The 72,089-nt window shown below is 34.1% G+C and overlaps 4 protein-coding genes across 6 annotated transcripts; 2 read left to right on the top strand and 2 right to left on the bottom strand.

Annotated features, from left to right (window-relative positions):
* Positions 1-16,484: 16,484 nt before the first annotated feature.
* On the top strand, positions 16,485-18,191 carry LOC145950327 (glutamate receptor 2.9-like). Its single transcript, XM_083061415.1, has 3 exons — positions 16,485-16,629; positions 17,142-17,410; positions 17,799-18,191. Exons 1-3 carry the CDS (start codon positions 16,485-16,487, stop codon positions 18,189-18,191), a joined length of 807 nt encoding a protein of 268 aa, XP_082917541.1.
* A 3,635-nt stretch (positions 18,192-21,826) lies between these two features.
* On the bottom strand, positions 21,827-25,358 carry LOC109792064 (putative terpene synthase 2). Its single transcript, XM_083062336.1, has 7 exons — positions 25,146-25,358; positions 24,204-24,483; positions 23,412-23,784; positions 23,102-23,320; positions 22,864-23,002; positions 22,319-22,567; positions 21,827-22,224 (listed from the first exon to the last, which is right to left on the bottom strand). Exons 1-7 carry the CDS (start codon positions 25,275-25,277, stop codon positions 21,931-21,933), a joined length of 1,686 nt encoding a protein of 561 aa, XP_082918462.1. The 5' UTR covers positions 25,278-25,358; the 3' UTR covers positions 21,827-21,930.
* Positions 25,359-43,436: 18,078 nt separating this feature from the next.
* LOC145950825 (ACT domain-containing protein ACR3-like) lies at positions 43,437-46,216 on the bottom strand. The gene is made up of 2 exons (XM_083062622.1): positions 45,927-46,216; positions 43,437-44,877 (listed from the first exon to the last, which is right to left on the bottom strand). The coding sequence occupies exons 1-2, from the start codon at positions 46,011-46,013 to the stop codon at positions 44,635-44,637; spliced, it is 330 nt and encodes a 109-aa protein (XP_082918748.1). The 5' UTR covers positions 46,014-46,216; the 3' UTR covers positions 43,437-44,634.
* Positions 46,217-46,452: 236 nt separating this feature from the next.
* LOC145950861 (uncharacterized) lies at positions 46,453-52,876 on the top strand. Of its 3 annotated transcripts, XM_083062696.1 has the most exons (8): positions 46,453-49,227; positions 49,340-49,577; positions 49,659-49,871; positions 49,949-50,041; positions 50,124-50,225; positions 51,682-52,050; positions 52,164-52,218; positions 52,693-52,876. In XM_083062696.1, the coding sequence occupies exons 3-8, from the start codon at positions 49,716-49,718 to the stop codon at positions 52,695-52,697; spliced, it is 780 nt and encodes a 259-aa protein (XP_082918822.1). In that variant the 5' UTR covers positions 46,453-49,227; positions 49,340-49,577; positions 49,659-49,715; the 3' UTR covers positions 52,698-52,876. The 3 variants fall into 3 exon arrangements, with proteins under 3 accessions (XP_082918822.1, XP_082918820.1, XP_082918821.1); XM_083062694.1 differs by having other exon boundaries at positions 52,164-52,876; XM_083062695.1 differs by lacking the exons at positions 46,453-49,227; positions 49,340-49,577 and having other exon boundaries at positions 49,605-49,871; positions 52,164-52,876.
* The last annotated feature ends 19,213 nt before the right edge of the window (positions 52,877-72,089 follow it).

Below are 72,089 nucleotides of genomic sequence, written 5' to 3'. Positions count from 1 at the left end.
ATGTAACCCAACACTCAGCTACTTCGAAGAACAAGGGTATAGGCAAACACATCTATCCCAAGGAAACGACGTGGAAGCCCCTGCACGAAGAGACAAAGAGAGGACCTGAACGAAATGTCTATGTCTTTACTTACCTTTAGAAAAGCAACACATAGCTAGCTATTCAAAACGACAAGTAAAGAGGGGCATTTGTAGACACCTAATTTCGTCTAGGGCACATAAACAAGGAAATGGACTTTAAACATAATAAGAAGGAGTTCTCGAAGGCCTAAAAATAACATCAGAGCAGGCTAACATGACATTCAAATGCCTAAAACATAAAAGGCCAGAAATAAGAGCCTGGAATGGACTGTTCCCAAATTGAAACGGGCCTTTAAGATTAGAAAAAAACATGTAACCCTAGGTTATAAAGCCCTGTTCTAACCTAGTTTGTTACATACAAAATTCAAATCCAAAATAGGTCGTTTCATTTTACGAGATTAACATATATGTCAAGAGAAATGTCACTTAACAAATAAGCCAATATCGAATTTTGGTTATATATTATGTCATAGTATATGCACACTTCGAACACACTTGTTTCTTTTTGTAATTTCTTTTACTTTTATTTTTTAAACTTATACACTTATAGAATACCATAATATTTAAATTAACTTTAATGTTTCATTATATGCCTACAATAACTCAATCTTATAAAATATATTATAACTCTACCATGTCATATGATCATATCTCTGTTTCATTGGACCTTAATATACTGATATACAACCTAAGATGAAAAATAACCTCGAGTGAGTTTTTTTTCCATAATAACTAGTTTTAATATTTTATCTTTTACACCTTCATTCTCAAGATTATTTGATGCAAAACTATCTGGTCCTCGTCTAACATAGTAACATGTAGTATATGGTAGCCCCTAGAAACTCTTTTAGCCTAATAATACTTGATTTGCTCATCATAATGATTTATGCTTGATGCAGAAATATGATTTAGTTGTTGGAGATGTAGAAATAGTATCCACGCGTTATGAATATGTTTCATTCACTCAGTCCTATACAGATCTTAGAGTGGTGATGATTGTTCCTGTTAAATCAAAGACAGGCAATAGAGCATGGCTATTCTTGAAGCCTTTCACAAAAGTCATGTGGATTCTCATATTATTGGTCATCATTGTCTACAATGGCTTTGTTGTATGGCTGATTGAAAGAAACCACCGCCCTGAACTGAAGGGCCCTATTCTGCATCAAACAACAACTATGTTGTTGTTGGCTTTCTGTTCTCTGTTCTTATTGAATGGTAATTGCTAATATCTAAGGCTCTCAAGCTTTGATCTGGATTTGCAGCAGTTAGGAATTTCATGCATTCACATTTTGGATGAAGAGTTGAAGACTGAACATTTATATTTTATATTTGCAGCGGACCATGATGCCTCTAACTTTGTCATGATTTAGTTGATTTTACCTGACAAGAACTAACTATTTGGAAAGCTTACTTGTTAGTTGAAAAATATTTTTAAGAGGTGTTGAGTAGTGCTTTTAGGAAAATTCTTTACGCTTACCAAAGTGAATTATGAATTTTAAGTTCATTTTAACAAATTTGATGGAAAAACTTTACTAGTATTTTTATTAACTTATTTCAGTAAATTTAACCCTCAAACTTGTGAAAAACTCTTAGAATATCATGTTTCCTTACACAAGTCATTTGGACATAAAGCTTCCAAAGAAAACAAGTCAGTACTATATTGTGTGAAAAATAATTCTCACAATTTGGTGTTTGTTACAAACTAACAAGTAACACTAACAACAATCTCAATTCTCAAGTAACATTACTTTGCTTAATTTGCTGACACAGGGGACAAGTTACATAGCAATTTGATAGGAATATACATTCTAAGTGGGACAAGCCTTTTAAGACTTATCATCGAAGGCCCAAACAGTATGGGGCCTAATTGTCTTTTACTGAAGAGTCGGTTAGAAGAGAGAGAGGGAGTGCTATGTGATTCTGCTATATAGGGATTGGGGAAGCATTTGTGGGGGATTATGTCAGAATTAGAAATAAGAATTTGGAGTCAAGAGAACCTTTCTCTAACTTGGGGGAGCCTGACTCTCATTTCAGCAATATTATTTTGTTTCTCTGCCATTTCTCTGTTTCTTCTGCAGGTACCTTGATACATCACGTATCATTGGTGCTTTCATTGAGAGATTTCCATATATCGTATGAAAACGAGAATGACGTCACGCATTGTCGCCACCGGCCCGAAACGGGCTTTCGGCATTCGCGAAGGATGGTTGGACTCTTTTATTTCTTTAAAAATATGGATTGCTAGAATGACTTATTCTCAAACTGAGACCTCGTCAAACGAGCAATTTTATTAAAAGGCTCACCAATCCATGTTAATCCCAAGCGGGACCCTCCATGGATTAGCGGTTTTCATAAAAAGGAAGGGTTCGTGGAGTCGCCACCAATGTTTTACTCAAAACATTGGAAAAAGAAGTTTAAGGCAATCGATTCAAAAATCGACTTCGGCCATTACAACCAGAGTCGGGTAAGGGAGTCGGTTACGCGTGGGGAAGGTGTTAGCACCCCACAGCGCCCCTTTCGGGTTCCCTATGACAGATTATTTAAAAATAATAGTGCGAAATTACTAAATTACCCCTATTTATTCTAAGCAATTATAAATTAACTATCTACATGATGACAGTTTAAATATGTACACACAGAAAGCGGTAAAAGAAGGGACTTTAAAGAGATAAACCTTTGAAGCGTGCTTTCTTATATATCTTGACAGAAATTGGGAAGCGTTTTGGCGTTCCCTCCCTCTACAAGACCGCTCGCTCCCTCCTATAAAATTTTAACTATGGAAATCCGGAGGATTTCCCTTCGACTAGGCTCGAGACTCAAGCAAATGGCTCGTGACTCAAGAACTTCGTCGGATCAACTCTCCGAGTGATTTCTAGGCAGAGCACTGCTCAAAAAAACCCAGAATACTCAAGAAGAGGGTTAAAACTCAGTCTCAAAGTGTAGAATGACATCCGATTGACGTCATATTTATAGGGATGAGGCTCAATACGGTCTCTGGGGGTCAATACGGTCCGTATTGAAGTTTTGAACTACAATACGGCCGTATTGAATTCAATACGGCCGTATTGAAGTTCAAAAACCTCAATACGGCCGTATTGAAGTTCAGTGCAGCCGTATTGAAGTTCAGTGCAGCCGTATTGAATTCAATGCAGCCATATTGAAGTTCAGTGCAGCCGTATTAAATTCAATGCAGCCGTATTGAAGTTCAGAAACTTCAATACGGCCGTATTGAGTTCAGTGCGGCCGTATTGTAGTTCAAAATGTGCAGTACGGCCATACTAAACTCCAAGGAGGCCGTATTGAGCTCCAAACCTCCCACTTTCTTATTTTTGGCTACTCTAAGACCTCTAAACCTAAAGATAGTCATCCTATGGTCTTCTGGGAGTCCTTCTGGCTGACTTTCCTTCGATCTTTGAGAGTCTTCGAGTCTTATTTCCGACCCGGACAATTTTAGGGGTCTACAACTGCCCCCCCTTTTCTTAGTCGGACGACCTTTTGGTGTACCGGCTGACAAGTAAAGGAGTTGACCCAATTGTCCGGGTGATGTGCCAACCTTCTGACTTGTAGCGTCTTCCGGTGGAAAATTGTTGAGTAGCCTCTCCAGGTTGTTTGCATACCTCGGCGCTTCTGACAACCTCGATAGCTAAGTTTACCCTCTCCAGGGTCAACTTCACTCGACGCCCGAGCCGGAAGCTGAACACCAACGTGCCTCTGACGACGCTGATGGTTGAGTACTGTCTCTCCAGACCTTGAGTACCGTCTCTCCAGACTCTGAGTACCGTCTCTCCAGACTTTGAGTACTGTCTCTCCAGACTTTGAGTACCGTCTCTCCAGACTTTTGAGTACCGTCTCTCCAGACTTTGAGTATCGTCTCTCCAGACTTTCTTTGAGTACCGTCTCTCCAGACTTTGAGTACCGTCTCTCCAGACTTTGTTTGAGTACCGTCTCTCCAGACTTTCTTTGAGTACCGTCTCTCCAGACTTTCTTTGAGTACCGTCTCTCCAGACTTTGTTTGAGTACCGTCTCTCCAGACTTTCTTTGAGTACCGTCTCTCCAGACTTTGTTTGAGTACCGTCTCTCCAGACTTTGTTTGAGTACCGTCTCTCCAGACCTTGTTTGAGTACCGTCTCTCCAGACTTTGTTTGAGTACCGTCTCTCCAGACCTTGTTTGAGTACCGTCTCTCCAGACCTTGTTCGAGTACCGTCTCTCCAGACCTTGTTTGAGTACTGTCTCTCCAGACTTTGTTTGAGTACCGTCTCTCCAGACCTTGTTTGAGTACCGTCTCTCCAGACCTTGTTCGAGTACCGTCTCTCCAGACCTTGTTTGAGTACTGTCTCTCCAGACTTTGTTTGAGTACTGTCTCTCCAGACTTTGTTTGAGTACCGTCTCTCCAGACCTTGTTTGAGTACCGTCTCTCCAGACCTTGTTTGAGTACCGTCTCTCCAGACCTTGTTTGAGTACCGTCTCTCCAGACTTTGTTTGAGTACCGTCTCTCCAGACCTTGTTTGAGTACCGTCTCTCCAGACCTTATTTGAGTACCGTCTCTCCAGACCTTGTTTGAGTACCGTCTCTCCAGACTTTGTTTGAGTACCGTCTCTCCAGACCTTGTTTGAGTACCGTCTCTCCAGACTTTGTTTGAGTACCGTCTCTCCAGACTTTGTTTGAGTACCGTCTCTCCAGACTTTGTTTGAGTATCGTCTCTCCAGACTTTGTTTGGTCTCTGACGACCTAGGCAACTGAGTTTGCCCTCTCCAGGGTCTGCGTCCGTGTCTTCTGATCACTTCGGCAATGCGAGTTTACCCTCTCCAGGGATCTGAGATGATTTTTTTTGTCTCCACAGTCCACTATGCTGCTTCGACGTTTTTCTGATTTTGTGCCACTGAGGGCTGGATAACGCAGGGATCCGTCTAGGGGATGTGCATTCATTCATAGGTTCTTGTGCCCCAACTTTCCTTTGCATAGTTGGTGCCCATTGAGGAATTTCTGTTTCCCTGGGGTGTAGACACGAAGATGCTCTTTCTGAGATGAGCGGTGCCTTATGATTGGCTGACGTCCTTTCGACGATGGTGGAGTATCCCGGTTATCCTTATTCGGGTGACTCTTTTTGTTTTCCTGGTTTTGTCGCCTCTGTGTAGGCTGTTATCCGCTGGGGGATTTTGTCATTGATTGTGATTGGCCTCTTCTGTTAGGCGGATTCATCTTGATGTTCAATGATTGGCTGAAAAGCCAAATTCCGCTTGGGGAATTTGTAATTGATTTCTTTTTTGGATTTTCCTTTTTGAAGGAGTGCCTCTTGTGTAGGCGACTGGGGATTTGAAGTTCTTATGTATCCCAGAGTATTATTTAGGAAGCCTCTACAGGCTTAGACTCACTCAACGCCTGAGTTGGAGAGCTATCTTCCACTGAGGAAGTTTTAAGTCCTTTGACTAGATATACTGCTTGGGTGATCGTGCTTCCATTGGGAATTTTGTCGATCTTGCTTTGATAGCTCTCGCTGGGGATTTGTTCCGTGAGCTTGAGTTGGGGTTTCTCTGGGGAGTATTATTTCTGCGAGCCTCTCCAGGCTCAATTATTCTGATGAGAGTATTATTTCGGCGAGCCTCTCCAGGCTCAATTATTCTAAGAGGGAGTATTGTTTCTGCAAGCCTCTCCAGGCTCAATTATTCTGAGAGAGTATTATTTCGGCGAGCCTCTCCAGGCTCAGTTATTTCTGAGAGAGTATTATTTCAGCAAGCCTCTCCAGGCTCAGTGTTTTCTGAGAGAGTATTATTTCAGCAAGCCTCTCCAGGCTCAGTTATTCTGTATGAGTATTGTTTCAGCAAGCCTCTCCAGGCTCAGTTATTCTGAAGGAGTATTATTTCGGCAAGCCTCTCCAGGCTCAATTATTCTGTATGAAGAATTGGTTTTTTGTTCAGCCCAAGAATGCGAGCTGAGACGTCTTTTGGAGAGTATTATTTTGGCAAGCCTCTCCAGGCTTAATTATTTTGTGGGAGTATTATTTCAGCAAGCCTCTTCAGGCTCAATTATTCTGTACAATTTTGTTGGGTTTTCTGTATTTTGCCTTTTTTGTTGATTTTGGCTTTTTCTGTGTTTTTGCCTTTTTTGTTGGTTTTGGCTTTTTCTGTACAGAAATGTCTCTGAGGAGTATTATTTTGGCAAGCCTCTTCAGGCTCAGTTATTCTGAGAGAGTATTATTTCGGCGAGCCTCTCCAGGCTCAATTATTCTGAGAGAGTATTATTTCGGCGAGCCTCTCCAGGCTCAGTTATTCTGAGAGAGTATTATTTCGGCAAGCCTCTCCAGGCTCAGTTATTTCTGAGAGAGTATTATTTCAGCAAGCCTCTCCAGGCTCAGTTATTCTGTATGAGTATTGTTTCAGCAAGCCTCTCCAGGCTCAGTTATTCTGAGAGAGTATTATTTCAGCAAGCCTCTCCAGGCTCAGTTATTCTGTATGAGTATTGTTTCAGCAAGCCTCTCCAGGCTCAGTTATTCTGTACAAACTGAGGAGTATCGTTTGTATCCTTGCCTTTTTTCGTTTTCGGCTTTTGTTGACTGCTGTCATACACAAGCAATTTTCTATTTTTTCTATTTTATGCAATTGAGGTCTTTGAATGTGCAATTAATGTGCGTGATGCACAAAATGCAAGTTTAATTATTTAATTTTTTTAGAAAAAATGAATGGCTCCCCCTATCCTCTTCTTCTTGGAGGAATTTTGTCATCGACGTGAGGGAGGATTTCTGTTATTGCCAATACGGCCGTTATTCATTTCAGTATGCCCGTATTGAAATGAAAATTTGTTCATAACCCTAATTTTGGTACGGGCGTACTGAACATGATACGGGCGTATTGTTTTTCTGAAGTTTATATTTTTTTTTTTTTTTTCAATAAACAGAGAATAAGTGATCTTCCATTACACCTATCATCTGTATGCATGTATGCAGTATGATGCACCTAATTCTATTTGATTTACTTTTCAAAAGAATTAACCGATGCGTTTCTCTGTTTGGATTTTTGCTACTCCTCTAGACGGGCTGTGTGCTGCCGATTTCTGTAACCGAGGAATGATGCATGTTATATTGAGATTTGGTGTCATCAACCAAATGATTTTCCTTTCCTTTAGAAGATGTGTCAACCCTCCTATTGACTACTATATCTCCATGTTTCCACTAGATTATTCAAAAATCGTTTGGGACAAGAGAGAAAAGAAGGAAAGGATATTTTTTTCGAAAGTTTGTGTTTTAGAGGGGATTATTTATTTTTGAAAAATGGATTTTGTAAGAATGGCTTGGCCAATGGTAGGCTTAAGTGTTTAGGCTTGTTTGATTAAACACTTATGAAGTTAAGCACGTCTTGGTTATTAACGTTTGTGATTTGACAACTTGGATAGCTTTTCTTGAGCCCCTTTGTTGAATTCAGTTGGTGGTACCATCATGGATTTATTCTATTTTTGATTGCCCTAACTTTTGCCTAAAACACCCATTTGTGGAGTTTTAGCGGGCTTTTGTTTTTGTTCATTATTTTGTAACCCTAATTTTTGCCTAGGTCACCCTTTTGTGGGATTCCTAGCGGGTCTTTTGCTCTTATTTTTGCGCAGTCCCCTTTTTGGGTTTCCTACCGAGCTTTTTGTTTTTAGGATTTTTGTCCTGAATGGATTTCTTTTTATCCATGACGGCACTTATTGAGGCCAAGGAAAGGTGCTCCAAGTTGTCACACACTTCCACATAAAAAAGATGCGGGTTTATTTTTATTAAGACGATTTTAACCTCATTTATGTTTATTCAAACAGGGTTAAATAATGCGGTCTAGAATTTTATTGCAAGCAAGAAAAGAAGCAATAAAGAATTAATAAAGAATGATTTTATTATAATCATAATGGAAACATGTGCCCTATCGAGGCTCGGGGGTCGGGCTGTCCCCGAGGAGTAATCTCTAATAGTCATCAGGTCTATACATCCCTATCGGAAGGAGAAAAACACTTGACGACGACGACCGGCCTTAACGCTTGTGAACCGGCCTTCCTAAAGATCTGGCTTAAAGAACGTCGAGAAGGATCTTGGTTTCTCTTCGTCCTTTGATCTTTATAAGGGTTGTATCCTAACCCTTGTTTCCCCGGATTATCCTTGATAATGGGTAGCTCCGGGATTCCTTGGGAGTCCTTGCCTAATCCTTGTCCTGGCAAGTATCCGTTCTTGGTGAGCATGGAGGCTACCTTCTTCATTTCTCGGGGAAACGTTTCGACATTGGCGATTTCCAATGCTTGGAAGGCGGTTTCTAAAGCTTCCTCCGCTGCATCCACGTAAGGTATGGTGGATGGTTTGCTGATGAGTATGTCATCTTCAGCTTGTACAGTCACCAGTTTGTCACCCACTATGAACTTGACTTTCTGGTGGAGCGTAGAGGGTACAGCTTTCGCATCATGAATCCAAGGTCGGCCGAGGAGACAGCTGTATGCGGGAGTAATGTCCATCACTTGGAATTCGACATTAAAGATAGTGGGTCCAATTTGGATTGGAAGATTGACTTCTCCCACCACTTCTCTTTTAGAACCGTCGAAGGCTCGAACGATCATGTTGCTCGGGCGCATTTGGACTCCCTTGATTGCCAATTGCTTGAGCGTTCTTTTTGGCATCACATTCAAGGAAGATCCATTATCTACCAAGACTTTTGCGATGTGATACTCCTTGCACTTTACAGAGATGTGCAAGGGCTTGTTGTGATTTGGTCCCTCGGCGGGGATCTCTTCATCGGTGAAGGTGAGGTGATCACTAACCGTGATGTGACTAACAATCCCCTCAAACTTGTCTTGGGAGATAGTGTGCGACACATATGCCTCGTTCAAGACTTTCGACAGAGCTTACCGATGCGGTTCGGAGCTTAGGATCAATGACAACAGCGTAATCTTTGCTGGCGTCCTATGAAGTTGATCCACGATGGAGTACTCGCTCTGTCGGATATATTTTAACAGCTTATCTGTCTCCTCCTCGGATTCTTTTTCCTCGGTTTTCTTTTCTTCTTTTCCTTTATTTTTGGGAGCTTTGTCGTGCAGATCTTCGGGAGTGTAGATCCTGCCACTCCTAGTCATGCCCCCAAGTCCAGCGATGTTAGAGATATCGCTGTAGGCAGAAGAATGGATGTCGTATATTCACGGCACAGCCTTATTTGATTCGTAGGGGAAAGGTCTTGGAGCAGTGATCCTTAATGGTGTTGGACCTTCCCCTTTGTTCGTCTTGATTACCAACAACGGAGTTGACGTGTGTTCGCTTGGCGCGGTTGTTGGCTTACACTTAATAAATGCGTGCGATCCATCTTGAACATACGCATCGATTATTTCTTTCTTTTTATTAATGTTTATTAATGATTTATTGGGAGGGATGTATGAAATGCAAACCTAGATCCCTCCATGATCTTTGATAAGAATGCATGATATGAGATGATGACGTTGAATATGCATGCATTGTGTTTATTCAACTAAGCATTATCATGTTTTTAGGATGTCCCTAAGATGATGCATGATATTGCTTGGTTTGGATAAATAATATTTTTCTTTATTTTTCTTTGGGTATTTTGTTTTTGTATTTTTTAGGGTGAAAAGGGAAACTACCTATATGAATGTGATGAAGGTAGATGTTAACACCATGCAATGGAAGATTCTTATTCCTATTTATTCTTATTTAAAAAAGGAATGTTGTATGTTTAAAGAAATGCAATGTATGCTCAAACAATTTCACATAATCAATGCACAAACAATTCACTCATCCACGAACAGTCACGAGCGAATCACGAGGTAGGGGTATCCTGCAGAAAAGTGCATATTCAAGGTGGTTCTAACTGTTCTCACCGGTCTGAGGCCCCCAAGGTGCCCCCATTATAGGGACCCAATTCCTCTCGTCGTAAGTCGATGGAAAGCTCCAACGCACTGTCGGACTCGAGTTCATGGTTATCACCTTGAGTGATGCTTTCCGACAACGGTCTACGGGCACCTATAGACCCATTCGACAACCGGCCGTACTAACATCCACTCCCTATGGCTTACCACTCATGCCCCCGGGTATAGAGGGAACTGTTGTGTGCAAAGGTTTGTGTGCAGTTTTTATTTCAAACATTTGCGAAAATTTAAACATACAACAGTTATTAAAAGCCAAATAGATAAACATTTTATCATACAAGCAAGGGGTAATAAAGTAATTTTAACTATTATTTGTTAAAAATAATCTGTCACTAAATGGGACTGACTCTCGAGGCTTCCCCAGCAGAGTCGCCATCTGTCGCCACCGGCCCGAAACGGGCTTTCGGCATTCGCGAAGGATGGTTGGACTCTTTTATTTGTTTAAAAATATGGATTGCTAGAATGACTTATTCTCAAACTGAGACCTCGTCAAACGAGCAATTTTATTAAAAGGCTCACCAATCCATGTTAATCCCAAGCGGGACCCTCCATGGATTAGCGGTTTTCATAAAAAGGAAGGGTTCGTGGAGTCGCCACCAATGTTTTACTCAAAACATTGGAAAAAGAAGTTTAAGGCAATCGATTCAAAAATCGACTTCGGCCATTACAACCAGAGTCGGGTAAGGGAGTCGGTTACGCGTGGGGAAGGTGTTAGCACCCCACAGCGCCCCTTTCGGGTTCCCTATGACAGATTATTTAAAAATAATAGTGCGAAATTACTAAATTATCCCTATTTATTCTAAGCAATTATAAATTAACTATCTACATGATGACAGTTTAAATATGTACACACAGAAAGCGGTAAAAGAAGGGACTTTAAAGAGATAAACCTTTGAAGCGTGCTTTCTTATATATCTTGACAGAAATTGGGAAGCGTTTTGGCGTTCCCTCCCTCTACAAGACCGCTCGCTCCCTCCTATAAAATTTTAACTATGGAAATCCGGAGGATTTCCCTTCGACTAGGCTCGAGACTCAAGCAAATGGCTCGTGACTCAAGAACTTCGTCGGATCAACTCTCCGAGTGATTTCTAGGCAGAGCACTGCTCAAAAAAACCCAGAATACTCAAGAAGAGGGTTAAAACTCAGTCTCAAAGTGTAGAATGACGTCCCATTGACGTCATATTTATAGGGATGAGGCTCAATACGGTCTCTGGGGGTCAATACGGTCCGTATTGAAGTTTTGAACTACAATACGGCCGTATTGAATTCAATACGGACGTATTGAAGTTCAAAAACCTCAATACGGCCGTATTGAAGTTCAGTGCAGCCGTATTGAAGTTCAGTGCAGCCGTATTGAATTCAATGCAGTCGTATTGAAGTTCAGTGCAGCCGTATTAAATTCAATGCAGCCGTATTGAAGTTCAGAAACTTCAATACGGCCGTATTGAGTTCAGTGCGGCCGTATTGTAGTTCAAAATGTGCAGTACGGCCGTACTGAACTCCAAGGAGGCCGTATTGAGCTCCAAACCTCCCACTTTCTTATTTTTGGCTACTCTAAGACCTCTAAACCTAAAGATAGTCATCCTATGGTCTTCTGGGAGTCCTTCTGGCTGACTTTCCTTCGATCTTTGAGAGTCTTCGAGTCTTATTTCCGACCCGGACAATTTTAGGGGTCTACACGCATTGACAATGCCGAGTCCAAGATTGCTTCTATTGAATCCATTGTTAAATCCCATGAACAGCTCTTGAAAGAGCAATCATCCCAACTGACCACTCTTCTCACAACTGTCACTGAGTTGTCTAAATCTGTGGCTGCCATGTGCACAAAAATGCGCGAAACAATGCAGCAATTTTCCTCCACCAAAAATGCAACAACCCATTCTACTGTAATCTTTTCTCCACCAGCAGGCTCTTCCATGACCCTTGATTATTGTTTATAATCCAAACGTGTCGAACTTTCTTCGTTCAACAGCGAGGACCCCGTCAGTTGGCTCGCGAAGGCTGAAACCTATTTTGCGGTTCAGAATACCCCACTGGATATGCAAATCCAGCTTGCTCAAATCTCGATGGATGGGATGACATGGCATTGGTTCAAGGTATTGAATGATTCTGATCCTCATTTGACTTGGGCCACCTTCAAACGCGCACTGTTGGAACGTTATGGTGACAATCATTTTGGCAACCCGTTCTCCCAACTCAAGTTGCTTCACCAGACAGCCACCATTGATGAATATGTAGAAGCTTTTGAGGTCCTTACGACACAAATTTCCCCTCTCACTGAGGAGCAATACATGGGGTTTTTTTCTTGGGGGTTTATGTGAGGATATACGCTTGGAAGTGTTGACGTTTGAACCTCCCAATCGTCATCGTCTAATATCAGTTGCTTGTTTGATTGAACGAAAATTGGATCGAGTCACCACTCATGGGAGCACTTCAGGATAGAGACAACCCACTCTGCAAAGTAAGTCAGGTTCTCCTCGTTCCTCTGTTAATGGGCCTATTAGTGGAGCCCAATCTACAAATGGATCTAATGAATCACATAATAGAGGTTCTAGATTTGGACCCAATCCTCCTGGCCCAACCTCGTCACGGTCCAATACTCGTAACCTCTCCTATCCAGAATTAATTGAACGCAGAAATAAGGGCCTCTGTTTCAAGTGCGGTGGTAAGTGGGGTCCAACCCATGTTTTTCCGGATCGTCACTTGCGCCTTCTTATTTGGGAAGGTGAAGAGGATGAGGTTGTGGCTAGCCCCGATTCATCAACCATCCGTGAGGATCAACCAAACATAGATGTTCAAGACATGGCTTGTCAAGTTTTGGATTACTACGCCTTGGATCCAGGAGAGTTGGCACGATCCAAAACCATCAAGTTAGAAGAGGTGTTGGCCGGATACCCCATCCTTCTCTTGGTTGATAGTGGTGCGAGTCACAATTTTATTGCGCGGGAATTGGTGAGTTCTTTGAATCTGGAGGTCATGCAGACAAAGGCATTCTCTGTTGGACTTGGTAATGGAAGTACGTGTTCGTCTCAAGGAATTTGTAGAGAACTACGTGTGAAGTTGGGTCGCTACACAATTATGATGGATGCATATGTATTAGACTTGGGCGGCGTGGATATTGTTTTGGGAGTGGAATGGCTCGAGAAATTTGGACGAACAACAATGGATTGGCAGAAGAAAACAATTAGTTTTGAGGACAATAGCCAATTGATCACATTGAATGGTCATCACTTTAAGGACATCCATCGTTCTCCGGCTCTACAAGGCTTTCTACATGGGGTAGCAATGGAGGATGTTACTCTCTATCAAGTAAACTCCCAAGTCCTCTCCCTTGCTAATGATCCTGCGTGGCAGCACCTTTTAGAGCAACATGCCTCTATTTTTGCAACAAGAAAGGAATTGCCACCACAACGTACTCACGACCACTCAATTACACTGTTACTAGGTTCCAAACAAGTCAGTGTCAGACCCTACAGATATGCCTATCATCACAAGGATGAGATAGAAAGACAAGTGGGAGAATTGATGTCCGAAGGATTAATCCGTCATTCAGTGAGCCCTTTTTCTAGTCCAGTTATATTAGTTAAAAAGAAAGATGATTCGTGGCGCATGTGCGGGGACTATAGAGCTTTGAACAAGGTGACAGTGTTGGACAAATACCCGATACCAACAATTAGTGAGTTAATTGATGAGTTACATGGGTCTCGATTCTTCTCCAAGATTGATCTTAAGTCAGGTTTTCATCAAATTCGAATGCAAGAGACGGATATCCATAAGACTGCCTTTAGGACCCATGAGGGTCACTATGAATATTTGGTCATGCCGTTTGGATTGGTCAATGCCCCTTCAACGTTCCAATCCACCATGAATTCGGTCTTCCGCCCTCTTCTTCGTCGATGCGTTCTAATCTTCTTTGACGACATTCTGATTTATAGTCCAGATTGGCAGTTCCACATTTCCCACCTTCATGATGTGTTGAGCTTGTTATCTTCCCATCAATTTGTAGCAAATCACAAGAAATGTTCCTTTGGCTTGTCCTCTGTTGACTATTTGGGCATGTAATTTCTGGGAGAGGCGTTGAGATGGATCCATCTAAGGTGAAGGCTGTGATGGATTGGCCTACCCCGCATAATGTGAAGGATGTGCGTGGTTTTCTAGGTCTCACAGGATATTATCGACGTTTCATTAAGGATTATGGCAAGTTGGCTCAACCATTAACTGAAACTACTAAGAAGGAGGGTTTCTTTTGGGGTCCGACTCAGGTGAATGCTTTTGAATGCCTCAAGCAACATTATCCTCTTTTCCAACTTTGGCGTTGCCGGATTTCACTAAGGAGTTCTTCATTGAGTGTGATGCTTCTGGTCATGGTCTCGGAGCAGTCTTGATGCAAGATAAGCAACCCATAGCTTATTTTAGTAAGGCTCTTTCACCATGCACTATGTCAAAATTTGTGTATGAGAAGGAAATTATGGCTCTGGCACTCTCTGTTCATCACTGGCGGCATTATCTTTTGGGGAGGAGCTTCAAAGTTTACACAGACCACCGAAGTTTGAAACATCTCCTTCAGCAACGCCTCACCACAACTGACCAACAATTTTGGTTGGCTAAACTCATGGGGTATCAATTTGAGGTCATATACAAGCCCGGTCCCGACAATAAGGCTGCTGATGCATTATCTCGTAAACATTATGTTCCTGAAATTAATACTATCAGTATAAGCCCTTTTTGGGTTGATTTTCCCAAGATCAGAACAGAAGTTCAGAATGATCCTGAAATGCTCCATTTGATCCAAACCTTGCAGTCTGACCCGAACTCAACCCCCCACTATGTGCTTCGGGATGGTTTGATATTTTTCAATGGTCGCCTAATGTTGCCTAAATCATCTGCTTTGATTCCCTCCCTTTTGGCTGAGTATCATGACACAGTTACAGGGGGACACTCTGGATTCACTAAGACATATAAGAGGTTAGCTTCTTCTTTCTTTTGGAAAGGAATGAAGGCATCAATTATGGCGTACATACGCCAGTGTGATGTGTGTCAACGCAATAAGTATGAGGCAATGTCTTCTACAGGTTTACTCCAACCTATCCCTATTCCGGAGATTATTTGGGATGATGTCTCCCTTGATTTTATTACCAACTTACCCCAATCACAAGGGCATGAAGTGATTCTGGTGGTAGTGGATCGTTTATCTAAATATGCCCATTTCATTGCCTTAAAGCATCCGTACACAGCTCGAACAGTGGCAGAGGCTTTTTTCAAGGATGTTGCTAAATTACATGGATTCCCAAAGTCCATTATTAGTGATAGGGATCCTCTTTTTCTCAGTAAATTCTGGAGTGAGTTATTTCTCCTTCAAGGAACGGTGTTGCGCATGAGCACCACTTACCATCCTCAAACAGACGGTCAAACCGAGGTGGTTAATCGTTGTTTAGAGAACTTCCTTCGTTGTTTTGCCTCAAAGCACCCCTCCAAATGGTATACGTTGCTGTCATGGGCAGAATTCTGGTACAATACCTCGACTCATTCAACAACTGGTAAATCACCCTTTGAGATTGTTTATGGACGCTCTCCCCCTACTGTGCTTCATTTTTTGAATGGGGAAACTCAGGTGGATGTTGTAGCAACAGTGCTCATGGACCGTGATGAGGCTCTTCGCCAACTCAAATACCATTTGCATCAGGCTCAACAGACAATGAAGAAATATGCTGATGCTCATAGGAGGCATGTGACTTATGCTCCAGAGATTGGGTGTTTGTGAAGCTTCGTCCTCATAGACAACAATCTGTTGTTCGAAGAATCAATCCCAAGTTGTCCCCTCGTTACTATGGACCCTTTCAAGTGCTATCACGTGTGGGAGAGGTGGCCTACAAACTTCAGCTTCCAAACTCTGCTCGTATTCACCCAGTTTTTCATGTTTCGCAGCTTAAAAGGTCCATGAAGAATGGGTTGGCTACTACTACTCTACCTTCAGGACTGGTTGTTATTGAATCTGAATCCCCAAGTCCTGAAGTTGTTTTAGCTACCAGGGTCAGCAAGTACCAAGGAGACTCGGTTGAAGAATGGCTGATTCTGTGGAAATCACAACTTGCAGAGGAAGCCTCTTGGGAAAAGGCAGCTTCTATCAAAGAGAAATATCCCAATTTTTGCCTTGAGGGCAAGGAAACTTTCATAGATGGTGGTATTGATAGGAATATACATTCTAAGTGGGACAAGCCTTTTAAGACTTATCATCGAAGGCCCAAACAGTATGGGGCCTAATTGTCTTTTGCTGAAGAGTCGGTTAGAAGAGAGAGATGGAGTGCTATGTGATTCTGCTATATAGGGATTGAGGAAGCATTTGTGGGGGATTATGTCAGAATTGGAAATAAGAATTTGGAGTCAAGAGAACCTTTCTCTGACTTGGGGGAGCCTGGCTCTCATTTCAGCAATATTATTTTGTTTCTCTGCCATTTCTCTGTTTCTTCTGCAGGTACCTTGATACATCATGTATCACAATTTATCAAGGGTGGCAACGATGGTGTGGATTTTTGTGGCTCTAATCATTACACAGATTTACACTGCTAGCCTTGCCAGCATGTTGACTGTTAAAAGATTTGAACTAACCGTACACAGCATTCAGCAGCTAAAGAACAATAATGCCATGGTAGGATATGATAGAGGTTCCTACTTAAAATGATATCTCCAAGATGCATTGTGATGGAAAACTCCCTTCCATTAAAGGAGTCAATGGGGGGAGTCTCCTTTGTCCAAGGATCTCGGCACACCAAGAGAAACTAGCCTTCAAAGGTGAAGTGGGACGTTCAAAATGGATGAGGGAATATGAGTGAGGGTGGAAACTCTCATGGACGGTTGGCACACTCTAAGATGAAGCTGGAGGCCACTCTAGGATTTTCACTTTCCAAGGGTGAAGATAAGAGAAAAGTTAGTCGAAATTAACCTAGGGACTAAGGATAGGATGTTGAAGCATGAAATGCTCACTCAATATCATAATAATCCAAAGTTCCTAGGTTAATTTCGGCTAACCTTTCTCCTATCTTCACCCTTGGAGAGTGAAAACCCTAGAGTGGCCTCCACCTTCATCTTGGAGTGTGCCAACTGTCCATGAGAGCTTCCACTCTCACTCATATTCTCTCATCCATTTTGAACGTCCTACTTCACCTTTGAATGTTAGTTTCTATTGGTGTGCCGAGATCCTTGGACAAAGGAGACTCTCCCATTGACTCCTTCTTCATCAATGGAAGGGAGCTTTCCATCACATTGGGCATCAATGCTGAAAACATCAAGCAATTTGACTCACAAGAGAGCTATGTTGATGCCCTAAGAAACAAAGAAATAGTCGCTGCCTTCCTTGATATCCCTGAGGCCAAAATCTTCCTTGCAAAAAACTGTAAAGGGTTTGTTCAAGCAGGGCCAACATACAAAATTGGAGGATATGGATTTGTATTGCTTCAACATTTTTTTCACTTTTTTTTCCTGTTTTAGTTTCAGTAAGTAATTTTATTGGTATATGCACAACCAATCAAAATATTGAAAGAGCATTGAAATAATTTCGGCAAGGACATCCACACAAACTAGATTATTATTTTAGGTCAATATAGATGCAATTCTTTATGTATTTAGCGTACTATTCTTTTATCAGAGTTGAAATTTTACTGTTTTTACATTAAAGATCAGTATAAATTACCAAAGTCGAAACTTCAAATTCTAACCAAAGAATAACACCAGAAACATAAACCTATAGATATTGTGTCATGCAATAACTGCCCTTAATTTCTAGCCCCTCAACTAGAACCAAGATTATGTTAACTCAGTTGGAATCTCTTTGCAGGTATTTCCAAAGGGATCTCCATTGCTTCATGGTGTAAACCAAGCCCTGCTAAACATATCAGAAATTGGCACACTACGTAATCTAGAAAACTATATGCTTGCATCAGAGGAATATAAAGACATAATTGAGCCAGGCGAAGACACAACTAGCCTTAGCCTTACAAGTTTCATGGTTCTCTTCATCCTAACTAGAGGCACGTCAACAACTGTTCTCTTAATTTACATACTTCCTGTGAATCATTCATGCCCTGGACAGAGAGCAACGTGTAGTCTAATGATGGCTGTGATCAAAAGATGGGGATTACGAAAGACACTGGTTCCAAGAAGAGTCCAGCATGTTGCAGAAAGTTCTTTAAACTCTTCCAACATTTCTAATTTGCCAGATTTAGCTTAAACAAGAAGGTTATGTAGTATTGTGGCACAAGGATTAGGAGGTAATTAAACAGTGAAGTCAACACTCCTTTAACTACATAACTTTCTCATTAATGCATTGTAAATATTGTGACCTTTACTGTGTTGTCGCGTGTAGAAATGACACAAATTACTAAAACTATTATGATAGTGACATTCACGTTTGCGGGAACAAATTAAACTCCTTGGATGTGTCCTCACCTTAGTAGAAAGGCATGGAGCGTGGCAGATCTGGGAAAGAAACGAGCTACACATAACAATGTTAACCAACTGGCGTAATAATTCCAGTGGGTTGAATTGAGTTATAATTAAAAAGCTTTCAACTCTCCGAAAGCTTTAATTCGAAAGGCATTTTTTTTTTTGAAAAAACAAAGAGATGATTAAGAAGGTCTCCAAGTTAATTTGAATTAATAAAATCAAAGTTACATAACCCAACTCAAGTAATTATTATTAAACATTTAATCATATATAAGAGAAAAAGGCTTAAAGAAATTTGCACAAATAATATATTCTCCATCAATTCAACTTATTTATGGTCAGACTTCAAGTTTTGTTTGAGATTTCCCCATTAATTCATTCCAATATATTTTTATTAATAGGAACTGTTTAATATTTATTTAATTGTTTAGTATGTTTTGATATATAATATAATGTATTTTATTAAAAGGTTATAATATTTTATTAAAAGGGAAGGAATTTGTAACTATAATTAATTCTCTTAATTATGAGGTTAAAAAGGGGAGGGGGGTTAAGGATTTAAAAAGAAGGATTTATGATATGTTTTTATGTTCCCTTATGTTTTCATGTTCGGGCTTCAAAGCTCGAAGATTATAAGAGCAAGAAGAAAATTACTTCATAGTCGTGTACCCGTCATCTAGGGCTTATCTGGGTAATGGGGGAAGTGAGAAACCTCGCTTTGGGTGAAATTGTATGTTGGATAGTGGGATTGACCTCCAATCATGTCACTATGGTATGTTTATGTATGAGGGGATTTTTCCCAAATGTGTCTTTATCTTCTATATTTCTTCTTGTAAATTTTGATTGATGTAATTATTATGAAGATGTTGGTAATTTTGAGTTTGGCTTGTAATTGTTATTTTAATGCTTCTATAGGTTCTTGTGGGAAATCCTAGGGGAATGTATTAGTGATTTATGAGGAGATGATATGAGTATGCATATGTATGCGTAAATGGTGTCTTGTAGAAGTGTAACGTAACCAATGGAAAGTTCTTACCAATTGGATTTGGGTTGGAGATGTTAGGGAATGGTGTAGGGAAGGTTAGAAACTCATAAATAGTGTAATTTCGTGTTTGGGACTATCTTGTCCTGCTTCAAGTGACCATAGTTTCATTCTAGGTGAATTTGTCTTGTTTCAAGTGAATTTAGGCTCACTCAAGTGAGGCCTGACAAAGAGTTTCGGGTGATGCTCGCTTCAAGAGAGTTTGATCTCGTTCCGAGCAAGCTACTCTTGCTTAAGAGAAAGATTGGATTGCTTAAGCAAGTACGTAGATAGTCGCGTTGGTTTTTGTGGTATTCATGAAAGTTGTAGTCTTGAATGTTAGCATTCAAATACGATTGAAATCACCTAAAAAGAAGGTTTAGAACTCAAGTTATATATGATCAAATTAATGAGCAAATGTCAAGCTATCATATTTAGGCTAAAACATTGTAGTTTTTTATTTATTTAAAATAGTAGATGACATAATTAACTCTTGAGGTCAAAATAGAAGTTGGAGATAATTGTCTTAGATTTCTAATAAAATTAAGATCAACTTAATAGCATATATATAGCTCTAAATAAGGTGTTTGGACCACACGATATCGTAGAAGATTATGAAAATGTAGTATGTGAATGTGCTATTGGTATGCTTGTGAGCTATGTATGAGTTATAGTGATATGATCTCTTATGCCATTGATTGCTATATTTAATTGATATAGTTGAATTGTTAATTGCTATATTAATAAGAATGGTTGATGATTTTATGATATGGGATCAACTGCCAGTATGAGATCACGTGAAATGTATGCATAAAGTTTGTTTAACATGCATCATAGCATAAAATGTTTTTAAAGGGTACGATATGGAATACACCACCAAGAAAGGTTCTTTGTGTAAAAAGCTTGGGAACTAACCCTAGGGATAACTCAGTTTGGAAGTCTCAGTCTTGTCCTCATTAGTATAGGATGTATCTTGCACAACTTATCTATCCTGACTAGACCCTAATAGTATCTCCTTCTAGTGAGAGTGTGTAGCAGGTGTGACCTAGCATGTACTCCTAGACTACTCTATGTGTATTGCTAGTGGCAATGCACAAGTGTGATACGTGATGTTTTTACTGGTGTCACATGCATTGTAACATTTAGTCTGTGTCCATTGCATAATGCATCTTAATGTTATGTGGTATTTAGTTGTTATATTGTGAATGAATGGAATTTGTTATATGATTGATATGTTTATGTTATGTTGATATATGTCTTGTTTGTGTTTGGCTGTCTAGCTACATCTGACGCCGTGAGCCAGACTTCTCTTGCTTTGTGTTATTTTTTCTTGTATGTTGTTGCAAGTGATCTTCAGTATGATGTTGAGCATGTTGGTATCAAGGCTTAATCCTCATAGAAGGGTTATGCTTTGATAAGACACGTGACATTGGGGAATTAGTCAGGATTTGATTTATGTTATTTAATTTGAGTAGTTAAATTTTAATTTCTTTATAATTTAATATTTTCACTAAGTCTAGTTTATGTTAAAATGTGATTCTTTCTACCTATATGATTTTGAACTTATCTATTTAATTTTAGGCTATTCAGTTATTTATATATTATGTTATAATATGCAGGGTAGAAGGTGTCACACCTTGTCACTTTAAGCAAGTTTGCACAAAAGAAACCCTATTTAAAAAATTATAAAATTAGATAGAAAGGCACTTCATTTTTCCCGTATACTCATAGAGATTAGAGAGAGTAAGAGTGATAAACATTATAATCATGGATCATTTGAAGATTTTCTTTTGTACTTGAGAGAATTCCATAGCCATAAGCGACTAAGTTCTCCATCGTTAGAGGTTGATGTAGTAGTCATAACCATGTAGTTCACCTCGTTCTCACTCAATAATAGGATTTTATTTAGTTAATCATCTTCATCTATCTCTTAATGTTATGATTTGATCATCTATGGCATGTTTTTATAGTTTTATTTGAAGTTGGGAAACCCTTTTAGAATTACGATTTAGGTAAAAATGTTAATAATGCTTATTACTAAGAATAATATGTCTTATTAGTCAATTTTTATGTCCCTAACCTTAATGTTTTGCTCAGCAAATTTTACCAAGGAATTGGGATTTAAATATATTTTAGTGTTGTTGAATTAATTGATTAATTTATGAAATTAAATGAGAATTTGGGAGCATATATGCGGGGAAGGTTAGTGAAATCATTCTCTAATAGTCTTTTATTAATTGATCTTCAATTCTTACTTTTTTATCTCTCCTCCTTTTCTTGAAATCCCTAAAAAAATGTTCTTTACTTTTATGTGTTCTTCAAACAATTAATTTTACAAACTTTCCTAATTAGCATTAAATTAGATTAATCAATCACAACAAAGATATTTTCACAATAAATTCAAAAATGAAAATACATTCCAATATACTTGATAGATGCATTTTATCAAACAAATTTTCTGAACAACTTCATATTCAACAAAACAACGGATAGAAATGAATGCTTAAATTGGCACTGGATCTATTAGCAAAGCTTTAATACATTCTTTCATTAGTCCACCAGAATGTGTGTAGTTATCTTTGTCTTTATAAAACACGTCTATGAAACGTGTAATGTTGAGAATACGCTGTAGAAAAGGCATTGGAACACTGGTTGGCATAAGACATTCCTCATTTATATCTTTCCAAGCATTTGTTATTCTCTTTCGACATTCATGAATTGCAGCTTCCCTAGACTCGCCGTATTGATCCATATAGCATTCCAAGAATGTGGAAACATGTCTTCTTTTTTGTTCAAACTATGCAACAACAAATAATTTTGCAAATTAATATTTACATCGTGTAATGAAACATAAACATTGAAGCATAATATTCTTAATACAGATATTGTACCTCATTGGACACAATGTCATCCATTAACCTACAAATAGTACAAGAAGCCATAACAATTTTTGGTTCACTTGTTGCCCATTCAAATATGTCCTCTGTGATTATATCCCCCATGCCAATGTAACTTGTTGCAATCAATGTGCAGTAACAAGAAGATGTTTTTGATGTGTGCAAGTATTCCTCTATTGTTGTTTTATAGTTGTTGTTGAGCCATCTAGCCTCAGTCATGTAGGCTTGAACACCCTTTTTTAACTATTAGCCAACAAACACACTTTATAATAAATATAGAGACTGAGTTTTGAGAGTATACTATATGAAATATTTGTCTTTATGCTTTTGGTAGAATTATAATAGATTTTAATGTTAAGGATTACTTTCTTTATATTTGGCTTTTATCATATGTACACAAAAAAGAAACCTTGATCATAATACACAAACTCTTAATTTATTATATGAATTTATCTTATTGCAAAATCTTGAATTTGTCACTAACCACAAACTATGTAACTTAACAGTTGTTAATAGTTAGGGAGAAAAAAAGCTCTTACTTCGTTTATAATGTAGTTAATGAAATATGATTTTCCTTCCTTCTTCGTTTCTTGCTTTATTTCCTCATAAAGCTTTATGAGTGACTTATAAATTAACTTCATGTATTCTGGGAGGTCATCCAAGCAACTAATATCCCACCTGAAAAAATATTTTCATTAAAATAACTTACGTAAGTTGTTTTTCCTAAAAAAAAAAAACAAGCAAAGAAAAATTGTGTTTTAAAATATGCTAATTAACCTTTCAATTGCCTTAGTAAAAACTTCTAATTCATCAGTGGTTCCATATGCATCAAATGTATCATCAATGATTGATATCATTGCAATTACTTTTGTTGTTATTTTTCTTGCTTGAGAATATTGGGGCTCAAAATATATCGCCAAAATCCAAAAGCAACATTCCACAATTCTATCTCGCACATAAGGTAATTTACTACGTACATCCAACTCTTTCCACCACCTATAAGGACCAAAAACAATAACAACAATAATTAAAAGGATTAGTCTTTGGAATCAATTTAAGAAGGTTTGTCATGATGAGATGAACTTACATGCAAATGTTGCCAAATTCTTTTTTATGTAGATTTTGCAATTTATTGAAATCTAATTTGGCAAAAGTGAGTAGAGTTTCATTATGAAAAGGATCTTGTTCATAGATAGAAATGTAGCGGCGTGCCTCTAGCCTAGGTAGGTTCTTGTGCAGAGCTTGTCTCAAGCTATGATTGACTTGAACGGCAAGGGAAGGGCTCAATTTGGTTGCAATGGACTCAAGATGAGTGGAAGTGAAAGTCATGGCTTCTTCCAAAATGTCTTCTCCGTGAATCATCATATGTGAGGCTTCATACAGGCACAACATTCCCTCAACGTCATTAATAAGTCTTTCACTAAAGCATCCTGTCACATCCTTGAACTTGTTGAACACAACTAGTGTTTTATTCAACAACCACATGATTGAAAATTAGTTGGAGACAAAATTTAAGAAAGCTATAATATGAATGTAAAATTTATAAAACAATTTGTGAGATAATGTTTAAGGTGCTTCCCAAATTAATAAGCAAAACTTCTTGCTTTATTTCTCGTTTAATGTATACAATCCCAATAATGACATTTAAAATATAATCAAAGTGAAAAAGAGTGAAGATTGAAATAGGTGAGGACTTGAAAAATATTAAATGATACAATTCAAATACCTTTTTTCTTATTATTAAAATACACATTTTTTTGGCTTGTTATTCTCCTTTTTTTTTTCATTTGTGTGTAGGTTATGCACTAAATATATTAGGTGATTTGAAGTTGAATTAAAGGAAATCAATTAAAGTAGATAATTAAGTTGAGAGATATACGAGGTGAAACATGAAATCCATGTTGCCTCAATAATCTAAATAGCACAGAAAGAGAGAGAAGGTTGGCTTCGATAGTTATTTCTCCATTTACAACATAACTCTTGTGAATTTGTTGCAAAACTTCATCAATCTCATGTTCAAAATGATAGTTCACACCCAAACGACAAATTGAGTCAATCAAGTCAACTTTTGTTAAGGTCTCGTCTGGCTTTGATACAAGCATCTTCCTTACTTCCTTTTTTAGCATTTCAATTTTTGTCTCAATGTTTTGATCAAGTTCCTACATGTGTTAAAAAAAAAATTACTTAATTAAATATTTAAACAGTATATTGAATTGAAGTACAATATAGATTGTCCATGATTTTAAATTATACCAAGAATTTGAATCACTTTAATTGAACTTTTCATTTTCTTTTCATGTACATAACCTTTTACAAGTTTATTCAATCATGGTTAATCATGAAGTAAAACCGCGTATTTAGTAAAGTTCATTAATGGGTCAATATATATATATATATATATATATATATATATATATATATATATTGTCCCTTTTCAATTTTATATAAAAATTAAATAATGTGAAATTATGAATTTTATACTTGGAAATTTGATATGCATATATATTCAATAGATAGATTCATAAAATGTAACTACTAAAATTTATTCCAAAATAAATGTAAATATATGTAAATATGACATCTTAAGTTTCACATATCATGACCCTTTTCAATTTTATATAAAAATTAATTATTGTGAAATTATGAATTTTATGCTTGGAAATTTGATATGCATATATATTCAATAGATAGATTCATAAAGTGTAACTACTAAAATATATTCCAAAATAAATGTTAAATATATGTAAATATGACATCTTAAGTTTCACATATGTAATTAAATCTCAAAGATAATATTAGACTTAGTGGGATATGCACATACCTCAGAACTAGAAACATATGAAATGAAATGATCCCCCCAAATGGTAGGATGATAATCTGCAATAGGTCGAATGTTTGAGGGTGGTTTTGCATCCTGGGCGAAAACTGGAAGGGAAGAGGCTAGATTAGACATAGTTATGTTTTAGAGTAGCTTAACTATGAAATGTTCATAATCACCACTTGGTTCATTTATAAGAATCCGGAGAGAAGATGTAACACTCATTGAGCACGTAGCGTACATTTATTCTGAATTAAAATGAATTTGATAATATGAAATTTTTAAATCAATCAAATTATTTTTTAGAAAACTCTGTTTTAATCATGTTACATGACGTCATGTGGTTTAATTATGTAATCAACATCATCAAGAAGGATAAGGATTTATTGTTCGTCAGCAAAAGGAAAAAAAATCATCAGCAAAAAAAAGAAAACTCTGTTTTAATCATGTTACATGACGTCATGTGGTTTAATTATGTAATCAACATCATCTAGAAGGATAAGGATTTATTGTTCGTCAGCAAAAGGAAAAAAAAACATCAGCAAAAAAAAATAAAGATTTGTTGTTGAGGTTATTATATTATGTTTTATTGTTTAAAATTTATCCCTAAAACTTTTGAATGAAATTTTGTATTAAATTATAGCAATTACTTTTGTTTGACATTCACTACTAGAAAAGTATTATTTTCTTGCGAATTTTCCTGTAAAAAAATATTCGTAAAAATTTTTTGCAAATTTTTCTGCAAAAAAATATTCGCAAAATTTTTTTCCGAATTTATTTGCGAAAAATAATTTACAGATATTTTTTACAAATTTTGCTATAATTTTAATGATCATAGAATGTTTTTTTTCATGGTAAAAATTTAAAGAAAATATTGTAAAAATTTTATTTTGTTTCTTGCAGATTTTCTTGCAAAAATAAATTCGCAAGTAATGTTTACTAAATGGTAAAAAAAAATTGCAGGTAACTTTTCCTGCGGATTTTCTTACAAATTTTAATCTGCAAGAAAAATTAAAAAAAATATATTTAAATTTATAAGTTTAATATTTAAAAAAAAAACTTCAAGTCTCACATCGATTGAAAATAAAATAATTAAAGAGTATATAAGTTGGGGAAATACTTACCTTACAAGTTGATTTGTATGGTTGAGTGTTAGGCTTATAATCTACTATCTTATTATTTAAAAGATTATGTATCATATATTGGAGGCATGGAAACAAATGTTTCAGATGAATTCATTGTGAGCATTTGAAAGTTGAAGAATTATTGATAGAATTTATAGTAATTTCTTTAATTTTTTCATAAAAAATATTCCTGCGGAATTTCTTGCGAAAAAATTCGCAGGAAACTTTCCTGCGAATTTTCTTGCAAATTTTTTTTTGCAAAACTTTCCTGCAAATTTTTTTCGCAAGAATTTCGCTGGAAAATTTCCTTTGAATTTTAAAATTTGCAAATATATATTATCCAGAATGTATTACCTGTAGATAAAATTTTGTAGAAACAACGTTTCTTGCAAATTTTTCATAAAAATTCGCAGGAAAAGTCGCATGTAATAAGAGAAATTCTAGTAATAATTAATGAATAAGATGATATTTTGCTAATTTCAATTTTAGAAGTATACTTATGGATACCCAAATATTTGGGCAATTTTAATTCTTATTAGAGGTTATTTTTTCTATTCCAATGGAGGGTGCTTTTAGAAGTATAACCAAGGAGAAAAGAAAACTCTAGTGGTATAAAAGTACGCGTAATTAAGAAAAGTGGTGGAAAATAATTTGAATTTTCAAATTTAAATATGTGAGATATTATTTAGATTTTAAAAGATATTTATTTTTTTTAGCATATTATTTAAAATTGAAATATATTATATTTATTTTAGATATATTTGCTTCTTCTTTTAAGATTATGATATAAAGTCAATAAATAGAGACTCAAGAATTACTGACCTGCAAAAGGGGTCACGAACTTAAATGAAACTTAGACTTATAAATTCTAACAAAGCAAAAGATCCTTGCCTAAATAAAATATTATTTGAAATAACTAAATAGTTCATAAAACGCTTCTAATGATAGAGGATTCACATTTGGTTCGAAACCAAACAAATTTAAAGCATAAATGTGTCCAAAATAATTACTAGACCATAGTAGCCATCTAAAAATAATACTTGAATTCAAGGACTAACATTGCTTCCAAACAAAATGAAATAAACTAAATAGACAAATCCCAATCTATGAACCCCCAATGTCACATCCTATCAAAGTTTTCCCATAACATGCTAAAGCCTAACCTCAACATTAGCATCACCATCATCTTATTGTCCTCCGATAACACTACAAGAAAAATGTAAATTATCGATGAATAATTTTTTACGGATACAAATCTGTTGAAAAATTTATATTTTCGATGGATTTTACCGATGAAAATAAAATTCATAAAAAAAGTTATATTATCGACGGTTACAAATTTGTCGAAAAATTTATATTTCTGACAGATTTTACCGCAGGATAATTTTTGACGGATATAAATTTTTCGACAGATACAAATCTATCAAAAAATTTATATTTCTAACGAAAAAAAATTTGTAAAAAAATTTATATTACTGACGGAACATTTCCGACAAATTTATATTTGTCAAAAATGTAATAATTTTTGACAAAAATTATTGACAGATGCTTAGGTAAAAAATTTTCGACCAAATGTTACTAATTGATAATGGTTTGTCAAAAACTTGATCTGTCAAAAATGTTTAATATTTTTATCAAAAATTTCATTCATAAAAAATTTTAATATTTTGTTCGATAACAATAAAGATGATTAAAATTGACAATCATATATTAAAAAAGATCAATAAAATTTTAAATACACACACACACACACACACACACACACACACACACACACACATATATATATATATATATATATATATAGAGAGAGAGAGAGAGAGAGAGAGAGGAGGAATCAAATGACTCACAAAGTAACTCTTGATAAAGTTACTCTACTCAATAACTCATGATATATATTGAATTTCATCGATCCAACTGTTAAATTAAAAGTTATTAAATTTTACTAATAATTAATATAGAGAAAAATTGATTAGCTTTAGAATAAATTATTTTTAACAATATAATTGAAAAAATAATTATTTTAAATTATTTAACTAGAATCTTATTGACAATTTACTATATGATCTTGATATTTTTGTATAACTAATATCTGGTTTTAAATTTGATATGAAAATATTATGATATAATTAAATAAGATTTTAAATTAGTATTTTATTAATGGTTGATAATTAGAAAATAAGTCAAGGATAAATATATTTTTTTTAATTTTATATCTTAGGTTTAAGATAAATAAATATATTAAGTTAATTAATAATTTATTTAAAATGTTAAAATTTAATTTATAAAAATATAATAAATAAATATTTATAATTTTATAAATTATATTATCATTATAGATTATAAAAATAATATTTTAAAATATATAAATTATTATTTAAACTTTTAAATTTATAATAAATCATTTAAATTGTATCATAATATTAATTTTAAATAGAAATAAGTAGATTGTTAATTATAAAAGTAAGTATATATACAAATAAGGATTAATTAAATATAATTTAATTATTATTATTGGTTAATATAATTAAATATAATATAATTATTATATATTATTATATTTTTATAACAGTCCGGACACACTGGAATGTGAGGGATCCAGCGATAGTACAAGTATGAGATTGTATAGTTGAAGATGACTTAAAGGAATTAATTTGTACTACCTATACTAGCAAGATGTATCTATTTTTTGGTTGCTTATTTCATTAGAACTCCATAATTAAGCGTGTTTGACTTGGAGTAATTTAGGAATGGGTGACCTTTTGGGAAGTTTCTTAAAAAGTGTGTGAGTAAGGACAAAGCACGCTGAAAAGTGAAGTGTCGTGAAATATAGCCCTTGAGAGGTCAAATATGAGAGTTGTTACATTAATAAATTTATTAAAATTAAACAAAAGTTTTTTGATGGATTTATCTGTCGGAATCACATAATGATTTTCAAACAATACCGAAAAATATTTACCATAGAATCATTCGTCAAAATTTTTTGACAGATTAAATTGTTTCTAACGAATTTTTTTTCCAACCCTTTTTCGACAAATTTGCATCCATAAAAAATTGTCGAAAATTCTATTTTTCCAATGGATATTTCTTTTTACCAATAGATTATGTCTGTTCGAAACTTGTGTTTTTCTTGTATTGTGAAACATACATAAGAATAACAAGTAGAGCACAGGGGAGACTGATACGTCTCATTCTAGCTTCCGATGTGAGATAAGGCTGGGAAGCCACACACATAACATAACATACAAAATATACAATTAATATCCATAATGTAAACAACATATCAGAGTTCCTAGTAACAACAAAGACATATTAAACATGTAATCAAAAGCAATTACAATTTACACAGTTGAAAGCAAATACTTATAAAGTTACCTAAAGGCAAATACTCATATACGGTTGTCCGAAGACTAATACTCATGTAGTTAATACTCATGTGTGGCTGCCCAAAGGTTAATACTCATGTGCAATTACTTACATTTTCTCAAAGGGTAATACTCATGTGCAATTATAAAATATTTTATACACATGATACATGTCACACATACAAAGCTCTGTACCTAATAATAAATGTAGAGCATAGGCGTTCCATTTGCTGGCTTGGTAGAAATTCACTAGAACAAAGTGTGAAAAATGCACAACTCACACCCAACTCAATTCTCTCAATCTCATCGATTACAAGCACAACTAACACTCAAATATTCATTCATAACTCAACAAATTACTCATTCATACAAAACACATCTCAATTATCCCTTGTTAATGTAATACATTAATTCTATAAGAGGGTGTTTGGTGTAACACCCCAATTTTTAAAAAGGTTATTATTATTATTATTAGATGGTATTTGGTCATAATTATTTTAATAATTATAGAGGAATATTATTCTGTACGTTTTAAATAATTATTATTTTGGACAATTATTTTGTACGTATTAAATAAGTATTTTTATTAGCATTTTTAAATAAATATTTATATGTTTTAAGAGAAGGTTGATTTTATATGATATTTTGTTATTGAAATTATATTATTATATTTAGGGTCAGAAATATATTATTATTATAGAGAAAAAATATTTTATAATATACATGTATTTATTTTATTTAATTATTTTGAGGAAAATTAGAAGTGGGTTAGAAGAGAAGGAAAATGGGTTGGGTTGACCCAGTCCAATGGATTAATTTTAAGAAAGGAGTCAGGTGGTGTTAACCCTATCTGCCTCATTTGCGTTCTGAAGGGTTAGGGAAAATAAAGAGGAGAAACAAAGAGCTCTAAGGAAGAGTACTCAGGAACGATCTTAGATCACACCAAGACCATTCATCTTCTGCTCATCTAGGTACGGGGGGATGGGTTTCTTCATATGTGAATATAGGGGTGTTCGGGTAGTGAGGGCAATCCCTAAGTCCCTCTAGGAACTCTATTTAAAATTCTGAACGATTATCTGTGCAATCGATGTTCTAAATTCTTAATTCATTTGGAAGAACTTATTTCTTGAATTGTCTTTGAATTCCATTGGGGCTTTCTTGTTAATTCTTTATCCTTAAATTTGATGACTTGAATTTTATGTGTTAAGAAGAGTTTAGATTTTTTTTTTGTAAAACCAATGGAAACCAATTTTTGAGGCTTGAGATGTGTATGAATTGATTTGGAACGTATGAAGAATATAAATGGAGTTAAACTGAACCAACGGGGTGTAGAAGTAGTGAAAATTGGTAAAAACCTTGTTGGAACTCGTAAAACACAGGTTTAATTTCACAGAGGGGAGTCTGGGCAGAGATTTGGGCGCTCAGCGCCAGTTTTGGGCGTCGGGCGTCGGGACCCCGACATACGTTTGTAATTTTGCGATATCTTTTTGTGTAGTTATCCAAATCGAGTGCCGTTTGTTTTTTTAGAAATTAGACATCTGGGGCTACCATTTAGACACAAGAATCGTGTAAAAATATTAATATTTGATCAAGTTATGTGAGTTGCAATTTGAGCCTTCCAATCTGTGTGCGAACCACAACATCAATTTTTGTGAGCCCTGAATGGTAACCTAAACGACTTTATTAGGATTTGTGTTCTTCATGAAAGTTGTAGATATTGATGTTAGAATTCTAATGGAGTTGGGATCACTTAGAAAGGATATGTATATCTCGAGTTATGGTTAAATTATTAACTGAATGTCATAGATATTGTGATGTGTGTGAAGAATTATGTGAAATTTGTGGTCTATGATGTTGATAACTTAATGATAGGTACCTAGCATGTGAGGATGATATTGCATGGATTGTTATTGACATGTTATGATGTTATATAATGGAGATGCATTAATTATGAGTTACGTGGGATGCATGAGTTGCATGAGACTTATGAGTTGCATGTGGTGCTTGAGAAGCCAGACGTGGCTATATTGCATTGGACCCTGGGCCCAGAGAGGGGTTGAGACAGGGGGGACCATGATGGGAGGCATTCCATGCGTGGGCCGTTGGGTGTTTAACTGCGCAGCTCACTGGCCACAGAGGGTTTAATGGTGGGTGGATTGCCTTTGCACGGGCCGCTGGGTGTTTAACCGTGCAACATACCGGCCCTGGGAGGGTGTGAGAACGGTATGCCCGCATTGGCAACAACTAAGAGAATTGACGAGGTACGCCCATTGTGCGGAGTGCCAAGTTGAGACTCTTAGGAGAGGAGATGTGTGTGAGCATATAGTGAGCATGTGTATGAAAGCTTGTATGATTAAAAAAAAATGATGTTTGGTAATTATATGAGATGTATTTGTTGTTTATAGTTAATGATGATATTTTGGTGCACGGTGTGGGGTGGGAATTGGGTAGCTCTATGTTCATATATGATGTTATCTATCTCTCACCGTCCTGTTTTTATGTGGTTTTCTTTTAGGTGAAGATGAAGACACTCATAGTGTTGAGTTCTAAAGGGAAAGGGTTCTGCTAGATAGGATGTGACATTGGGGCATGAATTTAGGATGCTTTAATTATGAATTGTTATTTGTCGTTTGAGGAGACTTATTTTAGGAGTTTTATATTCACCTTATATTTGTAAATTCTGGATCCCTTTCATTTTTCTTTAGAGACCTTGATAATTTTCTTTTAAGAGTAAAACTTTATTATTATTATTATTATTATTTCTATTTATTTCAAGACTTGTGAACCTATGAGTTTTTATTAAAATATGTGGACCTTTCTTGATGTTATATTTATTGAATTATTCTTATTGTTGTTACTTATCTATTATGGGGTAGAAGGGTGTCACATTTGGTACACATAATGTTTTTACATTGCTGGGTATCTTAAAGTGAGAATCTTAGTTTCACATGCTTGATAGCTATTTAAAAAGGAAGAAGAAAACAAAGAGATTCCTAGGAATATAGTTTATTGGAAATCAGTTTTATCCCACTTTCCCACAAAAACATTCTCATAGGGGGTGAGAATACAATTTTCCCAAGTTAGGGGAAAAACTTTATGTACATAAAAGACCATAGAATCCCTTTTTAAAACAAAAAATATCTCTCTCCTTTTATTTCTCTTTCTCCCTCTCTTTCTTTCTCTCACTCCTACTCCCCTTCTCTTTTCCTCTCTCCCTCTCCTTCTATTTCTTTTTCTCACTCTCTATTTCTCTCACTCTCACTCTCACTCCACCTCTCTATCTCTCTCCCACACCTTTACTCTCCCCTTCCCTTCTCTTTCTCCCTCCCTATCTATATTTCTCTCTCTTTATTGTATCTTATTATTTCTCGATTTTGTCAATTTTAATAATATTATTAAAATCTATTTTGTTTGAACATTTTAATGATATTTGTTAATATTTTTATATTTTTTATTTGAATGAAATAAAATAATATATTTTTATTCTTCTTAACTATAATGTAGCATTTTTATTTTTTTATTATGTTAAATTCTATATTTAAATACTTTTAATAAGTTTTCAAATTTTTGAAATAGTTTAATATCATGTTTGTAATAAAATTTAAGTAAATAAATATATATAATGAGTTTATTTTAATAAAAAATATTTTTGTAAAAAATATTTATAAACCTAAGAATATACTATTGTAACCAAACATGAAAATCTTTAATTCCCGGGAAACATGTATGAATATTCTTAGGAACTTTTATGAATAACCAAACATATATAATTCCTCATCCAAACACACTAACCCTATGCATGTTAAAGACTCCTTACCATAATACCTCAAGGTTTAGGTAGATGACCATAGTGACCCTCCTTCCTAGATTCATACTACCTTGAAAACAAAAAGACATAATGTGAAGAGGTTAAAGACCTTTCTACTTGAATCACTAGTACAGAATACGCATTTTATGTTGGTTATTTTAAGGGTTTTACGTCAGTAAAAGCTCCAACGTTGAAGCGGGAGACGTAAATTTACGTCGGGGTGTGAACACCGACGTAAATTTACATCGGACATTACAAGGTCCGACATAAAAAGTTGTGAAAATTTAAAAAAAGAAAAGAAAAATGACTTCAATCAGAACGGGCCGTTCTGGTTGGAGAATGGCCCGTTCTCCAAGCAGCACGACCCATTCTCCAAGCAGAACGGCCCGTTCTACAACCTGGACTTGGCCACTTCCTTCTCCAGCTTCAAAAACTCAGAATGCAACGCATAAAAAAGCCTTAATTGCTAAAAGATCTGCCAAAATACTTCCACAAATACACCCGTAAGTGAACCTAGGAACAACTATTTTAAACAGAACCTTTTAATCAAGGGCAATAACTCCATTTCCTATTTCGTAACACGACTACACCAAAAAATTACAAGGTTCAAAATGCAAGAAGAAGTAAAACCACCAAAAATCACTAACAACAACCCTAGAATATCACAAGCAACAAAAACAGAGTGCAAATCAAGAAAGAAGCATATGCTATGAAGCCGACGCTATCGCTCCAAAAATCAGTACGAATATGATTTTGCTCCAGATTTGCTCCGGGTGGATCCCAAGCTTATCCAGGAGCAGCCACGATTTGAGGAGGAGGCGCGGGAGATGAGTTTGGGTTTAAATTTTTGAACTCTCCATTGCATGAACCTCCTTTTAATTAATGGGCGTGGATTATTTACGTCAGCCCTAGTAGGGTCCGACGTAAATTTTAACATCTACGTCAGACACAATGCATAGCCAACGTAGATGTTAAAATTTACGTCGGACCCTAGGAGGTCCGACGTAAATAATTTAACTAAAATTACGAACCATGCCACCGCGTTTTTATTACATCGGGTGTTTGTATGTCCGACGTAAAATGGGTGACGTAGTATCCTAATTTTTCACTAGTGAATTGTGTGAAGTGGTCAGAGACCTCTTTGCATAAATTACGCCTGACGTAGATACTCCCACACCCAACATTAATTGAGGAGTAAAAGACGTCCCCTTTAGAACCAATTCTTCCGATGTGATCTAGGTCACATCTAGCATCAAAACTTTCATTAAAACGATGTCAAATTGTGACAAGCGAGACACCTCTCCCCCAACACGGGAAGTCTAAGACCCCTCCAGCATCTTTGCACCCAACGTGAGCCTTTTTTTCACGCCCAAAGCAAATAATTGTGTTCTCACACTTGATACTACAACAAATTCTAAACTTTGTAGAATTGTGAGTTTCATGATTTGGATTCTCCCAACACATCCAAAATCCATCAGTTCACCACTTTTTCTCAATTCAGTCGGTCAAACAATTAAAATTGTCATATTTAAATTTATCCAATTCAATGAAAAATCCCAAAATTCATGCATAGGGTTTAAGGTTTAATTCACCACTTTTCTCAATTCACCATCAAATTAACATAATCAAATATATGTACAAATTTGGCTAAAACATCACAACACTCGCAACAACAAAGTCACACATAGGTGCCCATAGAGATTCACACATAGACCTAATTATAATGTATTCATACACATGCTTAGGGATTACCACCTCATCCCCCTTATCCCTCATACATACGCATGGATTCAACATCCTCACTTCTTCTTACTTTGACTAATGATCCTAAAACACAAGCACATTATCTAAAGCTTTAGCCACTACTCTGTATTTTCTTTAGTGACCTCCTCTATGTTGTCCTTTACATGTGTTCTCACTACAACAAAATTTGTTATTAACGATAATTATTTAATGGCAATAATTTAATTGCTGCTATTTAATTATATAATAAAAATATTAATGACTAATATATAATAGTCACTAAAAAAATATTTATATTACACTAAAATTTACTATTAGCGACAATTATTTATTGAAAAAACTAGTCCCACATCGATTAGAGATAAGATAATTAAATAGTATATAAGTGAGTAATAACTATCACCTTATAAGTTGATTTTATAGGGTTGAGTTAGACTCTTAATTCACTATAATAAATTAGTATCAAATCACCCGTTATTACCAAGTTCAATAGTGCTATAAAACAATTAGAGAGCAACTTTCACCTTATAAATCTCACATCTCTTAAGAGATAAGACAATTAAAAAAAATAAATTAAAAATATATAAATAGAAGACAACCCTTATCTTACAAATCCCACATCGACTAGAGATAAAAAAAAATATAAGTTATGAATTTAGAAAAGAAAATTATAGGAATAAATTATTTAAAGTTTCACTAGCAAAAGATAAAAGTCACTAAATGGATGGAAAGGAGACAATTGAAAAAATAACTTTAATAGCCTTTAAAATGGATACTAGAATTGCCACTAAAAAAAATAAGTTTTCCCGACAATTTAGTAGGTCTTTACCAGCATTTTATATAAATGTCGGTAATAGTATTAGCGACTCTGGATACACCAGCCATTATTTAAATGCTGGTAAAAAAAAAATGGCCATTTATATGGCCGCAAAAGAATAAATTAATTGCCACAAAAACCTAATTTTGGTGTAGTGTCTTAGGGTTAAAAAAGATGAATAGAAAACATCCAACCCTTATTTTTTTTATTTAGGCAAATCTTAGAGTCCAACTCAATACATTCCACTTAAAGTCCCTCTTTATTTAATTTAGTTTAATAAAAACAACTTTATATTATAAACTAATAAATTAAATTCATTAAGCTTATAATATAATTTCTTATTATTTTTTATTTCTAAAAAGTATGTTACAAAAATAATAAGATGCAAAATAATAAAATAATATTGCATTCTACTCCAATTGTGATTTTCAACTATTTTTTGAAAATATTATTAGGACTATCAATCATTATCTAATATACTAACAACTAAAAAATTGGTAAAAAAAAGTTACAATAATATATATATATATATATATATATATATATATATATATATATAACTATTTTTCATTATTTTTAACTTTTAACTTTAATTTTTTAAAAATAATGATAATATTACTTCTTTACACATAATTTATTTCATATATTGTACAGGTACATGTACTAGTATTTATTAAAATATTCTAAAAACTCACTTTTGATTCTTATATTTTTGTCTGTGACACCCTCTGCCACACATGCATAATCAGATAATTATAATAAACATAAAAAGGAAATATGATATTGGAATAACTTCAACTAAATATAGAGAGTATCACATTTGAAATTCAAATGAAACTAAAACAACTTCTAGGTATTACAACATTAAAGAAAGTGCACTTTAAGGGAAGTAAACTAAAATTCCTAAAACAAAGGCATGAAACATGAAACATAATTTAATATCCCCAGTATCATAGGTATCAGAGCTCTCCCTTCAATCAACTAGACTCTTCTCCAAAAAGGAAGCCTCCTACAACCACATATAAAGCAACCACAAGAAAAATAGGGGAGTGAGAACATATCTTACTTTGACTACCGGTGTAGATTAAGGTCAGGTAGTCACATACACAAATAATATATCATAACCAATAATTAAAATTAGTTTACATCTCATTCCATTATGATATAAATCATAATACAGTTCAAACACAAGCAAGATGTCATGATCATACATAGACTAGAGTCTACTAATCTATATGTATGTGGTGTTAGTAAAATCATTTTTCCCTATCCAAAGGCTGAGTAGTCTAGGAGTACATACCAGGTCAAGCCATCACAACACTCACTAGAAGGATATACTACCAGGGTTTCTTTTGGATAACTAAGTTGGGGAAGCTACACCCCATCCACACAATGGGCAAGACTAGGGCTTCCCAAGCCAAACTATCCCCAAGCTTTTACACTAGGGGGTCTTCCCTAGCGATGTATTCCGCATCGTACCCATCACAAAATACAAATGCACATGATACATGTCATTCAAAACTCAATAGATTACCACACAAATTCACTTATCACATAACACATCACGATTTATCACTTCACAATTTATCACTTATCACTTTCACGTATCACAGTTAGTTATACACACAAACTACTTACTCATAAACATACACAAGAAGTAGGTCCATACATAGAATTCTGCCCAACAAGACACACTTTGCGCCCAACGAGAAGTATCTATAGGTCCTTTAAAGCCCTCGTGTTCGACGTGACTACACTCACATCTGGCGTCAATGATGCCACAAGTATTCATGCCAGATAAGGTCAAGCCCACGCGCAGTGTGGTCAAGGCTGCAAGCATTTTATGGTTCCTACACCCGACGAGCCCAAGCTATCGCTCGACATGGTATCAACAAACACGTTTTCTACATAATTCGCATTTTTTTTTCAAATATAAGGTTCCTACGATTTCTACAATTTTAATCTTTTGAAGGGGATTTCTATAGTCTAATTTATTTATGTTTTATTCGTGAAATTTATAATTATTATGAATTAATTCCTACTAAAGGGTTTATAAACATGCTTAGGGTTTCCCATAAACCCACAGACACTTATAGATTCACGATCACATATAATCCTTATGATCAATACACCAATACATGCATATATCGCATACAAAACATTCAATTTCATATAAGTTCACAAGAAGATCAGGTTTAATTCATCCTTGTATGCATACACAAATAACCTAGGGATTGGGGGTTAATATCTTGCTATCCAACAGTTACCCTACACCCCAAAGTGAGGTTCACACTCTCCCCTTACCTTGATAGGTGCTACTTTCAAGATCCTACTCTCCAAATTCCTCTTTGGCTACCCCCAATTCACTTCCCTCTTTAGATCACAATGTACGGTCAAATCGCATGTGAGAATACATAATACTAATAATGTATTTAAATAAAACCCTAACTCTCACTACATGCGCTAATCAATACAAAAAAACAACTAATTAACCTTACACATTTGAATTTAAAAAAAATAATAAATAGATATTATTAAATCAAATCACTCAGAATATTATATTCCCCAATTAATTAATCAGAAAATATTTATTTAATCTATTTGGAAAAAGTGGAATGTTACATTGTCAATCCGCAATTTTGGCCCTCCTATTTTAAGAGACATTTTGTTCCCTTATTTTTAAAAATGCAAAATATTGATCATACTGTCAATTTGATGTTGCTTAATCACTAAATTTAATGTTGTTTAGTGACATGCAATCAATTAAATAGTTGATATTTAATGACATGTTTGTAGAAATAAAAATTAAAAAATAAATTACAAAAGATCTTCGTTTGTATTTTTAATGATGATGGGTACTTATTTTATTAATAAATCTTACTTTTATTATGTTTTTAGTTTTCTTTATCTCCAAATGTTATGTTACTAAATTTTACATCATTTAAGTATGAGTTAAACGTTGAATTTAGTAATTAACCGATGTCAAATTGATGAGAGGACTAAATTTTGTGTATATGATTATTAAATGTGTCGTTTTTAAGTTAATAAGTATTTGTCTATATTTACATAAAAGATAGATGTGACACCCTTACTACCCCCAACACATATATTGTAATAATGTAAATAAACTAAAGAAATAAATTTTTCAACATTGGTAAAAGGGTCCACATAAAAACTTTCATAATGTTCTTTAATATCTAAAATAATTGAAAATAAAAGTTGGAAAATAAAACATAAGAGTTTACAAATTGTTTTCAAAAGAATAAGTATAACTCCAAATGCATACAACAATCCATGTTCTAGAAGTCCTCTGCCTCGATGTCACAATATCATAGTACACCCACAATTCAACTGTTGGCATTCTAGATGTCACTCAAAGCCGGATCTTCCTCACCTAAAACATCTACAAATTGTACGGTAAGAAAAGAAAAAATTTATATGTAAAGCACATACAAACACACCACAATGTAATCTCATCATAACTCATTACGTAATGAAATATTTACAATCATTTCTACATATCATAATTCTATTAATCATGCATCATCTTTACATCACAATTCTCAATCACACCAATTCATCACATCATATATTTTGTACTATGTTAAGCTCACACCACCCCTGTAGCATCTCGTGCCCAAGGTCGTGTCACGCCAACATAAGTACTAGTTGTCACACACAAATCTTGCAATTAACACTATGTCATGCTCACGTCACCCCTGTAGCATCTATTGCCCAAGGTTGTGCCACGCTGACATATGTGATAATTGTCTCACACATCCCACACTATGTCATCCTCACGCCACCCTTGTAGCATCCTTGCCCAAGGTCGTGCCACGCCGACATAAGTGTGAGGAACCACAATCATATTTCATTCACAATCATCACAAATCTTGCAATTAACATTATGCCATGCTCATGCCACCACCGTAGCATTTCTTACCCAAGGTCATGCCACGCCGACATATGTGTTAATTGCCTCACACATCCCACACTATACCATGCTCATGTCACTCCTGTAGCATTTTGCCCAAGGTCGTGCCACGTTGACATAAGTGTGAGGAACCACAATCACATTTCATTCACAATCATCACAACTCTTGCAATTAACACTATGTCATGCTCATGCCACCCCTGTAACATTTCTTTCCCAAGGTCGTGCAACGCCGACATACGTGTTAATTGCCTCACACATCCCACACTATGCCATGCTCACGCCACCCCTGTAGCATCTCTTGCCCAAGGTCGTGTCACGCCGACATAAGTGTGAGGAACCACAATCATATCACATTCACATTCAACACAACATCTCATTTCATGCCAACATACTCACAACATAATTAATTGAACAATTAAGCCATAACATACCATTCGCCACATCATGCTATCAATTCAATATTAAAATGGTAGATACAATATGTATACATTTGTGCCAAGACATCACACCATAGTCCATAACTCAATTCCGCATCAGATACATGATATAGATAAGTCCACACAAACAATGGTTCATATATCCCTCAAGCAATTCACCATGAATCCATATCTCATCATTATACATATATGAACTAACTGTACAACCTAGTGTCATACTTCTTTAAACAACTTTTCAATTCACATGATAACACCTTAGAACACTACTAGAAAAGTGTTATTTTCCTGCGAATTTTCATGCAAAAAAATATCTGCAGAAATTTTTTGCGAATTTTCCAACAAAAAAATATTTGCATAAATTTTTTGCAAATTTTTCTGCAAAAAATATTCGCAAAATTGTTTTGCTAATTTACTTGCAAAAAATAATTTACAGATATTTCTTACAAAATTTGTTACAATTTCAATAATCATAGAAATTTTTTTTTCATGGTAAAAATTTGTAAAAAAATATTATAAGAATTTTATTCTGTTTCTTGCAAATTTTCTTGCAAAAATAAATTCGTAAGTAATGTTTACTAAATGGTAGAAAAATTTTGCAGGTAACTTTTCCTGTGGATTTTCCTGCAAATTTTAATCTGCAGGAAAAATTAAAAAAAATTAAAATTTATGTTTAATATTTTAAAAAAACTTCAAGTCTCACATCGATTGAAAATAAAACAATTAAAGAGTATATAAGTTGGGACAACACTTACCTAACAAGTTGATTTGTATGGTTGAGTGTTAGGCTTATAATCTACAAGTTTAGAATTTAAAAGATTATGTATCACATGTTGAAGGCATGGAAACAGATCCTTTGGATGAATTCATTGTGAGCATTTGAAAGTTGAAGAATTATTGATAGAATTTATACTAATGTTTTTTAATTTTTTTCGTAAAAATATATTCTTGCAGAATTTGTTGCGAAAAAATTCGCAGGAAACTTTCCTGCAAATTTTTTTTTGCAAGAAACTTTCTTGCAAATTTTTTTCGCAAGAAATTTCGCAGGAAAATTTCTCGCGAATTTTAAAATTTGCAAAAATATATTATCCATGAAGGAATTACCTGCAGATAAAATTTCATAGAAAAAATTGTAGGAACAACGTTTTCTACAAATTTTTCGTAAAAATTTGAAAGAAAAGTCTCATGTAATAAGGGAAATTCTAGTAGTGGCACATCAAAACAGCATACGTCTATCTTTGACAACTGTCAAAGAAAATAACACACAGAGAGTTATACTCAACCAAATAAGTTAAAACCTATCATTAAAGAAATATAAGAGGATCATCTACAACTCTTATGAAGACATTAAATTCTAAAAAAATCATGTACTTAGCTAAAAATGTCAAAAACCGCAACAGATATAATCCAAGCTGACAGCTTGACCTCTGTTCACCAAAATAGCCATATCTAGAGTTCTAGACATTATTTTTGAGTGATTCCAAAGCCATTAAAAATATAACACCCAAAGATACAACTTTTGCGAAGAACATGAAGCCTAAAAATGTCTTTAAGGTCACCTCGCATGGCTGACAACATGAAACTTAATCTTTCGCGCATTGGAATGGAGACTGAACTTATAACTCACATAATTCATTCAATTCTTAATCTTTTTACATGATTCCAGAGTCTAAATTATAGCCCCAAGTCTTTACTTTCTAACCCAATAAACGAGAATTAATTTGGTTTATCATACATAAATATATTAAAAAAATACTAAGGTACATCCACAACTAAAATCTCTCAATTACTCATCAATTCATATAATTAAGGGTATTCATCAATCTACAAGAATCCTAACTTACAGAGCACATCCCAATAAATCCAATCATCATCTAAATAATCAATTTTACCAACTAATATCACAACCAAATTTATAAATCGATATGAAATCTGATTGAATCATAAATTTCATAGAATCTCAACTCAAATAGTAAAATGCCCCAATTTTTTCAAAACCTAACTCACAACTTTTCTACAATTTCGTTCTCTCTCCCAAATCATCATTTTTATAAATTGTTTGCATATTCCTAATCCTCAATACATGCAAAATTTAATGGGATAATCAATTTCTCAAACAGAAATAATTACAAAATTACCCATCATCTCCTACGGGACTCCTCCTCTACCCAACTCTCTCATGTAACTTTGCATACAAATAATCCATTTTCCCCTGTACTTGGTTGCTTTAATCAGAATAATACTCTTGATGCAATTTGAGATTGTTCTTGAGCACTCTTCCTTAAAGCTCTTTATTTCTCATTTCTTTCTTTCCTAACCCTTCAAAATGAGACAGATAGGGTTAACTCTGTCTAACCCCTTTCTTAAAATATTTCATTGGGCTGGGTCAACCCAACCTATCTTCCTTCTCTTCCGACCTGCTTCTCTTTTTCCTCAAAATAATTAAATAAAATAAATGCATGTATATTATAAAATATTTTTCTCTATAATAATAATAATAATATATTTCTGACCCAAAATATAATAATATAATTTCAATATTAAAATATCATATAAAATCAACCTTCCCTTAAAACATATTAATAAATATTTAAAATGATAATAAAAATACTTATTTAATACGTATAAAATAATTTTACAAAATAATAATTATTTAAAACATACAAAATAATATTCATCTATAATTATTAAAATAATTCTAACCAAATACCATATAATAAAAATAGTATTAGTAGTAATAATAATAATAATAATAATAATAATCACTACAAAAAAATAGGTAATTATTGGCGGTTTTTTTCTGGCGGTTTCCATAAACCGCCAAAAAATGTTACATTTGTGGAAATGATGACAAATGCTACAAATTATCGACTCTTTCTGGCGGTTTTAAACCGCTGGAATGATAATCATTACAGTGTTGACACTTTCTGGCGGTTTTAAACCGCCAGAACGTTCAATAATTTTTTATTTAATTAATTATACGTGCCTTAGTTCTTTTATGAAATTAAAAAAAAACTTATAAAATCAATTTAAAAGAAATAAAAAAAAACAATTTCTAGCCTCACGAAAAGTCCCAGCTTCCGCGCGTCCATCCTCTCTTCACCTTCTTCATTTTAACACAAGGTTTGTTCATCCTCTCTTCACCTTCTTCATCTCACCCTCACCTTTACAATTTTAGTTCAAAATTATCAACCTAAACGACCGCAATATTACTGTTCGAGCTCCTTCGTTTCCTCTTTCGTCTCTATTATTACTGTTCGTGAGGAGCTTCTCTTTTCTACTCGATTAATCCATTCATGGTGAGTTTTCAATCATCCAAGTGCATTAAATCTGTTCTGTTTTCTTCGACTCATACTCACAATTTTTCATTCTCTAATGAGAATCAAAACCTAGGTTACGAAACCTACACGCGGGAAATGTATGCATTCAATTGATCTTAGATTAGGATTTCATATACAATTTTTTTCTGTCTAAGTCAATTTGTTTCTGTCTAAGCTATCATTTCCTATTCTCCTGAATTTTGCAGATGGTTGTGTTGTCCCTGTAGCTTCGAATTGGACAGCGAAATTTGCTAGGAGAGTTTGAATTTCAAATCCTGTCGGGGATTCATTTGGTATTGAACTCGCGTTTCTCTTTCTCTATTTTCGTCGGAAATTATGGTTTTACATTTCTAGAGGGGTGGTTTTTATGCATAAGTCAATTATGGGTTCCTAACTGATAAATAGAAGAAATGAATTGAATAGATAGATAAGAGTTTAAAATATAGAGGCAAGATATGCCTTCCCTTTTCAAATTAGTTAGAGGAAACCTTGGTTTTTGGTTGTCTAATACTCTGATTGAAAACTACAACCAATGTTTCTCCACAAATTTGACACTTCTAAGTGCCTTCTAATAAAGTCAAGAAGCTCCACTTGTCATGTTATGGGTGCAATTTCTAATTTGGGTGTTTAATCAAAGCTTAGCTATGAGTTGCTTTTGATATCAAATGGACCTTATTTGTTACATTGAGGTTATTGGATAAAAATTTTAACATTTGTTTCTTGAAATTATGTCTTAATTTGAATTTATTTTGAATTTCTAGTGGATCACCGTAGTTCGAAAGCATGCAGAAGTGATTGTAGATGATGATGTTATCTTTTCTGTCTTTAAGAAATATTGTAAGGTATGTAATTGATCACAAGTTAGTTTAACTACAATTCCATGTGGATTCTGATACTCTTGTATTGATTTATTAAAAGTTAGTATTATATTTATATGAGAAGAATTATTGTACCCTCTTCACATTGACCATCACTGTCTGTCCAATTTCTTTGCGTAGTGCTTCGATGATCTTCATGTCCACAGGGTTCCCTGATGCATCATCCCTCACGTAGAACACATTCAGCCCTTTCTCCCCTATGGTTGACACACCTGCCCTACTCACTGTTAAGCCATTCTCTCGTAGGATCCTTGTCACCTCAGACAGCAACCCCACTCTGTCCTTTGCACACAGCTCTAGGCTCACACCCTGTGTCCATCATCCCACAAGATCAATGCTAACAACACTTTCATCATCATCATAATAATTAATGAATAAATAATAAAAAGTAAAAACATATCTATACATTTTTCTAAAAATTCCTTAACCAGTGTTTTAGTACTAAAAAAAAAACATACATTATGAATCAATTAAAGTCTCTCAAAGACTTGCTTCCAAATGAGAAAGAGAAATCTTATATAAATATCACATTGGTCCTATTTATGAGAATAAAATGTTTTACACAATTGGGATTTTTTATTTATTTTTTAGATAGGATGTAGTTATTAATTCATGATCTAACATAAAAATCATACTGATAAGGAATTCTGATTCTGACTGGTGGACGATGTAAATTTTACGCCTAGTATATATACATACATATAAAACTCATAATCAGATGTATGGACAAAATCAAACAGGGATGCATAATTAATTGTATGATGTTATAGCATATATGGCTGATAGTGACATTTTGTCACATAAACTCAATTTGTATATGATAAAAACAGAGCAAAGCAAACTTTCCCTTTATTTAGTTTAACTTTTAAGGTTATAGGGATGTGGATCAGATGATATTACGTGGAGTACATAGGTTCTTAAGCTCTAATGCTCTATTGAAGACAAAAGAAAAGACCATCACTGTCACCGATTGATTAGGTGGATATGATGGTGACATACAATCTGAGTGGAACTTAGCCCCATATATCTGTCGTACCATTCGCAACAATACAAGTAGATAGCTGCAGGTGCAAAATGTATTAATTGGGTTAAACTCAGAAGACTTTCTGATGTAGAGAAAGAAAGAGGGAAAGAAAGAAATGAGCAGAAAAGAAAAGTAGTAGATCGGGGCCTCATAAGAAGTAGGGGGGTCAAGAGAAAATTAAGTCACTTGTTATAATAAAGATCATTGGGAAACCATCTCACGAAATCAAAGAACTTACTATGTTGAGAACCAGAAGTTCATCCCCGACTTCTGGTCTTTGGTATGGTTTAAAGAGGCATACAGAATCAATTTTAAACTGCACAATGTACATTACCTCGCTAACTCTTCTTTGAATAGCAGCTTCAATGCATTTGATGACCCTTTCTTTCTCTCCTTCAGTGTCAAGCATGCACCCATCCATGTGTCGTATAAAGTACTCCTAACATTGCCACATCAACATTTTTAGTCTACATTTCTCAAAATTCAAAATTGTATGCTTTTTAGCATACAATACTATACAAGATTGTACTAAATACCAACTGTAAGACTGTAATGTGTTAATAATAAATAAAAAAACCTGTCTAATTTTCTTCTCATTTGACAGAGACGTCCACCAATTGATACTAGAAAGGGAAAGCTGAATCTGTTATGTCTTCTAATTTTAGTTTTCTAATTTTGTGTTACTTGTAGCTACCATGTTATCCTAATCTGTAATGCATAATAGTATTAGTGCCATATATTCTTTGCTTTTGATTGGAAATTATTCAAGGCAGTTTTGGTACTTTGAAGTTATGTCCATTGTGCTGATATTTCCAAATAATTGTAACTGGCTTCTAGAATCTCTATGATTAACTATTAAGTTATTATTTAAATTTAGCTAAAATAATAATTAAGTTATTATTTAGCAGCAATGATATTAAAGATTAACTATGCATACAATCAAATTTTGAGTTAAAAATAAGTTTTAAAACCAGTTTTTAAAATGTAGAATTTGGCACGCTGCTTCTTGACCAATTGACTGCACTTTTGGCCAAAAGACTTGCAAGGATCGTAAGCTTCTTGTTGTTGTTGATTCTTTTTTGGATTAAGTTGAGAATAATTTATATTGAGAATAATTTATCTTAACAGGAATAGATTATCTCCGGGTTGTAGCTCTCCCGCGCCTGCAAATTTCAACTGTGGTGGATAAAAAACTGGAAAGGTACATTGACAGTTTTATTTCCATTGAAATTTCACTTTGATTACTCTAGTAACATATCTCGTTGCATTGATGATCAAAACTCTAAGATATTTGGGTTGAAGAGTCATGATTGCCACATCCTCATGCAACATTTACTTCCACTAGCTATACGCAATGTTTTACCTGATAGTGTGACTACAGTGTTGGTAGAGTTTTGCTCATTTTTCAAGGAGTTATGTTGTAAAAGATTGAATATATTAGATCTTGACAGGCTACAATATCGGATTATGCTCACTCTTTGTCATTTGGAAATACTATTACCCCCATCATTCTTTACAGTGATGATCCATTTAACTTGTCATCTTGTTGAAGAAGTGAAATTGGGAGGGCCAGTGTATTATCGTTGGATGTATCCAATTGAGAGGTAAATGTGTTTTGTTATGTTTATCTCACATTTTTAAAGAGTATTTTGAATAATTATTGTTTCCTTTATGATAGGATGTTGGGACATTTGAAGTCCTTTGTACGGAATAGGGCACAACCAGAAGGTTCTATAAGTGAAGCTTATTTGGCCGAAGAGACTCTTAATATTTACTCACTATATGAAGAAGTTGAGTCAAGGTTGAATAGAAGTCGACGTGTTGATGATCGTCCTAATGATAATGAAACATCTCAAATCATTTATCCTCAGTTAGGTAGACCAGTGGGAAGCTCATCAACTTTCACTCTTACCCCATTGGAAAAAATACAAGCACATCGATATTTATTACTAAATTGTCCAAAAGTTCAGTCATATGTGGAGTAAGTATTTAAATATATTGTATGTGATATTCTTTTATGGTAGTGATTTAACATGATATTCTTTTATGGTAGTGATTTCAAGACATTCACTAAGAGGAAGACAAGAAATCGAAGGCTTTCAACTGTAGAGTTGGAAAAGATAGTTAATAAAGAATTTGCTAGTTGGTTTCTTCATCGAGTATGTTCAAAACTAATTTCATGCAAAAATTATAATGCACTTATGTGACTAACACAATCTTTAATTAGGTTACAAATCCAAACATTACGGATGTAGTGCCAGATGAAATAAAGTATTTAGCTAGGGGCCCAATGTCAATTGCAAGAAGATATACGGCATACAACATCAATGGGTACAAGTTTAGAACCATAAAACGAGATGAAGGCTTAAAAACTCAAAATAATGGAGTTTTTCTAACTTCAAACACATCATGTGTTGCAAGTAGCTCTGATGCAAATTTAAGGCTAGCAGATTTGCCATATTATGGGAAGTTGGAAGACATAATTGAGCTTAATTATTATGGTTTTCTTAGAGTTGTTCTCTTTAGATGCAAATGGGCAGATACTACACGCCCAAGAGGAATTAGAAAGGATGCTTGGCAATTTACTTCAGTAAACTTTTCTCACTGTATTCACACAGGTGAACGTGAAGAACATGACCCCTATATTGAAGCTTCCCAAGCACAAATGGTGTATTATGTTGATGATGAGGTAAATAAAGGGTGGAGTGTTGTTGTCCACATGATGCCAAGAGATTTGTATGATATGGGAGAAGTTGGGGAAGATATTATATTTGAAAGTGAGTCGTATCATGAGCAGGACTTGAGTAATTTATTTACAAATGAAACAGATACAATAACCTTGGCAAGGGATGATGTAGATGATGAAAACCAATTTCAAGGAGATGCAAATATAATTGAATAATTAAGACAAATATCACAAACTAATTTATTTTATGGTAAGAATTAGATTTTGTTTTTAATTTTTACTCATTAATTTAAACTTTGTTGCTACCTTTCTTGTTATATTCTAATTTCTCTTGTTAAACTCTTATTGCAGTTGTTTGGTGTGCTTAAAGAGTCACAATTGTTAGTTTTTAACTATTATTAATACTAGTTGTTTGCTGAATATTTCTTTGAAAGGTGAATTTCCATTCTTATTAAACAAATATGGTTGTCTTTAGAAGAATGCTTTTAATTCCTACTTTTTATTGCAGGTCCAAAGTTGTATTCAATAGTAGTCATGCATCCTAAATTCAAGCATTTTAAAAAAGAAGCATCTCAAAGACATTCTTTCATCCCTCATTTGGCTCGTACTCAACAACCACACATTCCTCTTATAAATCCTTTTCAACAACCACACATTACACCTATGGCTCCTCCTCAACAAAAACATATTCCTCCTATAGCTCCTCTTCAACAACCATACATTACACCTATGGATCCTCCTGAACAGCCGTATATTCCTCCCATGGCTCCTCCTGAACAGCCACATATTCCTTCCATGGCTCCTCCTGAACAGCCACATATTCCTTCCATGGCTCCTCCTGAACAGCCGTATATTCCTCCCATGGCTCCTCCTGAGCAGACGCTTGCACCTACTCAACGACCACGTGTAGGTCGTGAGTCAAGTAGGGTATGGACTGTACAAGTCATAGGTAACATTATTTTCTATTTTACTATCCAACAGTTATATTTCTTATGAAAACTTCTTATATTTGTTATGTACCCATCAAAAACTTTTATATAAGCTATGTCACATTTTAACAGATGAGCAAGGAAATACAAAAAAGACTAAGTTGACAAAATCAGGAGTATTTGAGATGCCACGTGGTGAACGTATAGTTGTGCTATTTGATAGGCAAAAACGAGCCTATGGAGAAGCAACGACACTTCTTTTAAGAGCTTGTGGGCGTATTTCCACTGATTCAAAAAATATTCCCATTAACTTTGAGAGTTGATAAAAGTTCCAAAATCATATAAGGATGATTGCTTTAACACTTTAAAGGTACATGCTTAAGTCAAATTTTATGGTCATTTTTTTTTGTAATTATGATATACTAACCTGTGTTTTTCTTTTTGTTTAAAGAATCTATTTCATTTTCAGGCTTCAGAATTGATTGCTAAGCGTTATTGTTCACTTGCCATGTCAAGAAAGTATAGGAATGCAAAGATAAATATGTGGAACCGTGTTTATGACCCTTCATTGTCAAGAGAACAGTTAATTGCTAAAGTTCCTGATGGTATTCATAAAGATCAATGGTCATCATTTGTTGACTATCATCTAAGGCCAAATTATCAGGTAGTTTTAACAAATATTTATGATCATTAATTATTTTTTTAGCTTGACGTTTTAATAAATAAATTATTTTTTTATAGGAATTGTGCAAAAAAAATACTGAAGTAAGAAAAAAGCAAATGATTCCACATACCGGTGGTGCAAAATTGTTGTCTACGAAACAACATGAGATGGTAAATATTTGTCTTCAGTTATTGAGCTTTAATAAAGAATTTTTATATTGTTCATTTGGAGTTACATTGTCATTTCTATTAGGAACAAGAGCTTGGACGTGTTGTGGGTCGAGGTGAACTATACATTGCAACTCACAAGAAAAAAGATGGGTCTTATATCAATGAGGAGGCAAGGTCTATTGGGGTATGTTGCAAGTAAATTTGAATTGAACATATTAAACCTTTGCTCATAACTGTTAAATGTTGATGTGTGAATTGAACATATTAAACCTTTGCCCATACCTTACCAAGTTAATTGAGCATCCAGTATTTTGTGATTGCCAATGTATACATACTGTTCTAGTTATTTGGTTTTTTAGTTCTGAACAACTAATGTCAACTGACGGCTGTACAGCAACAGCTGATGACAGGCTGACAGCCATTTTCATATGGACTAATTTTTCATATGGACTAATTTTTCCAACAAATCCCTTAAACCATCATTGTCTCTTGGTATGCAGCCATTTTCATATGGACTAATTTTTCCAATAAAAATTCATATAATTTTGTTCCTCAACCATCATTGTCTCTTGGTAGAGGTGGGTTGTTTAGGCAGAGGAAGAGTTGGAAGTGGAGGAGAAATAGACCAATGTGTCAATTGTGCAAAACATATGATCATGATGTTACAACCTGTTTCCACAGATTTGCTCCCATGTTCATTCCTACTGGCTTTGGTCAGTCATTTAATTCTCTCCGCGAAACTTTAGATTTTTGGTACCAAATTTTCCAGTACCGTCCTTTCCTGCATAATATCCCACTTCATATGTTCAACCTACACATTGGCCATGATCTACTTCACAACGCTATTGTTCGTGCTTCAACATTTAATGTTGGTCCCCAGGTCAACATTGGAAGTTAGACTTTCCAATCAAATTCACACCACCCAAGACTATTCCAACTGTGCAGCAGCCTTGAGCCTTTCTTTCTTAGAACACCAGAGGGCTTCACTGCAAGCAGCTGGTCTATCAGTTCCACGCCAATCAGTCACCATGTCACATCAAAACCACAAAATTTAGCTACTACTACTCTTTTTTTGTCAGAGAGAAGGTTATCTCCAAGCATCTTCCTATCTGTCACATTCCTGCTCAAGACTAGCCAGCTGACCTTCTGAACAAATCTACATCTCCTACCAGATTTCATCTTCTAGGGACATACTCCGACGGGATTGCACTGTTGCATTCCATCCTTGCCAAGTTTGTAGAGGTGTGTGCCAGCATATACACAGTATTCTAGTTATTTTCATATTTGAACAACTAGTGTCAACTGAACTGTAGAACAACAGCTAGTGATAGCTGACAATCTGTTAGGATTTGATAGGTAATTGTAATACAGAGAATTCTGTAACACTTCAATGTAAAGTCTATAAATAGACCCCACCTCTTGTACTCACATTTTTTGAGGAATAAAAACATCAAATTCATGTTTAATTTTTTGAGCAGATAAACCAAAGAACTTGAATAGAGAGAAACATAAGTAGCATCTCAGCTTTAGGATTATGAAAGAAAATTGAAGAATAGATTTGTTTAATTTTTAGTAAACTGCTTCTAAAATTGAAGAAACAAATGAAAATGACTTTAAGAACTTATTCATGTTTCTTTCAGGAGAAGATGTCAATAGAAATGAGTGAAAGTGACAACTCTAATGAAATTTCAACTAATGATAGTCTTAGTAAAGTGTTGGGAAAGGATCATTCTGGACGTGTACGTTGCTTGGGATTAGGAGGTCTACATAGTGTGGCATTTCAATCATCCACAATATTTAGTGGTGTAGGGTGCAGTTCTTCAAATTTTGATTCCACTGAAAATTCTCAACTGAAAAAGGAAGTAATTAGTTTGAAGGGTGAATTGGCAACTTCTCAAGAAAATGTCAAGACATTAAAAAATGTCATGCTTGCTTACATACAAATGAAGGAAGGACATATTCCTACTGAGCTAGAGGCTATGTTTGGTAGTGGTAGTAATAATGTAGCGGTAACTGTTTTATATTTTGCACTAAATTAAATTATATTAATACTTAATTGAAGTTTAATATTTTATGCATATTTTATTAATAAGGATAACATTAAAAAATTTGTATTTTATAGGATGAAGGGAGTGGACATGACATGCCAACACCACAAGGAGGATCTTCATTAGATAGTAATGTTCATGGAGTTTGACATTATTATTGTTTTTTTTAGACATGATGAACTCATGAATTTGAACCTATGTTTTTATTTTTGAGCATTGATCATGAATTTGATTTTGAGTTACTTAATATGTTAGATCTGGAAAATATGAATTGTTACGTATTTTATGCAGAAGAGAGCAATGGTGACAATACCAATGGGCATATCAATTTTAGTTAGTTATCTGTTATCAGTTCAGAGAAGAAATTATCCCTGCCACCTATTTTTTGTAGTGTGGTCTGTTTTTTTGGGTTTTTTATTTTCCAATTTGTTTATCATAATAAAGGGTTTGAATACCCTTGTTCAAATACTCTTTCATGCAAACATCCACAGCCTTTGTTTTATATTTTGCACTAAATTAAATTATATTAATACTTAATTGAAGTTTAATATTTTATGCATATTTTATTAATAAGGATAACATTAAACAATTTGTATTTTATAGGATGAAGGGAGTGGACATGACATGCCAACACCACAAGGAGGATCTTCATTAGATAGTAATGTTCATGGAGTTTGACATTATTATTGTTTTTTTTAGACATGATGAACTCATGAATTTGAACCTATGTTTTTATATTTGAAGCAAGATTAATTTTGGGACAATTTACATATTTTACTTTTGAGCATTGACCATGAATTTGATTTTGAGTATGTTGGATATGTTTTAAAATTGATGGATGTTAATGTCTTAATAATAAAAAAATATGTCATGCTAGACCTATGACTAGATGTTGGCTTGATTTTTTTTTATAATGTTAAAAGTTGTTAATTTAATGTATCTTTAAGTAATTATATTTGAACAAGAAACATACAAAACACATAAATATTATTATAATTATATGTATAATTTATTAAAATAAGTGATCCTATAATTTGACAAGTAAATTTTTTATTTATAAGTTACTTGAATTAAATAACAATATAATATAGTCATTATTAATTTTTAATGATTAATATGGTTAGTGATAGTTTTAAATAATAATTTGATAAATGTCTAAAATATACGAAATATTATTTGTCAATTTATAATAAAAATGCGCTTTTAAAATAATTCCAAATATATTTTAAAAAAAAATTACCGTAAAATAAAGTGTATTTTTGACGGTTTAAAATTATTAGAAAATGCGAGAAATGACAATTTAAAACCACCAGAAAATGTAAACAACCAAAAATAATAATAATTTTCTGGAGGTTTAAAAATTGTCAGAAATGTTGAACTGGGTAGAATTAAAATGAATATTATGGCGGTTTAAAACCGCCAGAAAATGATGAATAAGTCAAACTGAGCTGCAATTTTGTGGCGGTTTTGGACCGCCAGAAAATGTCAAACAAGTCAAACCAAAATGCATTTTGTGGCGGTTTCAAACCGCCAGAAAGAGATTGAATTTTCTGGCGCACAAAACCAGCGTTTACAAAATATCCGCCATAAACGGTTTTTGGCGACCGTAGATCCGGCGGTTATTAATGACGCCGGTAATGCAATTTGTGGTGGTTTTTAACCGCCAGAAACCACCAAAATAACCGCCACAAATCACGCATTTTTTTGTAGTGAATAACCTTTTTTTTAAAACCAGGGTGTTACAATAGATCAATTTCATTTTTATTTATTGTAATACTTTATATATTTTTTATTTGTATCGATAATACTTGTGATGAGTCAATATATTTTAAATTTTAAATTTGTCACTTTTAAAATATATTCTATAAAACAAATTAATAACATTTATTATTATTATTATTATTATTTATTTTTAAAAATTATTCAATTTTCTTTCTTTCTTAGATGAAATATACATTTCTAACTTGAATTGATATGAATGATAAGAGTTGTTTAACCAAATATATTAAATAGTTATTCATATTTTTTATGTGACACTCATTCTACCCTAACACATATAGTAATAAAATGAAAAATAAATTATCAAAATTCTACATAAAATGGTTCACAAATGAAACCTCTAATTAATCGTCTAATAGAAAATCAAGACTTGAAAATAATAGTTTGCAATTGTACTTAAATAAAGGAACATGAAGTCCAAATACAATAAAAATTATCAAATAAAATTTCTCGCCCGATGTCACACTATCAAAGCAATCCTTCAACTCAACTGTCCGTACCTTGAGTGTCACCCACATCCAGATCTTCCTCACCTAAAATCAATGACAAAATATGCGGAGAAAAGAAGACATTCATATACAAATCAAAATAGGAAAATCCAACCAATACATCCTCAATTAAATAAATATACACAATTAAACCTCGGTCAATCATTCGTCATATTATCAATTCTAATTTCATTCAATTTCCATTACCACATCATAGTTTAAGTATGCACCAGGTCACACATCCAACACCAAGTCACCCACGTGCCGATGCTGATGCATCACACGTCTAGCACCATATCACGCATATGTCCGTGCCAATATATCACACATCCATCACCATGTCATGCACATGCCTGTGTTGACGCATCACACATCCAGCAGCACCGTGTCACGCACACGCCTGTGCGAGGCATTATACACAACATTGTCGTACACATCTCAATTTATAATTCACATTTAGATCCATTCCATTTCAGCACACACCACCATATCTATATATATATATATATATATATATATATATATATATATATATATATATATATATATATATCAACACATAGGTCATCCATCACACACACTTCATCTAATTACGATTCTATTTCTACCTCACACTCGGGGAAATTACAATTTTGCTTAGAGCCAAGTTCAACTCGAGCTCCTATTCTCGCCCGTGCCCGGTGTTGAGAAATCTTGCTTGGTGCTAAGGCCTGACAGAGACCCCCTTTGAAACACTCCAGTTTTTATAAATTATATTAATAATATGCTAGTATTTATTTTAATTTTTTAATGTGTTTATTAAAAAGATTTTTAATATTATTTAGCTATTTGATATGAGCTTTATTTTTATACAAAAATATGTTATTTTTACCAAAAGGGATAAATATATTTTATATTATTTATCTATTTTATGTGAGCTTTGTTTTAATATAAAGCATGATTTTTAATTAATCTTTGACTATTTGATGTAAAATAGGTTTTTATGAAATGTATTTTATTAAAGTTAAGCATATGTTATTTTGTATTAAAATGAGAAAGTGTATTTTGATTGTTTCTAATTATTTTATGAGAAGGGAAGGAAGGACGTAATGATCTTTTTGTAAATTATTATTATTATTTATTTTATTTTTTTAAGAGAGAGAAATTATCATAAGTTAAGGGAGTTGTCAGGAGTTTTATATTTCACATTTCTTACTCATTTCTCTGAAAACTCGAGAGAACCAGGAGGAGGAGATCACTAGAGAAACTGTACACACTTCATATTCAACTCATCCAGGTAAGGGGAGAGTGAGAAACCTCATTCAGGGGTGTGACAATAATTGTTGGATAGTCGGATTGACCCCCAATCCCTTGCCTAATGTGTGCGTATAGGAACAGACACTTTATAAAAGTTTTTTGTTTTGCTTTCTAATTGTTCTGTTGCGTTCCTTGTGTGATTCGAAGTGTGAATATATGTTCAATTTCAAGAATAGATAAGTTTTGATATGGATTAGAGTGCTCTATGAGTTTCTAAGGAAAACCCTGTAAGCAACCGACAAATTTTGAATGTTTTTTGTTTCGGCTTCTGAGTTTTCTATTGTGTTCCCTAAGGATTACTGAACATGAATCTATGTCTAATTTTAAGATTGAATATGTTTTGATATGGAATAGAGTGTTCTATAGGTTCCTACGGTAAACCCTATTAGAAACGGACAAAATATGAATGTTTTCTATTTTCATATTTGAGTTTTCTATTGTATTCCTTGATGTTTGTTGAGTGTGAAAATGTGTTTAATTTAAAAAATAGATAAGTTTTGATATGAATTAGGGTGCTTTGTGGGTTCCTATGGAAAACCCTATGAGGAACAGATAATTTTGAAAATAGATAAGTTTTTAAGCTATGTTTGAAGGTGCTAATGGTGTGAGAATTGTCTTATTATTGTGTTAATGCAAGTGATGTGTTTCTATGAGCATGATAAGGATAAAAACCTCTTATATGTGACCTTGTGACTATGAGTATGATAATGTGATATGAGAATAAGTGACATTATAAGATATGATAAGTGAAATGTTGAGTCCATGAACATGTGAATGTGTGACATGCATCATATGCATCTATGTGACGGGGTACGACATGGAGTACACCATTAAGGAAGACCCTTTGGGTGAAACATCTCGGAGGAGTCCTAGGGGATAGTGCAGTTTGGAAGGCCTAGTTCTGCCCGTTTGTATGCATGGGACGTATCTTGCGCGGCTAATTCACTATCCCGACGAGACCAACAGTACATCCTTCTAGTTGAGAGTGCATGATTGAGCCTGCATGTACTCCTAAACTACTTCAAGTGTGTTGCTTCGGCAGCATACCATGTGATATGTGATTATGAGATACGTGACTGGCGCCACATACATGCATTTATGAGTCGAGTCCATGGCATCTTTGCATGATAAGTGATTGTGCATGTGTTACTGGTATATGTATGGCTTGTATGTGTGCCTTGTTTGTGATTGCTTTGTGTGTGTGTTATCTGAAAGTTATTTTTGCACCTGAACCTGAGTGAGACATTTCTCACTCCCTTGTTTGTTCTTGTGTGTGTTTCCCTTTATGCTTGCAGGTGACTTTCAGCCTAACATTGATGAATTCCATGATGATGCTTAGGTGGGAAACTCTAATTAGAATATGTGACACCATGGGATAGATTAGGACATTTTATTTGGTGATTTGAATTTCTTATGATATTAATTTCTGATTTTGGATATAGTTATTTATTTACTTAAATTACCTTGATATTTAATTTACTTTATTATGAAAGTGTTTAAGATGTGAATGTGAGCCTTTTACCCTTACGTGCTCTTGTTGAGCACTAGGAGTTACCACACACATACACATGTCTCCACATTGGTAAGATATTGTCCACTTTGGGCCCAACCCTCATGGTTTTGCTTTTGGTTACCACCCAAAATGCCTCTCAACTAATGGAGAGAATTGTGTGTATATAAACCCATGTCCATGCTCTTGTTTGAATGATGTGGGACTTTGCTTGCATCCCAACAATCCTCCCCTGCAGCGAAAACTATTGATCCACGAGTATTATCCGATGGTGGCTCACAGAGCTCACTCACACTCTAAGTGCTTGCACCGCCGCTCCATCTTGAATGGTACGTGCCTCCTAACCTTCCATATTACCAGGAAGACTCTCTTCCACATGGACTCACCGTTAGGAAGACTTTCGACACAAGGGATCCCAAACTTGGATCCATCTGCCAACTCCATCATACTCATCGAGCTGGTCACCTGATCAGACCATCGGCTCTGATGCCACTTGTTGAGCATTGGGGGTTACTACACATATACACATGTCTTCACATTGGTAAGATATTGTCCGCTTTGGGCCCAGCCCTCACAGTTTTGGTTTTGGTTACCACCCAAAAGGTCTCTCAACCAATGGAGGTAATTGTGTATATATAAAACCATGTCCATCCTCTTGTTTGAATGATGTGACACTTTGCTTGCATCCCAACACGTGCTTGGGGACATTATTTTAATTATGAAAATTTTATGTTATATTCATTGTATAATTATGTGTGGGGTAGAAGGTGTCACAACCGTAAGGAATTATGCCCGGCGAAAGGCTACACCAAGGGATCATGCCCAAAAAAATTACATTTTTGCCTACCACAATTTTCTAGGTTCCACCTTCATCTCCATGAAGGTGCACCCATTGCAAAGAACTAAATCCGACGACAACGCGACTTTCTGCAATTCTAGAAATGAGAACAGATATCTCATAATTCATTAATCATCAAACAACATTATTTTCATATTCTAATCAGTTAGAAATCATCACAATTACTCGAAAACGCATCATAACAATCAATTTCATAGAAACATGCATCAAATTCTAGAATCCCCAATCTTTCATGAACCCTAACTCACAAACACAATTGAATCAATCCAATCCATCATCTAGAACAAAAATTATAGTAATTGACACCCGTATAAATCCACATAGAAATCATTAGAATTATTAAACATGCAAACAAAAATAATTATAAAATTTATAAGAATCCTAGGGAGCTCTTCCTCTTTTCATTCCCTCATGTGACTACATATATGAAGATCCTTTTCCCCGTACTTAGTTGCGTAAATCCGACTAGCTAGTTCTAATGAAAATAAAAAATGAGGATTAATCCGCTAACCCCTTCTTAACATTCTCTCGAGTCGAGTCAACTTAACCTGCTTCACTTCCCAACTCGCTTCTCTTTTCTCCCAAAAATAATTAAGTAAATAAATGAAAAATATAAAATAAAATAATCTCTCTTTCAATAATAATAATAATAATAATAATAAATATTTATAACCCCAAAAAATATAATAATATACTAATATTATTATTTTTTAAAAGCATGATTGTTGTGGGTTGCATCAATTGTCCCGTGGCGGAGGCTAGGTGGGCCAAGTCACTGTCGAATCATGGCGCTTGGGCTGCTGCGCTCTTAAGTAAAAAGAGTTGCGCCCTGACTATCAGCTATAGCTTTTGGCCTAGTGGTAAGCGCTCGATCCAACAATTGGTATCAAAGCCAAGGTCATGAGTTCGATACCCAGCGGGGCAATTGCTGAGGGGGAGATTGTTGTGGGTTGCATCAATTGTCCCGTGGCGGAGGCTAGGTGAGCCAAGTCACTGTCGAATCATGGAGCTTGGGCTGCTGCGCTCTTAAGTAAAAAGAGTTGCGCCCTAACTATCAACTATAACTTTTGGCCTAGTGGTAAGCGCCCGATCCAACAATGATATTATATTTATATATAAGGGTGGATTCTTAATATATGCATATGAATTAATAATATTGATTACTACATTAATATCTTAAAGCAAGATACAAATTTAAGAAAGTTTTCAAAGATTTCTCTATTAAAATAAAGAATTGTTTTTACAAGATAATCTCTTAAAAACCCTTCTAACTTATATGCCAACAAATTATTATTTCAATCGTGTTATATTTATTACTATATTACACCTACCATTTTCTTTAATGAAAGAACAAGTTAACAATCTACACTTTTTTAGTTAGACAAAAATATCATTTATTAAATTTAAAATAATTAAATTTAAGTACGACAATGAATTTACAAATAAGCCCTTTTTAATAAATAGCAATTAATTTCAAGTGCTGTTGTAAAATAAATATAAATAAATAGCAATTAATTTCAAAAGATGTTTTTAAATAGAGTTTAGGGTTTAGGGTTTAGGGTTTAGGGTTTAGGTAGTTAAGAAAATGGTATAGGTAGTGAAGTGAGATTTATCCGTTAAGGCGCTACTGTGGGTAATATTTTATAAACTGGTTAATTAATTTTGTATTTCAAATATTTGAATTTACAAATAAGCCCTTTTTAATTAATTCATTAAAAATTGAGTCATGTGTTAGACAACTTTACAAGCATGCAACATTACTACCAGATGCATATTCTACATCGGTTCTGCGAAGTCATTTACATTAAATCAAAAACCGATATAGAATAAAGACTTGGAAAATTTATGCCCTTCTACATCAGTTTTAGAACCGATGTAGATTATGCATAAATTTACATCGGTTATCAGGAAAACTGATGTAGATCTATGTATAGATTTACATCTATTTTTTAGAAAACCAATGTAGATACATTTAAAAAAAAATTATGCTTGTTTTTAAATTCTTTTTAATTATCCTTAATGAACATATATAAATCTCAGACAGATTTTTCATATATAAATATAATGGACAAATATTGTGCATTAATATTAACTTGGTCACCAAATTATTAACAAAAAATCATACAAGCAAATTAACTCCGAATAAATCACTAAGATATTTTAGAAAATAAATCACTAAAAAATTACATAAAGAGTTGGCCTACACTAAAAATCATGTTCTATTTTTAATTAATTTATTAAAAATTGAGTCTTGTGTTAGATAGTTTTACAAGCATGCATCGAAGGAGAACCAACCATTAAACAGGTTCTTTGCAACAAAATAGGCAACAGATGCTTAGGCTGGCCTACACATTAAACCACATAGCTCGGCTCTTTGCAACTCTACCACTAGCCTGTATTTAGTAAAGAAGAAAAAAGTGAAAAGAAAAAAATGTAAAAAAAATAGATAAAAATAAAAGTTATTTGGTAGTAGAGAAATAAAATGAAATTTTTTTATCAATAATAATTTTATTATTATAAAATTATTTTTTTGGTGTTTGTTTGTTTCCAACAATCACTATCATTAAAATGAGATTTTTTTTTTTTAAATTTTTCTTATCTTGCAATGTTTGAAAGCTGAAACACCTAATTATTATGGTGTGAAATTATTCTTAACACCTACTCAACTAGCTATTACTACTACTAAATTTGGTAGTTTTTTCTTGTATCAATTTTTAATTATTTTTATTTTTTTAACATTGTATTTATATAATTTTTATTGATTTTTTTTTCATTTTAATTGTTCATATTTTTTTATTGATTTTTTCGATTACTCATTATATATATTTGTTCATTTTAACAATTTGAACTTATGTTACGCATATGAGATATTTATGTTTCAAAATTACTAGATTTAAAGTTGATCAATAATTTTTTATTGGTGGAAAGAGTCATTTGACAAAAATACCTTAAATTTTTTTTTTTTTAATGTAAAATAGTCATTTGACAATCAAATTTTATTATTCTAACATTTTCTTTGCATTCTTGTTTTATAATCATTTATATATATATATATATATTATTTTTTTATATATTGTCAAATATTAATTTCTTTATTTTAAAATATCAACTACAAAATATAAATCTAGTTATTCAAAACTTAAAAAAAAATTGATTTTTTAATTGAGTCACAAAAGGGACTGTAAATATATTTATCAAAATAAATTAAAAATATAAATGATTGCTCATTTAATGAACAAATTAATAAGATAAACACAAATGAAATTGAAAGGGGAAATAGAAAAATGTATTAGTTAATGCATATAGAATAATGTTAACAATTTAGGTAAGTGTTCCATCGAATGAATTTTTTTTTCAAAATTATAATTAATATAATCAATGTCTCATAAAAGCTTAAATGAATTAACTTTAAGTTAATTTAACGATTTTAGTAGGAATTTTTTATATATTTTAAAATAACTTATTAAGTTAATTTTTTTTATTATTTTGAGTTAAATAAATATAAATATATTTACAAACAAATTTACTTTAAGAAAAAAGAGTAATGGACTTTTTTTAATTAAGACTCTACCACAATTTGCTAGAAGTGAGTGTCAAAAATTGTGAATTAAACTTATTAATCTATCATGAAGCTCATCTCTTTTCTACCACCATAAATCAAAATAACTAACTTTATAGTGGTATTTTTCTTACTTTAAATATTTACTCTGAATAATAAGTATAGATTTATTATTTTTCTTACTCATTTAATTTTATTATTGTTATTACATTTTGTAATTTTAGTATAAATGTTTTAATATTCATTTTAAACAAAGTTTTAAAGAAATTAATGATAAATTATTGATATAAATATTATATAAATGTAAATACCCAAAATATTTGTAATAATATTTTTTTTTACAAATCATATTACTAACAATAATAAACTTATTTTTTTGTAAAAAAAACAATAACAAATTTATACTGTGTAATTAAAAAAATTATATTTAAAACTTATATATTAGCTAATAAAATAATATATTTTTAATTTCAATAATTTCCTTTTTAACCTGTCAAGGATGTGGCTAAGTCAAGGTAGGCAAAATTATTGAGACCTTGCCTGAGCTCCCACTCTAAGTTCTTTTTTTTATATATATTTTTTAAATAAATAATTAAGTGATATATTTTTTATATTATAATTAGTTAGTTAATGCATAAGATCATGTAATTATTTTTAAATATATATATATATATATATATATATATATATATATATATAAGTATTATAATAAGATTATTAATTTGTGAAATTTTATTATAACTTAAAAGTTATTTTACGTTTGTTTTGAAATTTAATAAAAAAAATATATCAAAATAAATATAAGAATTAATTTCTATTAAAAAAATAGTATTATATATATATATATATATATATATATATATAATTAGCAAAAATAATAGTGATAAGATTGTAAGGACATCATGTTAATTTAGTTCTTCTAAAACAAAATTTTATAGTTTTAATTATTTTATATAAATACTAAATTATTTTATTTTATTATATTCACACCATATTATAAAATATTCTAAAATATGAAATCACTTTAATAAAATTATTTGAATTTCAATAAATAAGATTTTGAAAAAAAAAATATTGTCTTAATTTTATATTAGTGATCTTGAATTTTTTATCTAATTTAGAAATTCTAAAAATTACTAACAAAATAAATTAGTGTTCCATTAGAAGTATTCAATATATTAAAAAATTAATTTGTTAAATATATGCAATATATGTTTATAGAATACACTACAAAATAGTAATTGAATTAGTTATCATTAGATGTTTAAATTTCTTAATTATTAATATTTAATTAAAAATATTATTAATTAAAAAAATATATTTAATTAAATGAGAGTAAAACATAAATAAAAAATTTTCCTAGACCTAAAATTTGTTAGACTTGACCCTCATTATTGTACCCTTTTAGCGTGCAAGGGGAGCATTCCCTGGAGGTCAAGGGCTGAGCTGTTGGGAATCACTAAGCGCTTTGGGAAACGGCTGAGCCCTTTGGGGGTAGCGTGCCAAGGGAGAATTCCCAGAGGCGCTGATCGTTTGGGAAGCGCTGAGAGCTTTTGTTATTTCATAATTTGACTTTGTGATCTTCATTATAGTTGTGGCCTTAGATCTTAGCTTTCCAATGGCCTTGGAATCACCCAAAAAGAAGGTCTAGAACTCCAAATATGGTTGTTTTATTGAACAGAGATCAAGTTGTCAGTATTAGTTATAGGTGTTGCGGTTTTTGTAAGTTTTGACAAAGTAGATGATGGAATTAGGACTTGATGTCTTCATAAGAGTTGTAGGAAATCTTCTTATCTTTCATATGAGATAAGGATGAGCATGATAGGAGTAGTATAACTCTCGATACGCTGTTTTATGTGAAGGTTGCCATTTCACAATAAGTGATTTGGTTAAGTTGAAAGTTGTTTTGGGTGCTTAAGTTGATTTATGTTGTTTATATTGTGTAAGTTGGCATGATAGATGAATTTTAAACATGTTGGTTGATTTGTATTATGTTGTATGCTGATTGAAGTTGTTATAAGGTTGTAAAGTTTCTAAGTTTCTTGATGAAGATGAGTTGGGTAGTTGTTGGCTTAAGTTGTTTATATGTTGTGTATTTGATGAAACTAAGTTGTTTACATGTTATCTATTGTTTAATTATTAATAAGTCAAGATGTATAAGTTGAAGTGGTTTATTATTGTAAAGTTGTTAAGTTGCATTGAGTTAATTTTAAAGTCATCAAGATGACTATTGTTGTAAAGCTGAATAAAGGATGTTTATAGTTGTGAATTCGTAAAGTTGACCTTGTGATGACTATAGTTGCTCAAGTTGTTTATTCAAGTTGATATTTTGATGCCTATTGTTGTAAAGTTATAAAGTTGGGGACATATGGTGAAGATATATGTCCTATGTTGAGATACATAATACTAAGATGATAACTTGAAAGTTGTTTTAAAGTTGAATCCCTTAGTACTATGTGGGCGACATGGAAGTAGTCGATCCATGTCATGGTTGAATGATCAATTTGAGTAAGGTATCTAGTTAGAGATGTTGTCCCGGACGAAATTAGGTGTCTACAATATTTATACAAAATATCAAAATAATTTCTAAAATACCTTAATATAATTTATGAAAATTGGAGTGTTACAAAATTGACTTATGTTAAGTAGGTTATACTTTAGACCTTCAACATATAAAAAATTACTCATAGTAAGTATAAAGTATTTACCTATCTTACCTATACCTCTGATTTTTCCATTTTCACTTCCAAATGAGACTGATCCTTCATGTGGTTGAAGGTCTAGGAATAAAGACCTTTCTCCCGTTATGTGTCATGAGTAGCCAATGTCCAGGTACCAATGTGAATCCTTCTTTCTTCCCATTAAGGATATCTACAACAAAGATTATTTAAGATTTTGGTACCTAGATGTTCTTGGGTCTTTTCTTGTTAGTCACCATGCCCTTGGTCTTACTCCTTCACCTGCCTAAAGTTTTACCTCCATTTCCACTAGCTTTCCGAAAATAAGCCTTGGGTTTGGCTTGAGATGTCCCTAATCCAAGTTCAAAGCCAAGACCACTTTTGTTAGACGAAAGTCTTCTATGCTTCAAAAATATGTTCATCTTAGAAGATCTATCAACAAACTTGGCTATGTCCTTCCTGAGTTGTAGGTTTTCAACCTCTGATGTTGTAACCTCAAAGGGGACAAAACCCTTTGATGTCATAGAAGTAATAACATTATTATCACGCAGGAAGTGATTCATTCTATGTGTAATAAGAGACATGACAAAGGTTGGATGGCCTTAAAAGTTGATTTGGAAAAGACATGATAAACTTGAATGGAGTTTTCATTTAGGATACTTTGGAGGATATTGGATTTCCCTCTACATTTATAAGCTTAGTCATGGCTTGCATTACTACTCCAAAAATGTGTATGCTCTAGATCAAGGACATTTTTTAAGAGATCTCTCCCTCTTGGGGAATTCATTAAGGAGATCCTATATCTCCTTACATTTATGTTCTTTGTATTGAATGCTTATTCCACATTATTGAGTGTGTTGTTGAGAAAGGTTTTTGGATCCCTATTCAACTATCAAAGAGAGGCCCAAAATGATCACATCTAGGATTTGCAGATAACTTAGTTTTGTTTGCAGAAGCTAACTTAGAACAAGTTGAAGTCGTACAAACCTGCCTAGATTTGTTCTGTAACAACTCTAGTTAGAAAGTCAACAAAGCAGAGACAAAAGTTTTCTTCTCTAAGAATGTAAGCTAGATAGTTAGAAACCAGCTAAGTACCTCCCTAGGTGTCTAGTGGAAAAAGGATCTTGGGAAGTACCTTGGAGTGCCTTTGCATCATAAATGAGTTACAACCAACACATATAGTAGTATTCTGGATAAAGTTAGGAATTGTATGAGTTTCTATAAAAGAAATAGTCTTTCTATGGAAGGCAGGGTAACTTTAGCAAAGTTGGTGTTAAATGCCTTACCAACTTACACCATGCAAACATCGCTTCTCCCTAAGACCATTTATGATGAATGGATAAGCTTACCAGAAAGTTCATTTGGGAGTGAAAATGAACATGACCGAAAGATTCACACGATTTGTGGAAGATTATTTGTCAACCCAAAAATCAAGGAGGCTTGGGTATAAAGTCGGCTAGTCAGTTAAATATAGCTTTTTTAATGAAAGACTTGTGGAACTTGTGCACTCCAAAAGGAATCCCTATGGGTTCAGGTTATTAGAGCAAAATACAACTATGGGGAAGGCAATATCCTAGTTATTTCTCTACTTAGAGCAAATCAAATTTTTGGCCAGGGATGTGTAAAGCTTGGCCTGACTTCATTACTAATACCATTTGGCATCTTAGTGATGGTACCTCAGTTTGCTTTTGGGAAGACTCGTGGATGGATGGTTTCCTTCATCTTAGTAGTCATGTGCCTTATAACCTTCTAAGGAACGAGATAAGTAGGGTGGTAGCTAATTATGTCATAAAGGAAGGTAACTGGGATTGGGACAATCTATGGAATTTTCTACATGCTAATATTATAGACCATTTATGTAGCCACGTAACCCCTATTCGTGACCCCAAGGAGGATAGTCTGGCTTGGCTAAGGTCCTCTTATGGAGAATTCTCTATCAAGTTTGCATATGTTTGTCTTGAACATAGTTAGATTGAATATAACCAATCTATTTTCTCAACTGTGTGGAGGTGGAAGGGACCTAAACATGTATATTTTATGCTTTGAAAAATGGCTCATGATAGCTTGCATGCTGACTAATACTACTCAAGCTAGAAGAGGTCTAACATTGGATAACCTTTGCCCCAGATGGCGCTAGAAACTAGAAATGAGTTGCCATGCTTTAGAAGACTGTGTTGTTATAAAAAATGTCTCGACACATTTAGCTATTGGGGGATTACCTCCTAATTTTAATAATAGTAACCTGGAAACATGGATTGAAAGCAACATTACATGTAAAAATGAAAACTAGAGACTCATTTTTGTTATTACAGTTGACGTGTTATGGAAAGTTGGGAATGAGCTCGTCTTTGATCAACACCACATGAATCCTTGTGGCCAGGTAGTTTCTATCAGGCGTAGATGTTTAGAAATTAGTAAAGTCTATGATGAGTGTTATACTTTTTCTTCAAAAATACATGGTGATCCCTATGGATCATCTCCTATCAGATGGAAATCTCCTCCCTTAGATTCCATCAAACTCAATTGTGACAGAGCAGTGTGTGGTGCTGGAAGTAAGGCAGGTTTTGGTGGTGTTATTAGGAACCATATGGGAGGATTTATAACGGGTTTTTATGTAAGCTTGGTCAGTGTTCCATTCTTCTAGTAGAGTTATGGGCAATATTTCATAGACTTTGGATCATTAAGGAGAAAGGATTTAAAAAAGATATCATTATAGAATCAGATTCTAGCCTTGTCGTTAAGTTTCTCAATGAAGGTTGTAGTGCTTCTCATAGTTGCACATCCATGATTAATTTCTAGAGTAGAGATAACTGATATGGAATAGCACCTGAAGTGCTCACATATTTATAGAGAAGCCAACTAAGTGGCTAATGTAATGACAAACCTCAATTTTGATATTCAGGATAATTTCTAGATCTTTGATAATCCCTCTCACAGGGTTGTTTTCTCTTTGTTTGCTGATTTTGCATTAGTACCTTTTTACCGTGGATTTTAGTTTAGGCTTTTAAGCCCCATTTACTGACCAAAACAAAAATTGTAACACCTTACGTTTTTGCAATTAGATTAATAATATATGTTTTATTATAAAATTTAAAAGGTTGATATTATAGAGTATTTTAAGGTTAAAATTATCTTTTATATATTTGTTTTAATTAAATTATAGGAGGATTATATTATAATATAATCTTTTATTAATGTTTTTGTTTTTTTTATTATTATTATCATTATTATTATTATTATTATTATTATTATTATTATTATTATTAAGTGAGGGAAAGAGATATGTAATCAGAATTAAGGTTGAGTAACCATAGATGGGTTAGAGGTAGAGACGTGTCGGTTTTTTGAGTAGGCTCTAATTTTTCTTTTACGCCATGAAGAATAAGGAGGAGATGGGGCAAAAGGAGACCATCTCGGAGACCCGCGTTCATCACTTTTTGCTAATAGAGGTATGAGGGAGTGAGAAACCTCGCTCTGGATGTGGGGTTGTATGTTGGGTAATGGGATTGACCCAAACCTGTGTGTATGTTGATGAGTCATTATTTTCCCTTATTTTCTTACCTTTCTGTGCTTATCTTAATCTCTAATTTGTGCTTAATTGTTTATATTCTGCACTGTTTTCTATTTGGGCTTTAATTGGACCGGTAATTCATATTTTAACTAAATTGAATTTTCTGGATCTTATTATCCCAATTTTTATTTTCAGGGCAATTTAATAATTATTTGGGCTTGGAATAAATTTTTGGACTTCAAGAAGATCTGCCACATCACATGCCATGTCACCATTGCACCACTTATGCCATATCAGCATTTTATTTTCTTTTTCGTTTATTTTTATTGTATTTTCGGGTCAGACCAGTGGGGGCCCATTTTTACACTCTATTAGGGTTTTTCTAGGGAGAGGAGCAACTACCCACATGCAGACTTGATGTGACCACGTTGTTGTCTCTCTTGGAACTTTGTTTTTTTTCGTTTTATGCTGGTGGCTCTTTGTTCTTCACGGTTTCTGGTTGTTTTCTGGTTGATCTTCCTCTTGTATCTGAACATTCACGTTTTGCTATTATTATTCACGTTTTGTATTTTGTTCCTGCTTCCATTTTCGTTTTCTTCTTCCTCTTCTCTGTTACGTTTTGCTTGCATTGCTGTTGCCACTTTCATGTTTTCTTGTATTTTCGTTTCTGTTGCTATTTTAATGGAGGGCTAAATCCCAGGGTTTGGGCCCTTGGACAGAATGCAATCCTCTGAAAGAGGTTCTCTGTGCGTTGCATTTCTGCTCCGCTTGATCCTCCCTTGTGGGATCTCTGTTCTGAGGCGTTCAACATCTGAGCCATGCTTAATGACTCTGGGTTGTTCACGTTCAGTATCTCAGGTTGCTTAATCCTGGGGAAGGAGGTCTTGCAAGGTTCACGTTTGCTTAATTCGTGTAGTGAAGTCTCATGTTAGTTTTCGCTTAGTTGATTAATCATGGACTGAACAGGATTATGTTTGGACAGATTATTTGTTGTGAACCAAGGAAATCAGAGGTGCATTATGTTCAGGGGTCTGACCTATTTTAATTACTGCAAGTAATCCATACTTCTGCTCGTTTTATTTAACTCGATAATCTGAACCAACCCCCCCCCCCACTGTGTGTTTGAACCTTTGACTGAGACAATTGGTCCTTGGGAGACGACCTAGGAGTCACTTCCTAGTACTACATCAATTGTTTTTTATTTGACCGGGTACGGCCTCGATCAATGTCATGTGCTTATGTATGAAAGGTTTCTCCTAAATGTGTTTGGTTTGTCTCTTATTAGAAGAGCTTCAGGAGAAACAATTCATTAGTCCTGGTGTATCACCTTGCGAGTGCCTGTGTTGTTAGTGAAGAAAAAGGATGGGAGCATGAGATTGTGTGTAGACTACCGTCAGCTTAATAAAGTAGCCATTAAGAATAGATATCCTTTTCCTAGGATATATGACCTTATGGACCAACTAGTTGGGGCTTATGTATTTAGTAAGATAGATTCGAGATCAGGTTACCATTAGATTTGGGTAAAGTCTAAGGATATTCCAAAGACTGCTTTTAGGAATCACTATGGGCACTATGAGTATTTAGTTATGTCTTTTGGTGTGACTAATGCACCTAGAGTATTCATGGATTACATGAATAGGATATTTCACCCATACCTTGATAGGTTTGTAGTAGTCTTCATAGATGACATCCTTGTATATTTTAAGGCTAGGGAAAAGCACACTAAGCATCTTGGGATAGTGTTGCAAACCCTCAAGGATTAGCAACTTTATGCAAAATTGTCTAAGTGTGAGTTCTGGCTTGACAGTGTGAGCTTTTTAGGACATGTGATTTTCAAGGGAGGGATAGTTGTAGATCCTTTTAAGGTAGAAACGGTACTTGAGTGAAAAACACCTAAGTCAGTTTTTGAAATTAAGAGTTTTCTAGGATTAGCTAGGTATTATAGGAGGTTTATAGAGGGTTTTTTTAAGTTATCATTTCCTTTGACCAAGTTGACTAGGAAGAACCAACCTTTTGTGTGGGACTCTAAGTGTGAAGACAGCTTTTAGCACTACTACAAAAATACTATTTTACGTCGCTATATTTACATCGGTTGTCCAAGAAATGATGTAAAAGATATATGCGGTGGCAAAGTTGTAATTAAGTAAAAAATATAAGCAAATTTACATCGGTTCTTGCTAAAACCGATGTAAAAATGAAGTATTCTACATTGGTTTTAGCAAGAACCGATGTAAATATGCTTATATTTAGGGTTTTAAGCGAAGTAGGAATGGTCTAGGCTCCCCCTCGCATGCCCCCTTCTCCCTCCAAACCCCCTGGCCCCAATCCATGCCGCAGGATCCCCAGAGTGGCGCTTGGGAGTACTTCTTCCCCTCCATCGAGAACATCGCTGGCCCCACCCTCAATGTCGCCGAAGAAGATGCCCTCTCCAAGGTTCAGGCCAAGGTCTTCCATGAAAAGCCCGCCAGGGTTGTTCACGAGGACCAGGTTATCACGCCTCAGAAGGATCTTCGTGTTCCTGAGCCTGAGCCTGAGCCTGAGCCCAAGCCCGAGCCTGAGCCCGAGCCTGTTCCTGTGCTTGAGGAAATGATGGAGACCCCTCCGCCCAAGGGCACCAAGATCAAGCAACAGATGCCGAGTTCTATGAAGCATTCCGTCAATCTGCAGCAAATATTTGCTAATCTCAATGATCATTTTCTCAAGGCTTCCGAGAGTGCTCATGTTGTTTCCAAGTTGCTTGAGGCTACGCGCTTGCACTATCACTCCAATTTTGCGGATAATAGAGGTACTCTCCATACCTTTGTTGCTATATTAATCTGTTGCAGAGCAACTAAGTCTTTTTGTTCTACCATTATAAATCTTTCAATATGTAGTTATATTCTGAGAAAGCAAATGATTAGTTAGTTGGAGTGCTTCTTAAATAAGTTTCTCTAGATCGAGAAGGTGAACCTCTATGATTTATCTTTCATAGAGAAATTATATTTCATTAAATTATTTCTATATTAAAGAAAAGAGAATTGTGTGATAAGCGATAATAACTGATGGAATAGGGGAAAAATATGTTGTAACTCTTTTATGTATGATACTCCTCTTGAAAGTGACATTTGGATTTGGAATATCAAACGGCTAGCGCTTAACTATGAAGGCAGGGGAATTTAACTCTATTTGTTTTCATTTTCTACAATATAGTATTCAAATGCCTTTTCCTAAACTATTACTTATCAAACTTTCTGTGGGTGCCTATCATAATGCGCAATGAGAGTGAACAAGCAAGGGAATGGAGTCAAGTTTTTAGTGAAGATACAAAAAAGCAATCGATTCCAGTCATAGTAGCTTGGCAATTGAATGAAAGAATGTAGTAATCTGTTTCCTACTTTCATCGTTTGTTATTACTGCTTTACAACCTTGTGTACAACATATAATCTATAAGCTATACTTGTAATGATTTCAGGTACGGGGAACTACAGGGTCTCAATAAGCAAGAAACAGCAGACAAATATGGGAAAGAACAAGTACATGAGTGGCGTAGAAGTTATGACACACCTCCCCCAAATGGTGAAAGTTTGGAAATGTGTGCTGAAAGAGCAGTTGCCTATTTTAGAGACCAAGTAGGTGGTTTAGTCTTTTGTATCAAGGTTCCTTTTTATGAAAATTTAGAAAGACCATATAAGTTCTATCATCAAAAAAATTAATCAGTGTTATGTGTGTTAAAATTTGTCATTATTGCATTTATACGGGAACTGATTCCATTGACATTATACTGCAGATTGAACCTCAACTTTTATCCGGAAAGAATATTATGATTGCAGCCCATGGAAATTCCCTGAGATCCATTATTATGTATCTTGACAAACTAACTTCCCAAGAGGTGATTTAAGTATTCATAATTATGGCAACTTCTATGTTCACATGACATAAATAGTCATGATTCTTTTTGTGTCATCTTTTGACAGGTGATTAGTTTAGAATTGTCAACTGGAATTCCAATGCTTTATATTTTCAAAGAAGGAAGATTCATTAGAAGGGGGAGTCCAATAGGACCAACTGAAGCTGGAGTTTATGCCTACACTAGGGTATGCATCCATATCCCCTTTTATATTTCATTCCATTTTGATAAGATGCTGATTCTTTTAGCATTGTAGAAGTTTTGATATAAGAATTGATGTTTGTTGCTTTGGAAAGATGAAATGGCACTTGCAGCCATAAGAAACAGATAGAAAGAATACACTTCAAAATGTATTCATTATTCACAGCTATTATTTAAATTTACTAACAATGTTATTACCCGGCCACAGCGTTTGGCTCTTTACAGGCAGAGGT

Source organism: Cajanus cajan, chromosome 8, assembly GCF_000230855.2.
Source record: "Cajanus cajan strain Asha chromosome 8, NIPB_CcT2T_4, whole genome shotgun sequence".
NCBI classification, from domain to species: domain Eukaryota; kingdom Viridiplantae; phylum Streptophyta; class Magnoliopsida; order Fabales; family Fabaceae; genus Cajanus; species Cajanus cajan.
The sequence above is the reverse complement of the archived record's forward strand: the minus strand, read 5'-3'. Positions and strand labels throughout refer to the sequence as shown.

Excerpts from the sequence above, each read along its gene's own strand:
- LOC109792064 (XM_083062336.1), bottom strand. The coding sequence starts at position 25,277 with ATGTCTAATCTAGCCTCTTCCCTTCCAGTTTTCGCCCAGGATGCAAAA. Across the intron at positions 23,003-23,101 it reads TTTACTAAGGCAATTGAAAG|GTGGGATATTAGTTGCTTGG; the intron begins GTTAATTAGCAT and ends ATATTTTTTCAG. Across the intron at positions 22,225-22,318 it reads ATGACATTGTGTCCAATGAG|TTTGAACAAAAAAGAAGACA; the intron begins GTACAATATCTG and ends GTTGTTGCATAG.
- LOC145950327 (XM_083061415.1), top strand. The coding sequence starts at position 16,485 with ATGGTGTGGATTTTTGTGGCTCTAATCATTACACAGATTTACACTGCT. Across the intron at positions 16,630-17,141 it reads CATGGTAGGATATGATAGAG|TTTCTATTGGTGTGCCGAGA; the intron begins GTTCCTACTTAA and ends TTTGAATGTTAG. Across the intron at positions 17,411-17,798 it reads AAATTGGAGGATATGGATTT|GTATTTCCAAAGGGATCTCC; the intron begins GTATTGCTTCAA and ends ATCTCTTTGCAG.
- LOC145950861 (XM_083062694.1), top strand. The coding sequence starts at position 49,716 with ATGTCAAGAAAGTATAGGAATGCAAAGATAAATATGTGGAACCGTGTT. Across the intron at positions 49,872-49,948 it reads ATCTAAGGCCAAATTATCAG|GAATTGTGCAAAAAAAATAC; the intron begins GTAGTTTTAACA and ends ATTTTTTTATAG. Across the intron at positions 50,042-50,123 it reads CTACGAAACAACATGAGATG|GAACAAGAGCTTGGACGTGT; the intron begins GTAAATATTTGT and ends CATTTCTATTAG.
- LOC145950825 (XM_083062622.1), bottom strand. The coding sequence starts at position 46,013 with ATGGATGGGTGCATGCTTGACACTGAAGGAGAGAAAGAAAGGGTCATC. Across the intron at positions 44,878-45,926 it reads TTCAAAGAAGAGTTAGCGAG|GGTGTGAGCCTAGAGCTGTG; the intron begins GTAATGTACATT and ends TGATGGACACAG.